At 41.7% G+C, this 56,599-nt stretch overlaps 2 long non-coding RNA genes and 1 pseudogene across 2 annotated transcripts; 1 reads left to right on the top strand and 2 right to left on the bottom strand.

Moving 5' to 3' along the window:
• Positions 1 to 6,509: 6,509 nt before the first annotated feature.
• LOC148000192 (uncharacterized) lies at positions 6,510 to 36,390 on the bottom strand. Its single transcript, XR_015641696.1, has 4 exons — positions 35,962 to 36,390; positions 16,970 to 17,135; positions 16,681 to 16,816; positions 6,510 to 8,433 (listed from the first exon to the last, which is right to left on the bottom strand). It is a non-coding gene; the product is annotated as an uncharacterized LOC148000192 (long non-coding RNA).
• Pgam1-ps5 (phosphoglycerate mutase 1, pseudogene 5) lies at positions 19,891 to 20,522 on the bottom strand (annotated as a pseudogene).
• On the top strand, positions 34,417 to 37,734 carry LOC148000191 (uncharacterized). Its single transcript, XR_015641697.1, has 3 exons — positions 34,417 to 34,545; positions 35,613 to 35,646; positions 36,011 to 37,734. It is a non-coding gene; the product is annotated as an uncharacterized LOC148000191 (long non-coding RNA).
• Positions 37,735 to 56,599: the final 18,865 nt, after the last annotated feature.

Raw genomic sequence — 56,599 nt, 5'->3', positions numbered from 1 at the left:
GCTGTTGCTGGAGGCACTCCCTGTGGCGCCAGTTATGGCGCTTGTTGCTTACCTCCAGTTAAAGGTCACGGCAGGACCGGGACGAATCTTAACGACTACCCTTACTCCAGCCAAGGGATTGGAACATCTGTGAGAGGAGACGAGACTCTCCGCAGAGGGCGAAGCTGATGTTAGCCTGACTGGTCTCACGAACACCCAAGTTCAAGGACCCATCGGAACCTAAAAATATACTTGGTGTTTATAGCTTCGAGTTTCCGCAACACTGAAATTCCCTTTTAAAAAGCCTTAAGCCAATCTGGAGAATAGGTCAAATATCAAGGAGGACTACTGAAAATCACAGGAACCTTAAACATCTTGTAGTAACGGAGGCTGCCCTCTATATTTTCACCTATAATAATATCTACACCTATGAGCTGTCAACTACATAATTCCTAAACGTTGCATCTCTTGCCTTAAGATTGCCCTTCAGTTAGAGGCTAGGCAACAGGGTAATTAGATTAAAATCTAAATGGCTTATTGGTCGTTAATACTGAAAAGAGGCTAAAAGTGCACAAAGTGGGTACATGTAATTACCCCCTTAACAAATTTATTATTTCAAGTCATCAGCTGGTTTGTAGTTCTTAGTAATCAGGTTGACCTCAAGCATCATTGTATCACAAACTAATGGAAGCTCAGACTTCGAAGTTTACAAAAGATAGTTGCTAGGAGATAAAGGAATATGTTTGAATAGCTACTTCTGACAATGACAGGCCTGAGTGGATCACCCAATGGGATCTTCTTCACACACCAAAGGAAAGATACTGGGAAACTAAATTTCAGAAGTATGTTGCCTAAAGCAGATTTCTTCCTGACACTATTGTTAACTCGCACTTCTGTAGCTTACTAAAGATTTCTTAGAGAGGGGCTTTTCAGAAAAATAAGATCAACCCACCCCATCATGCTGCTTTTTAAAGCCAGATGCAATGATATATGTCTATTCCCAATACAGTGGAGGCTGAAACAGGACAAGGATGACGGTGAGTTCTGGCCTATCTGAGCTCTACATAGTAACACCCTCCACCCCCATCCCACCTCACCAAGAAAAAAGATAGATAAACCTGGAAGAGAACAGAAGAGGCAAGATGATGTATGTATAATAGTTCCTCTACCACAAGCTACTACACTCGAGAATGTAATCTCTTCTTGCCCCTACAAAGAAAACTTGGTTCATAGTAAATGTATGGTACCTGGTCTAGGCTGCAAGTAGATAGCTTCAGAAAATATTTTAAGATTTTGCCACCCACATCTCAATAATTCTGTCTTTTTGAAATAGGTAAATGGAGTATTTTAAGTTCTCCAAAGGCACTTGTCCACTTGTTTGGAAATGCTTGTAATAGGATTCAATCTCCAAAGTAATGGAAATTATCTTTAAATTTGCTGTTTCTATAAGAATATCTGCTACCTGCATAGAAAGAGATTTATAAATTGCCACTTGGAACTTTTTTTTCTGTTTGCTGGTAGTGTGCTTTCCATGTAATTATGTGTGTCTTTATTGCCTGGTGGTTTTAAAAATATTTTTTCCTTATCTGACAGATCATTATCACACCACATAAGCTGTTCTTTATAGTTTGGGAGGAGAGGGGGAGGGGTCTCCATTGTTAGACAGCTTGCCTACTATGCAAAAGCCCTAGATTTGAGCACCGGCCACATAAAATACAACATGGTAATGGACACCTGCATGGTACATAGGTAGGAAACTACAACTTTAGTGTTGAAGATTATCCACAGTTAGTCTAGAAAGGCTGTTAAAATAGTCACCCCCTTCCAGTAAGGTATCTGATTTGCATAGTTTATCCAAACAAAATATTAAAACATTGCATAAGAAGGCAGCTTGACATTGGAGATAGAATTATGCAGTTAGAGCAGTTTTGTTTCAGAAGACCTGGGTTCAGACTCCAAGAACCCACATGTTAGCTCACAATCATTTATAGTTACAAGGAATCTAATGCTCTCTTCTGGCCTGAGGGCACACACATAAAAGATAAAAATACTTTTAAACATCAAATTTCAATTACATTAAAATGGCAGTAAAGAGGTTTGCAAGCCTAGTCCCTGTGCTTAGGAAATAAAGACAGGAGGATCAGAAGTTCAAGGTCAGCCCTGGCTACCTCGAAAATCAAAGGCCAGCCCAAGACACATGAGGCCTTGTCCTGCTGGGGAGAGCCTGGAGAGACGATGTTGCAGAATATAAAACAAATCTGTAAATGTTTTATAAGAGTTACTTTTTTTTTTTTGAGGCAGCGTCTATGTAGCTTTGACTGTCCTTGTAGACCAAGCTGTCCTCACAGACATCTACTTGCTTCTACTTCTCAAGTTCAAGGATAAAAGGTATATGCCCAGCAAAAAAGTTAAATAGATAAGTCATTATCCTCTTTTTCTTTTATCATCTAGTTATCTACTTAACATCCAAGCTGGCCTCAAACTTAAAATCTTCCTGATTTTGCCTTGTAAATTTACAGGCAAACACCAATTGGGTTTTTGTTTTTTGTTTTTAATTCTCTCAAATTTTGTTCCTAATATAACAAAAAAAAAATACCAGTAGGTAACATTTTTTAAAATGTTCTTTGAAATTTTAACCAATTTTAAAAGTATAAAGAACCTTGGGTCAAATGCTATATGAAATCACAGACGTAAAAATTTGATCATTGCCTTTAAGCTTGTAAATGGTGCACAGTGCACAAGTAGGCTACATACTCACTCCATGATCCTGTAAATAGGAATTTTTACAGTATTTTAAGTTCTCCAAAGGCACTTGCCCACTTGCTTAGAAATGCTCATAATAGGATTCAAGCTCCAAAGTAATGGAAATTATCTTTAAATTTGATGTTTCTATGAGAATATCTGCTACCTGCATAGAAAGAGATTTATAAATTGCCTCTTGGAACTGTATTTTTTTTTGCAGTTTGCTGTTAGTGTGCTTTTCATGTAATTATGTGTTTATATTGATTCTCCTTTAAAGAGACTGGTTAATTTATAGCTTTTCTTAGTCTTGCAAAAACTTTAAACTCTCATCCCTTCTTTTTCTCCATCACACACACACACACACACACACACACACACACACACACACACACAGAGAGAGAGAGAGAGAGAGAGAGAGAGAGAGAGAGAGAGAGAGATCAGCAAATTTCTATTTAAATTAAGCCCAGTGAACTTTTGAATAAACAAAGACCAACTGGTATTTACTGAACGTTTGCCACACACCACATTCTATGCTAAGTATGGTCTTGCTCAATACAGCAGCACCGCCAGGGGTAGTCCTGGTTTACAGTGTTTGTTCAAGTTAATAGAACACACTTTTAGTCATGAGTTTTCATTCCTGAATATAAATTATCATGTCACTCTTCATGTAAAAAATTACCAATGGTTTACAAGTAAGAGTGAGACATACAGAAACTGACCCAAAGTATACTTCTAGCAAGTATGATCTGTTGTTCTGTCAACATGGTTGTTTGAAGACCATGCTTAAAAGAATGCAAGCTGTTTTATACATTACTGCCTCTGAAGTTTATATTGAGCCCAATGGTAGTAATATATTCCAGAATTAAAATAAAAAAGTATAATGCTTCTAAAGCTTGAATGCTTCCTCCAAAACTCTGTGTACTAGAAACTCATTCCCAAATCCTATGTTAATGGTAACTGAAGGCAGGGACTTTGGAAAGTAATTAGAATTAAACAAGGTCACGAGAGCTGACTCCCATGATAAAACTGGTAGCTTTATTTAACTTTAGTTTTTAAATTTTTTCATTGCATTCTGGTTTGTGTGTGTGCACAGCTAAGTCTACATAGGTAGACCCTGTCTCAAAAGAAAGAGGAAAAGGAAGCAAGCACTAGCAAAAGCAACCTGCGCTAGAAGGGGCTTATAAAAACAGAAAACACAGGAACTACTTTTGAAAAGCTGAGCATTATGCACTAGTGGAATATCTCCTTATGCATACTTTTAAAAGAAAAGTAAAATCTACTAACATATATGTGGTATGTTTACCAACATGCCTGAGAATTTCCTTAAAATGTTCCTGTAACAATAGTTTCAAGAATTTCATGAACTCACACACGAGATGCACCTTTAATAAGGTGGACATGACACCTCTAATATCGCAATAATTAATTACAAAGGGGCAGCATCAACTGTTCTTTTAAAACATTTCTATAGACCACCTGACAAAGATCTAGAAGATTCTGGATTCATCTAATCCAATGACCTGTAGCTGGGTATAGTGGAAAACATCTCTCAGCATTCAGAAGGCTGAAGGAGAAGGATTGCGAATTCCAAAATGCGCTACACAGTGAAATTCTGTCATTTAAAAAAAAAAAAAGGAAAGAAAGTGGGGCAAGTGTGGAAGACGGGGACACATGGTCAGCCGCTAAGGCTACTTGACCCACTGCCATTAAGGAAAGAAAGTGGGGCAAGTGTGGAAGACGGGGACACATGGTCAGCCGCTAAGGCACTTGACCCACTGCCATTCTGTATAAATGTATGTTTTCAGTAGCGCAACAAAGCCTCGTGCTTCTCAGCACCTTCCACCTGAATCTGGTCTGCCAGGATCTCTGTGTAATGATAGTAAATGTGTATTGTGTGAAGTGTTGTCACAGCGGCTGCTAACACTGATGTAATGTTGATGACAGTGCACTTGTTCCATTGGTGAAGGGAAGCATAAGAGTGCATTGAGGGTAAGGCCTAGATGATCATTTCTCAGTGCAAATATGACGTAGTATTGCATTAGGTTAACTGATGTGGGAAGGCCCATCCTCCCTGCGTGGGACCACTCACTGGACTGGGATCCTGGTATATAGAAAGGATGTCAAGATGTTTATCACAGCAAGAAGAAAGGAAGCTGAGGTGCTGAGTTCGGTGGTCTGTACCTTCCCCCTCACCTGTACTTTGTAACACTCAAATCCCACTGTCATATGATTACAGAGGAAAGTATAGCCTAAGGATGCTTGAGTACCAAAAACACAAAAGGGCAAGGCAAAGACAAACCCAAAAAAGCATAAAACTCTTCATTTGTGTAAGCATCATTTTTTTCCCCTGATTTTGTTAAAGCCAAATGAAATTGCTAAATATTCTGTTGTGGTCCCTGATCCCCATCCTACTCCCAGAGTGGATATCATTAATTAATTATATGGCATTTAATTTATAATATAGTAATTATAGTTAAATATAAGCAATATTACTATATTCTATATTATGTATTATAGCATATTAATGATATAATAGTTCTCCAAGTTCATTTTAAATAGAGGCTCAGAATAATTCACATATCATGCTATAAACAGCTATTACCAATTCTTCAGAGATGATACCAACAGTAAAATTAGTTTTGTGCCTTTTCTAAAATGATTTTTGTAATTACTCTGGCAAATTTATTGGCTAGAAACAGAATGCATATTCTAGAAAAAATCTGTTTTGCAATTACACTGCACTATGTATCAATTATAGAGATAAATCCATACAATGAAATATGTCCCTTTTGAAACACTTTAGTGGAGTAAATACTTTCTTGATCTTTAATTTCATAAGAAGGAGCCCTATTAGGAAAGAAACTTTTAGGAATATTTGGGATTTCACCTACAGAAAATTTTAAATAACTATATCCATGAGTATATTTGAATAAAGAATCAATACAATAATCTACATATGTTTTATTAAAATTTCTCATAAGTATGGAAGATGGAGCACATGATAAGCTGCTAACATCATTAATATAAAATACTACTAATGGAAGTCACAGGAAATAATCTATATTGAATTTTTTAACTAGCAGTATGAATCTTGTTTTACTTACAAAACATTAAAATACAAAGAAATATTAGGATTGACATTTAAAAATGAATTCACTCTCATTTTGGTTAGTTAATTTTCAGGAAGGGTGTGAAGACAGTTCACTGGAAAAGACTTGCCTTTTTAATAAATAGTACTGGCACAACTAGACATCTACATGCAAGGGGGTAGAGTTTGATTCCCACCTTATACAAACTTTGAAAAACATGCCAGAGACTTAGATGTGAGAGCTGAAGACATACAGTCTGTGGAAGTAAACATGGGAATATTTGGTAACTTTGAGTTAAAATAGAACAAAGCTAAACTCCTCAGATAAGAAAAAGCATACATGGCAAAATAAATACAATGGATTTCAAAAAACTTAAAAAATATTACTTTGCTTGAAAGAACTCCATTAAGAAGTGAAAAGAGACTCAAGTGTTAGTATAAAAGACATTTAAAGAATGAATAGATATTTCTCCAGTGAAATACCAATGGCCAAAAAGTACATGGGAAGATTCTCATTATTAGCCATTAACAATGTTACTATTTCAAGTACTGTTGCCTACAGACAATAAACAAGTTCTGTGGTGGAGGTAGAGAAATTGGAATCTTTTTTTTTTTTTTTTTGGTGTTGCTAGGACGTACAATGGCAATTTTTTTTGTTTCCAGTGATTTTTATATTGCTTTAAGTATCAGAAAACAATATGGAAGGTTATTTATTTTTTCTTTTATTGGATATTTTTATTTACATTTTGAATGTTATTCCCTTTCACAATTTCCCAAACATAAACCTCCTATGCCATCTCCCTCCCTTTCTTCTATAAGAGTGCTCCCCTCCCCATCCACATCCCTTTCCCACACCACCTACATTCCCCTCCAATGGGGGTCCAACCTTAGCAGGACCAAGGCCTTCTCCTTCCATTGGAGCCCAATAGGGCCATCCTCTGCTACATATGCAGCTAGAGCCATGGGTCAGTCCATGTATAGAGTTTGGTTAGTGCTTTAGTCCCTGGAAGCTCTGGTTGGTTGGAAGTGTTGTTCCTATGGGGTTTCAAACTCATTCAGCTCTTTCAATCCTTTCTCTAGTTTCTCCAAGGGGGGTTCTGTTCTAAGTTCAATGGTTTGCTAGAAGAATTTGCCTCTGTATTTGACATGCTCTTGTTGTGTCTCTCAGGAGACATCTATACCAGGTTCCTGTCAGCATGCACTCCTTTTTTTTTTTTTTTTATTAACTTGAGTATTTCTTATATACATTTCGAGTGTTATTCCCTTTCCCGGTTTCCAGGCAAACATCCCCCTCCCCCCTCCCCTTCCTTATGGGTGTTCCCCTCCCAACCCTCCCCCCATTGCCTCCCTCCCCCCAACAGTCTAGTTCACTGGGGGTTCAGTCTTAGCAGGACCCAGGGCTTCCCCTTCCACTGGTGCTCTTACTAGGATATTAATTGCTATCTATGAGGTCAGAGTCCAGGGTCAGTCCATGTATAGTCTTTAGGTATTGGCTTAGTCCCTGGAAGCTCTGGTTGCTTGGCATTGTTGTACATATGGGGTCTCGAGTCCCTTCAAGCTCTTCCAGTTCTTTCTCTGATTCCTTCAACGGGGGTCCTATTCTCAGTTCAGTGGTTTGCTGCTGGCATTTGCCTCTGTATTTGCTGTATTCTGGCTGTGTCTCTCAGGAGCGATCTACATCCGGCTCCTGTCGGTCTGCACTTCTTTGCTTCATCCATCTTGTCCAATTGGGTGGCTGTATATGTATGGGCCACATGTGGGGCAGGCTCTGAATGGGTGTTCCTTCAGTCTCTGTTTTAATCTTTGCCTCTCTCTTCCCTGCCAAGGGTATTCTTGTTCCCCTTTTAAAGAAGGAGTGAAGCATTCACATTTTGATCATCCGTCTTGAGTTTCATTTGTTCTAGGCATCTAGGGTAATTCAAGCATTTGGGCTAATAGCCACTTATCAGTGAGTGCATACCATGTATGTCTTTCTGTGATTGGGTTAGCTCACTCAGGATGATATTTTCCACTTCCAACCATTTGCCTACGAATTTCATAAAGCCGTTGTTTTTGATAGCTGAGTAATATTCCATTGTGTAGATGTACCACATTTTCTGTATCCATTCCTCTGTTGAAGGGCATCTGGGTTCTTTCCAGCTTCTGGCTATTATAAATAAGGCTGCAATGAACATAGTGGAGCACGTGTCTTTTTTATATGTTGGGGCATCTTTTGGGTATATGCCCAAGAGAGGTATAGCTGGATCCTCAGGCAGTTCAATGTCCAATTTTCTGAGGATCCTCCAGACTGATTTCCAGAATGGTTGTACCAGTCTGCAATCCCACCAACAATGGAGGAGTGTTCCTCTTTCTCCACATCCTCGCCAGCATCTGCTGTCACCTGAGTTTTTGATTTTAGCCATTCTCACTGGTGTGAGGTGAAATCTCAGGGTTGTTTTGATTTGCATTTCCCTTATGACTAAAGATGTTGAACATTTCTTTAGGTGTTTCTCAGCCATTCGGCATTCCTCAGCTGTGAATTGTTTGTTTAGCTCTGAACCCCATTTTTTAATAGGGTTATTTGTCTCCCTGCGGTCTAACTTCTTGAGTTCTTTGTACGAAATTGGAATCTTTAATCATTGTTACTGGAAAGATAAAATGGTAGGACCACTTTGGAAAACAGTTCAGTAGTTTCTGAGAACACCAGCCCTTGAGTTACCATTTGTATCAGCAATTCCACTGCTAGGGCTACAAACCCACAGCACATATGTCCATAAATTGCTCACGCTAGTGCTTGGAGCAGCACTGTACAATTCAACACTATACAAACAGCAGAATCATATAATTAAGTGTAAATAAAAAGCTGAAACAGCCCAAATGTCCATCAGTTGATCAACAAATAATAGGTATGGCATATCCATAGAGTAGAACGTTCAGCAACAAAGAAACAAATATTTCTGTCACATGCAACATAGATGAGCCTCAAAAACACTATGCTGGGAGCGGGGGAGGTGCTATTAATCATCACCTGAAGTACAAAGTAACATATTAATCCTGTTTAACAGCCAAAAATCCTCAAAGAAATGGAGTTGCTGACTGCCACATAAGTAATGATGTGGCACTGAAATGTTTTGTTCTCTTATCCGTTCAATTTACTCTTTTACAGTTTTACACATGTATAAAGTGTATCTGAATCAAACCACTCTATTTCCCCTTCCATCCTCCCCATTCTCTCCCCAACAAAAGCCCCTCCCACCCTTGTCCTCTCTTTGTAAAATCAATTTCAATTAGTGCTGCCCAAACTTGCAAGGACATGGGATCATCCACTGGAGCGTGGAAACCTACCAAGACTCGAAAACCCTAATGAACATTCAATTGGAGTAGCTCCTCAGCTTGTGGGCAGGGAGGAGCCTTGGAATTTCCTCCCCTGTTCATACTGAAATGTTGACTAGCTTGATCATGTGTAAGTCTTGTACATGTAGCCATAGCTGCTTCCAGTTCATGAGTACAACCACCACGTCATGTCCAGAAGACAGCATTTCACAGTATTCCTCCCCTTCCTATAGTTCTTACTTCTTTCCCCCTCCCCCTTCCATGTTCCCTGAGCCTTAGATGGAGTGAGGGTGGAGATTTCATTTAGTGCTTCTTCTCAGCTTTATCCAGTTATGAGTCTGCTCATTAAGCGTTGATCATTGGTGAGAGCAGTACTAATCTGTGGCTATAAGCATATATGTTTAAATAATAGTTTGACAACATGGTCCTTTAGCAGAGCAACTGTATTAGGTTCAACCCTAGGCTCTATGAACTCCCTAGCTATGGTAATTTGGTTTTGTTTTGAACAGAGAGTGGTACAATAACTGGTATGAGTTTCCTCTTGGAGAAAACCTCGAATCCAATCAGAAAGAAGTTGGTTATTGTACTGGTTATTCTTAATTATCAAGGTGACACAGAGCCCTGGAGTTAATGGAAGCAGGAGTTGAGGAATTGCCATGGTAAAAAGTTGGCCTGTGATAGGGAGGGGTATTATCTTGATTAGTGACTAAGGCAGGAGGCAGCTTACTCTGTGTGGCACTATCCCAGGGTAGGTGGTCCTGGACTATAAAAGAAAGCTAGCTGGGACGAGAGAGATGGCTCAGTGGTTAAGAGCACTGACTTTCTTCTAAGGTCCTGAGTTCAGTTCCCAGCAGCCACATGGTGGCACACAACAATCCGTAATGGGATCCAATGCCCTCTTCTGGTGTGTCTGACAGCTACAGTATACTCATATAAATAAAATAAATAAATCTTAGAAAGAAAGAAAGAAAGAAAGAAAGAAAGAAGGAAAGAAAGAAAGAAAAGCTAAGTATGAGCCTTTAAGTAAACGAGGAAGCAGTGTCCTAACATGGTTTTTGCTTCAGATTCCTGTTTGAGTTCCCATCCCAACTTTCTTCAGTGATGGACTAAAACTTGAAAGCTGAAATAAACTCTTCCCCATGAATTGCTTTGGTCATGGTCACAACAACAGAAAGGAATCTTAAACAGTTACCCTTTTCTGAACACTCTTGCCATTCATATTGGTGTTCTGTAGAGGAACAAAACTTAAAGAATTAATTCTTCACTGGCATTATAGCCTTCGTCTTCAGGATTCTTCATCCAGTCTCACTGAACAACTATTGGATTCCTGGGCCTTCTCTTAGTAGACTGACATTGTTGGACTAGCTAAACCACACAGACTATAAGCCATTCTAATAAATCCCCTTTATATATACATTCTTTATATATCATATTTATCTTTATATATTGAGTATATTCCACATTCTCCTGGGAACACAGTGAACTCCATCAGAAGCCCAAAGTGGTCAATGGGAATTCTAACAAAACACCATTATCAAAAGCAACTTGGGGTTGAAAAGGTTTAATCTCGTATAACAGTTCATCAAAATCAATGGGGGCAAGAATTTAAGCAGGGCAGGAACCTAGAGGTAAGAGCTGATTAGGAGGTCACAGAGTGGGTGCTGCTTTCTGGCTTGCTCATCATGATTTGTTCAGCATGCTTTCTTATAGATCCCAGGACCACCAGTCCAGGAATGACCTCACTCACAATAAACTAGGCCCTCCCCCATTGACCACTGATTAAGAAAATGCTTTACACTATACATGGACTGACCCTGGAGTCTAACCTCATAGGTAGCAATGAATAGCCTGGTAAGATCACCAGTGAAAGGGGAAGCCCTTGGCCCTGCCAAGACTGAACCCCCAATGAACGTGATTGTTGGGGGGAGGGCGGTAATGGGGGGAGGATGGGGAGGGGAACACCCATAAAGAAGGGGAGGGGGAGGGGCTAGGGGGATGTTGGCCTGGAAACCCGGAAAGGGAACAACATTCGAAATCTAAATAAGAAATACTCAAGTTAATAAAAAAAAAAAAAAAAAGAAAGAAAGAAAGAAAAAAGAAAAAAAATGCTTTACAGGGGATCTTATGGAGACATTATCTCAACCAAGGTTCCCTCCTTTCAGACGACTCTAGTTTTTGTCAAGTTGACATAAAATTAGCCAGCACAACCACCATTCCCAGCCTCTTCAAACTTTCAACGACTAAATGCTGGGTAAGTGTACTATAACTTATACTGAGATTTTCATTTAATAATCCATGTCTTCTGGAAGAATCATTGTCCATCCATGCAAGACACCTCCATTAAAACTCCTTTTTAAGGATTACTTGTTAAAGTTTGCACTCAGTGGGTTGTTTTTTCATACAACCTTAGTTTTGCATCAGCTACTCCCAAACAATTTTCTTTCCTAGATTCTCCATCTTCATGCTTTTCTTAAGTTAGGGTTACTATTACTGTGATAAAACACCATGACCGAAGCATGTTGGGGAGGAAATGCACTTCCACATCATAGTTCATCACTGAAGGAAGGTCAAGAACTCAAAACAGGGCAGGAACCTGGAGGCAGAAGTTGATGCAGAGGCCATGGAGGGGCACTGCTTACTGGTTTGCTCTCATGGCCTACTTACTTCAGCCTGCCTTCCTGTAGAACCCCCAATCCAGGGTAGCCTGGGCCTCCCCACCATTTGCTCATTGAGAAAATGCCCTACAGTCCTATCTGCATACTGTATGGAAGCGTTTTTTTTAAATTGAGGATCCCTCCTTTCAGGTGACTTAAGCTTCTGTCAAATTAGCATAAGACTATCCAACACATTGCTCAAACCTTTAACCACCAGAATTTTCTCCATCCACATTAATATTAATGTGTTCTATCACTACTCAGGCCTCTTCTCCACCCCTGCTCTCCTATACCCATATAGGTTGTTTCTGGCTTCCTGACCTTCACAGACACTCCAAACTAAACATGCAAAACTAAAAGTTTGTAGCTAAGACTCACATATGAGAAAGAATGTGTGATATTTGCCTTTCCGGCCTGGATTATCTCGCTTAGTGTACTTTCTAGTTCCATCAATTCACCTGTAATTTTCATAATGTTATTTTTCTTTGCAGCACTAAAGAGATGTGGCATGTATTAAACAAGAAGGCAGGCAAGGAGAGTGGTGGGGAGTAGGGTAGGAATTGGAGGGAAGGGGATGAGGGGTAGATTTCATCCAAACACATTGTATGTTCGTGTTAATATTAAAATGTTTTTAAAATTCCACTGTGTGACACCCTGACTGAAATATTTGCATGAAGAAATCACATGGTGAATAAAAAAGTAATAATAAAAATAAAATGACTTAAAAAAAGAAGTAAAAAGCAACAAAAAAGAAATCAAACGGTTGGACCAGAAGCGGGAAGGTGAGCAAGGACCCAATCTTGCTTTTCTATGATAATCTTAGAAGTATTGCCTAGTGCTTCCGAGGAACCGCCTTAGCTGCTTCCAAAAGCAGTGTTCCTATTGATCTCCCTCTAGGCCTCGTGTTTTAAAAGTTCTACCTGCACTTGGCATTGTCACACTGGGAAGCACACTTTAACACACAATTCTTCAAAGGCAAGCCATATTCAAGCCATTGTTTACTATAAAACATTGTTCTTAAAAGGTATATAATATCTGTGTACGTACATATGTGTCTATATGTCTGTATATCGTATTTTGTTTATTAATTCATCACCTGATGGACACTAGGCTTGCCTCATTTCCTAGCTATTGTGAATAGAGCAGCAATGCAGATTGATGTGCACGTGTCTCTGTAGTAGGCTATGAAGCCATTTGGTTATATGCTCAGTAATGGAATAGCTGGCTTTCATCTTGGTTCTGAGGTTAGATTTTTCGAGTGACTTCCATGATGGTTTTCACAGTGACTGTTTCAGTTCACTCTCACACTAGAGTCCCTCTTTCCTCACATCCTTACCGACATTTGTTTTCATTTTCTTTTTCTGTTGATAACCAGTTTGTCTAGGCTGAAATAGAATTTCAAACTGGTTTTCATTTGCATTTCCCTGAATGTTGAACACTTCTAAAAATGCTTATTAGTCACTGTCATTCATCCTCTAAGAACTTCTGTTGAGTTCCCTAGCTTGGGGTTGGATTGGATTTTGTTTTGTTTTGTTTTTTGTTTGTTTGGTTGGTTTTTTTTGTGATATTAAGTTTCTTGAGTTCTTTGCAGATTCTAGATACTAACTCCTTGTCAGATGTATAACTACAAAAGATTTTTCTCCCATTCTGTAGGCTGTCTCTTTCTGCATCTGACAATTTCATAAGGTCCCCTTTATTGATTGTTGGCTTTATTTTCCTAGTGACTAGAAGTCTATTCCGAACGTCTTTACTTATAGCTGTATGTTTTTTAAGATTTATTTATTTTAATGTTATATGTGGAGGCGTTTTGCATGTAAGCCTGTGCACCACATCCATGCATTGGCTGCAGGAGCCAGCAGAGGGTGTCGCATGCTCTGCAGTTGGAGTAGCAGATAGTTGTTAGCTGCTGTGTGGGTGCTGGGAATCAAACTTGGGTCCTCTGGAAGGGCAGCCAGTGCTCTTAACCACTGCACCATCTCTCTAGCCTTTGTCCGTGTCTATATCTTAAAACATACTTCCTGCTTTTTCTGCTAATAGTTTATAATGGCGACCTCATATTCAGGTTCCTGGTCCTGGTTCCTGGTCCATTTGGAACTTAGTTTTGTGCAGGGCAAAAGATAAGGATCTAGTTTTCACTCTTCTGCACGCAGATACCCAGCTCTCATTGTACCTTTTGTTGAGACCATTGTCGTCTCTTCCGTCTGTGTATGGCATCTTTTCAAACATTATGTGGTGTAGTTGCGTGTTCTTTCTATCTGGATTCTCTGCTCTATTTAATTGACTTACATGTCTGTTTTGTGCTGATACCATGATGTTTTTATTACCACTGCTCTATCATATAATTTGAAAGCAACAGTGGTGCTGCCCCAGGCACTGTTCCTTTGACTTGGAATTGCCTTGGCTCTCCCAATAGCCAAGGTCTTTGGGATGCCATATGAATCCTAAGATTTTTTTCCATATTTCTGGTGAATAATTGAATTAGTATTTAGGTGGGATTGCATCATATATGTAAATAGCTTTCGATAAGATGGCCATTTTTACTCTTATTAATTCTGCCAATACAGGAGCATGGGACATCGTTTCATCTTCTAGTCTCTTCTTCAATTTCTACCTTCAGTTTTCATGATAGAGGTATTTCACATCCTTGGATTGGTTTATTCCAAGTTTGTTTGTTTTGTAGGGAGACTATCTCTCAGTATGCTGGTCATTGGTACATAGGGAGCCTACTGATTTCTGTATGTCTGTGTTGTGTCCTGCCACTTTGCTGAAAATGTCGATTGATTCTAAGAGTTTTCTGATAGACTCATTAGGGTCCCTTATGTATAGAATCATTTCATCTGCAGTTATAGATACGTCAACTTCTTTGTTTCCTACATGTATCCCTTTCATTTCTTGTTTCTTCTTGCTCTAGCTGAGAATTCCAGAACTACACTGAATAATAATAGTGGATGGCAGTTGTTCCTTGTTCCTGAAAATTGTTGGTATGTTTGGTGCTACTTTGTAGGTTCTGATATGCTTTTCTAGATTTGTTGAGATAAAAGCACCATTCTTTCTTTAACATGGCATAGGAGACATCTCCAGTAGTGGTCAGCAAAAAAAGCTACTAGTAGTTTTGATGTACAACTCTCATAAGTGAATTTAATCATTACTGAAAGTTTCTAAGTAGTACAACTGTTTGGATCTTGAGTTCAAGAATAATTTTTCTTAATTAAAAATAGAATTAATAAGCCCCATTGTCCCCGTGTCTTTGGTGTGGGTGAATCTAGGGCTGCAGATAAGGAAATGTACACAATGCTCTCTCAGTCTGGGGCAGAGTGGTATATTGCACTAGGAGTCCTGATTTGTACAAAGATGAATGCCAAGGTACATGGTTCTTTCCAATAGACTGGGAGACAGAAATAGTCTTGGATCCTGCAGAGAAACGTACATAAATTCTCAGGATTTAAGCAGGCAGTAAAGGAAAACTGAACTGTGGAATGTTTCTGAAACTGACTACAACTATGGAGAGCATAGCGGCCCCGGTAAGAAGGCTAAAGGTACCTTGTTCCAGAAGAGAACAGGGAGGACTTTGAACCCAGGTGAGCAGGTGGCCTTTCTGTATGTGTATGATATGTGTGCCCTGCCCTCAAAGGTAAGAGAGGGGTATTGGATTACCTAGAGCTAGAGTTACAGACTGTTTGAAGCTCTCTGAGATTGGTGCTAGGAACTAAACGTGTTCTCTAGAAGAGCAGTGTGGGTGCTTAAGACCGAACAATCTCCCTAGAGTCTTAACTTTTTATGTCTGGGTACTTATGTGGGAGCAAGGGAGGGGAATTACCAGGACACCTGAAAGGAAGTCATGGGCAGGGAAAAATTACTTTCAGCAAAAATGTATTCAATACCTGATCGTGGTAGCATACACTTTAATTCCAGTACTTGGGAGGCAGAGGCAGGTAGCTGTCTGAGTTCAAGACCAGTGTGCTCTGCAGAGTGAGATCTAGGACAACCAGAGCTACACAGAGAAACACTGTCTTAAAAAACAAACAAAAAAGTTATTCTATAGAAAAATCTTAGTTCTAGTATTTATGGTTTATTTAAAACCTAAAAGGTCATGATGAATTAGCAGAAACTAAACATTTATGAGAAATCTTAAATTCCTGATTACGTTGTGTTAACATTCCTGTTTAAATTTACTCTAAAGGTGGCTGGAGAGATGGCTCAGTGACTAAAAGCACTTGCTATTATTTCACAGGAGCTGGGCACCCTCTGGCATTCCACAACCATCTGTAATTAGAATTCCTGGGAATCTGATAACCCTTTTTGGCCTTTGTGGGCATCAGGCACACACATGGTACACACAATACATGTAAACAAAACAGACACACAGAGAAAGTTAAAATGAACTGGGGCTGGAGATGCAGTTCAGTGGTTAAGAGCTTGTACTGCTCTTGTATAGGACTTGGGTTCATTTTCCACCACCCATATCAGTCACCTCACAATTACCTGTAACTCCAGTTCTGGGGGATCTAATTCACTCTGCCTTCCTTGGGCACATGTGCAGAAGCTAAATTGGCTCCAGAGAGCCAAGACGCTAAAAGATTTTAGCAGAAACAGACTAGAAAAAAGGTTCTCAACCTTTCTAATGTTGTTGTTATCCTTTAAACAGTGTCTTGTGTTCAGGTAACCCCAACCATAAAATTATTTTATTGTTATGTCATAAATGTAATTTTGCTACTGTTATAATTGTAATGTAAATATCTGATATGCAGGATGTCTGATATGTGACCCTAAAAAGGATCACAGCCCACAAGCTCACAGGTTGGGAATCACTGACCTACACAGATGCCTTAGTTAGGGTTTTATTGCTATGAAGACCATGACCAAGGTAACTCTTATAAAGGACAACATTTAATTGTATTGGCTTACAGTTTCGGCGTTTCAGTCCATTATCATCATGGCAGGAGGCATGGCAGACTTGGTGCTGGAGGAGCCAAGAGTTCTACATCTTGATCTGCAGGCAGCCAGGAGGAGGCTCTCTTCCATACTGGGCAGAGCTTTAACACTAGAAGAGACGCAGAACCAGCCTACACAGTGACACTGTAACTTTAATTTTTTTCAAGTCCTAGTTTAATGATGGTTTTTTAAATGCTTTAACCTTCCTTGTAACCCAGCACCCACCAGGTAGTGGCCCAGAAAGGATACGATGGAAGTGAACCTGTTTAGAAATGTCCTTTGGAACACCTCTGTCTGTGTTGTCTGGAAATCAGCAGTTCAGGTCCCAGGTCAGCAGGCAGCAGCAGCTGGATCCACTCGCAAACCCCTCATGGATACACCAGGAGTCCAGTTCGGTAGAGTTGGGCTAGCAACAGCAGTGACATGACCTAGCAGAGACAGCCAGGCCTCAGCCTCTGCTCAAGTCAGCAGGAGGGACTGGCATGAACACCAGAAGTTGTCAGCTGTGCCTCTCTCAGAAAAGTGAAGATCAGCAAAGACCTGAGACCCACACGCATTATACAACTAGCTGTAGCAGCAGGCCAAGCTCTGTCCCCATCACTCTATAGAGTCCTATTTATACCCTCCAAACATCATATGTCCTTCATGGACCTTGCCTCAGCACAGCTCTTGCCTCAGCCTGGCTCTTGCCCCGGCTCATGCATCCAATCAGCCTGAGTCCTTGGAAGCAACAGCAAGCTGCGGCACACCACTAGAAGTGTTTTGGTGTGTTTCTCTCCAGGGCATCCAACAAATGTAGCTCAACTAAGCAAAGTAAGGAGGATCAATGTGGGTATTGTTAGCAGAGAATCCTTCATCATGTGTCCTTTCACAAGCTTGCTGTAGCAGAACATGTCTCCTGTGTCTGCTTCAGTTCCTTCATGAGTCTGCCTTAGACTTTCATACCTGTGTGCACTTTAACAAAACACTCCTTCATGTGTTTGCCCCAGCAAAACACCATCCAAACGACTCTCCAAAGAGCCCTTAAGTTTCCACTTCACCCACACTTCCTCCAACAAGGCCATACCTGTTTCAATAAGGACCACACCTCCTAACAGTACCACTTCTCACGGTCCATGAATATTCAGACTACCAGAAGAGACATAGCCACCTTTGCTACAGGACCCTGCTAATGTCTTTTGGAGACTGTTCCTCACTGACATTGAAGACAACTTTCCACAATGATCAAGGGGCTTTTGACTGCTGTAACACAGGCAGAGGAAGAGTCTTTATTTCTTTATTCTTTGAAAACTTCATATGCATATATAATGTATTTTAACTACCCATTTCTAGAGATGGGTTTAAGAAACTCCAGCCCCTTCTGAGGTCAAAGGGTTTATCTAATTTTGATATGATAAAATAGTGGCTTATTTTCTGTTGACTACACATCAGACTATATTACAACTGCAACAAGAAATCTCAGAAGGACATATGTGTGTGTATATATATACTTGTATATATAAACACATATATGTATACATATTCAGATATATATACAGATATATATACAGATATATGTATTATGTTATATTATATTATAAATATATTATATATTACATGTTACATATGTATTCAGAAGTAAGTGTAACATGTGAATTTAATTCAGAATTGGCCCCACCTTCAGCAGCTCTGGGGACAGAAAGGAAATATTTTTTAATTACCATGAGGTTATAGTCATCTTCGCCTGGAATGAGAATGACTACAGTCCCAATGACCCTGAGCACCCAAGCACAGGACAAGTTCTGGAGACAAAATGGACTCTGGGTACCCTCTGTGACTGTTTGAATAAAAAGGGCCCCCATAAGTTCATATGGAGTATCACGATTAGGAAGTGTGATATTGTTGGACTAGTTATGGCTTTATTGGAGGAAGTATGTTACTAGGGCAAGTTCTTTGAGGTCTCAGAAAGTCAAAGTTCTGTGCCAGGTTCAGTGGCTGACAGTCACCTGCTGCCTGTGGATCCAGATGTAGAACTCTCAGGTACCTGTCCAGCACCATGTTTCCCTGCATGCCACCATGTTTCCCACCATTTTGATAATGGACTGAACCCCTGAGATGGGTTCGAGAAACTCCAGCCCCTTCTGTAAGCCAGCCCGAATGAAATGTTTTCCTTTATAAAACTTGTTATGGTCATGATGTCTCTTCACAGCAATAAGACCCAAAATAAGACACCCACATTGATTATTTCTTGGCAGGGTTCCATCCTTGACTGCTCAGAAGTGAGGGTTTAGTTTCCTAGTGCTGACTAGGAAAAACTGCGAAGTATCATTTCTCCACTCCTGGGTAAGAGGACTTGAGCTAAGAAATTGCACCCCAGAGGTTGATTCTAGCTGGATTTTATAAAAGGGTTGGGTACAGGAGACAAAACTCTGGAGAGATGTAGAGGGTGTTTCTGATGCTCCGATCAGGGATGGATGCTGAAGGTCCTATTCTCCAGTGGTTCTTGATCGACCAATAAAGATACTAGTGGCTAATGGCTGGGTTGAAGAAGCAGAAATTCCAGGTTCCTGCAGGCTGTCTAGCAGATGTAACGGGAGGAAAGAGGATTTGCCATGCTTCATAGGGAAAGAAAGTCACCAGCCATGTGCGAATCTTGAGGGAAGTGGCCATTGGATGTTTCCATGATTGGGCCTGGGGTAGCAGGTGGAAGATTAGAAACACAGCTAAGCTGAGGGTAGATTTAAAGGTGTTGAGCTGGGAGTGAAAGGAAGGACATGCTAGCTGAGGAAGGCTTAGAAGAGCCCAACCACTGAGCTAAAAGCATATTAACAATAAGCTAGTGTGTGTGTGTGTGTGTGTGTGTGTGTGTGTGTGTGTGTGTGTGTGTGTGTGTGTGTGTTTCATCCAAGAATCTAGAGTGGCTCCTGGGCAGGTGCATGAGGGTGTCTAGCTGGGAACACGGACCTTAAAAATGGGTAGTAGAAACTATATGCCACAAGGAGAAAATGGTAACGGGATGCCCCTGTGAGCAGCTATTGCTTAAGTCACCACAAGTTCTGTCCATGTGACAGGTGCTAGGGAGAAGCACAGGAAGCATAACTAGGAAGAAAGAGCTGTTCCTTGAAGTAGAATCCTGCTTTGTTACTTTCATTTTATTTTTGGCTTTGCCTTGGATCATAGCATCCGTGGCTTTATGCAATATTTTTATTCCCAGGAGCTAATGGGCTTGATGGGCTTGAAATTCTTGTCCAGTCCATACACAGGAGTAACACCACTTGGCAGCTTTAGAGGGTCTTCATAGAGAAACTCTCTATATGTATGGTGATGACAAAGAAATTGTTGCCATGGGCCATAATCAGGGATCGTTTCTACTTCTTTGATCAATTTCTTCATTCCAGAAGGACCATGCTCTGGCGATAGTGTCCTCAATGCTTCCTCATGCTGTGAAAGGGATACTTGGGATTCATAGGAGGTGGGGGATATCACAAAAAACAAACAAACAAACAAACAAACAAACCAACCAGACCTTTACCTGTGCTTCTCCATGCTCAGAAGCAGTTTCTGCTTGGTCAAGTCCTGTCAGACCACCACAGCGCTGCTCATTGAGACACCAGGTCCTTGCCACTGGCAGTCACATCTGGTCAATGGCATCCAGCACTGCCTAGAAGGTCAGGATTGCTCTTCGTTGCACAGAGGTGAAACAGCAAATTGATAGCCAGCATCTTACAACACACGGTCAGGTCTTCATTGCTCCTATTGGCCCCTACTAAAGAAGCATTCCACAGCTTTCAGGCACCCTCGCCACACTGGGTAAGCAGCAGCTTGTAGGCAGCCATGGCTGTAACTGTGGTGGTCGAAGCTATTTGGAGCATCATGTTTTGAGAATCACTATGTGTTTCTTGTTTCATTGGGGGTTTGCTGTTTGCTGAGTAGTGTCTCATGATATAAATAAGCTGTGATTTGTTTATCCATTGACCCATGACTAGACAGTTGAGCTGTTTCCATGATAGTATCACAGAGTAGTTTCTACATTAAAAAAACCCACTAACAAACAAAACCCCAAACACTTATTTTTCTCAGATTCAACTCGTTCTCACTTCCAAATTCCAGTCAATTTCTGTTTTGTTTTGTTTTTTTAACTAAATAACAGAATATACCATGATTGTGATTAGACAGTACTCACTCTTTTCAAATGGTTCTTCTTCACTTAGCAATATGCATGTAAAGTTCATCCATGTGATTTTATAATGAATGTCTTTCCGTGTGTGTGTGTGCGTGCGTGCGTGCATGCGTGCATGTGTGTATTGGAGGAGTAATTGAGAATTTAACTCTGGGCCTCACACATGCTGGGCAAGGACTCTGCCACTGAGCTATATCCAACCCTTTTTATTTTCTCTTACTTTGAAACAGGGTATCTTTTTTATGATCTTCCTGACTTACCCTTTTCTGTAGCTGGGATCATGGGCCTCCGCTACAATGCCTTATGGGTTTCCTTTTTTGCCCCTGAGTAAGTTCCTTTTAGGAACAGGCCAGCTTGTTTATCTGTTTACTAGATAAAAGGCATCTTGTTTGCTTTCAGTTTGGGACAGTTCTGAATCATCGCTATAATTATTTGTGTGTGAGTTTCTGTGTGCACATAATTTTCAAATCAGATGCGTGCACAGGAGCACAATTGCTGCATCATGTAATGAAACGTACTGGGCTCTTCGGCAACTTAAAGGATTTATCCAAACTGCCTTCCAATAAACTGCACCATCATTTGCTCCAACCAGCGTGAGAGACTCCTGTCTGCATCGTCGGTAATGGTTTTAAATGTTAATAATTTGAGTCAATGTGGAGTAGTGTCTTACTATTTCCATTTAAGGTTCCCTCATGATAAATGTCCACAGCATCCTTTCATTAGCTTGTCACCTATGTATTCTCTTTGGTGTTTAAAAAATGTTTTCAGATCTTTGCTTCCATGCAGCTTTTAAACAGGTTGCCATTTTGAAAGCTGAATCCTTTTTTTCTCCCTTGTTTCTTTGCAGTGGGACACACACGTGTGGAGGTAGGTGGGCAGCTTTTGGGAGTTCGTTCTTTTCTTCTGCTGTGTGGGCTCCAGAGACTTAACTCAGCTCTCAGGCTTGGCAGTTAGCTCCAAGCTGGATCCTTTTGGCTTGGGTTCACATTGTGTCGCTCAGGCTAGTCTTGAACTTCTGGGTGTAAATGATGCAGTGTCTCAGCCATCAGCGTAGCCGAGACTACCGGCATGCACCACCATGCCAGACGGTATGCTTTCGTCATTGGGTTTTAAGGTTTTGTATATCTTGGATTTAAAATCTTTATCAGGTATGTGTTTTACAAATAGTTTTCCCAGTCTCATCTTTCAATGCCTTTTGTGAACAGAAGTTTTAAATTTTCACAAAGTGCAACAGTGCTTTTCTTTCATGGACCATGTTTTGATGTATTTAAAATCCATCGCCAGAGAGTTGGAGAAATGTCCCATCTGTTAAGAGCACGTTTCTTCCAGAGGACTGGGATTTGGTTCCTAGCACTCACATAGTGGCTTACAACCTAATAGTCTTCTCCACTGACAACATACGCCAATTCAAACAGAATTAAAAGAGAAAAAGGCAGGTCTATTTGGGAATGGCTCCTGAGTGAGTTCACCAACCTCAGGGGGTCCAGCAAGCTCAGGGGATGATACCACTGGGAGAAGTCACAGCATAGGCTACGGTGGGAACTGTTGGTGAAGGAAAATAACCTGTCTGCATACACTGGGCTTGTGCACACCAGGTATGGTCACATAAGGCAGGGATTTGGGTGACTGGTGGTTTCAGGGGAGGGAGTTGCAACAGTTGTCAAGAATGTGGAACTGAGTTTTTTTTTCTTTTTTTTCGGAGCTGGGGACTGAACCCAGGGCCTTGTGCTTCCTAGGCAAGCGCTCTATCACTGAGCTAAATCCCCAACCCAAAACTGAGTTTTTGACACCTTTTTTTCTTTCCTGAGCGAGTGGAGTTGGAGAGAGAGGAAGGAATGGAGTTTACAGGAGCATGTGGGGATTGGGGGTAGGAGGCAAGCTGGAGGCCCCAACCAAACACAACCATCTATAACTGCAATTTCAGGGGACCTAATGCCATCTTCTGGCCTCTGTAGGTAACACACACACACACACACACACACACACACACACACACACACACACACGGTACATACATGCAGGCAAAATTCATACAAATAAATAAACCTAGAAGAAAATTTTTAAAAATTAAAAAAGCCCTATCATTGAATTTATCGAGGACTCTCCTGTGTTCTCCCTGATAGTTTTTATAGCATTGAACTTCAGATGCAGGTGTAGACTACATCTTTAATGAATTTTTGAAAGCTGTATAAGAATGACTCATTTTGTTTTGTTTTGTTTTGTTTTGTTTTGTTTTGAGACAGGGTTTCTTTGTGTACCCTTGGCTGTCCTGAAACTCACTCTGTGGCCAGGCTGGCCTCAAGCTCATAAAGATGCACCTGCCTCTACCTCCAGAGCTCTGGGATTAAAGGTTAAGAGCCGCCACTGCTAGGCTAGTTTTAATATTTTATTTTCAACCCTTTGCTAGTATTTAGAAACACATTGATTTTTATTTTTATTAGGTTAGTTTTCTGACAATTTTATACATTACATATACTGCATTCTGGTTTATCTGTCCCTGTCTTTTCTTAGCTCTCTTCTACCCCTCTCTGTTCCTTCTTATCTATTCCTTCCCCAGTTTCATGGTGTTATTGTTGTGTCGAACTCATTTAGTTTAACCAGAGCTCTCCGGGTGACTAACCAGAGCCTGATGGGGCCATTAGTGCTACACAACTGAAGGTACTTGCCCTTTCCCAGAATTTATCTATAGGAAGCTCTTCATCAGTGAGAAGTAGGGCTCCCTGAGTCCATCTTCCATTCTCGCCTGGCTCCTAACGAGTCCTGTCTTGTGCAGATCCAGTGCAAACATCCAGAGTGTAGGGGACTTTGTAACTCTTCTCCCTCTATTCTGGCGATTACATTTTTTTCCACCATCTTTTCTACAGTGTTCCCTGAAACTTGAAGAGGATGCTATAAATGTTGGACACTCAACCTTCACTTAGCCTCAGTATTGTGAGCAGCCATGAGTCTCTGTATTTACCATTTGCTGCAAAAAGAGGTTTCTCTGAGAAGTGATGGGTATTGTGGTTTGAATGAAAATGTTCTGACCCCTACAGGCTCATGTATTTGAATACTTGGTCCCTAACTGATGGCAGGGGGAGGCTTAGGAGGTGTGGCCTTGCTGGAGGAAGTACACCACTGGGACAGGCTTTGAGAGACTACTTGTTTGCTCTTTCCGTTTTGTGCTTACAGAGAAGGATGTGAGGGCTCAGCCTCCTCCTGCTGCAGCTGCCATGCCTGTTGCTTGTCGCCAGCCTTCCCTACCATGAAAGACTCTTAACTTTCTGGAATGTAAAACCAAGCAATTTCTTCTCAAAGTTGCCTTGGATATGGTGTTCAAGTACAGCAAGAAAAAGGAAAAAAAAGCAACACTGTGGGTATAAACACAGATATTTAGAAAGTAGAATCATGTCTCCTGCCTTGGTGAAGTTTCCTACTATTGGCCTTTGAGTGAGTTTAAAGTACCAGCTATGGAATCTCATTCTCTGGTTGGCCTCAAATCCAGCCAGAGAGCAGTTGATTACCACTGTCACAAGCATGCAACTATTACCCAAGTTTGCACATCTTGCCCAGCAGGTTCTATGTTGGGTGCACAGCTGAGTAAGACCACGGCAAGGAAGAAACTTCTAGTACAACTCCAGCTTGATTCTCTAAATCTTGCAACCAAGATAAATGGGGTCTTTAGCAAGGTTTTATCATTTAGTTCTGGTCTGGTCCAGTCCTAGTCTGGTTTCTGATGCTGTGACAAACACAGACCAAAAACAACTTGAGGGAGAAAAATTGTTTTGTTTTTTGTTTTTGTTTTTGGGTTTTTTGTTTGTTTTATTTTTGTTTTTGTTTTGTTTTGTTTTGTTTGTGTGTGTGCATGTGTGTTTATATTACAGTCCATCATCAAGGGAACCAAGGCAGGAACTCAAGGCAAGACTCTAGAGGAAGAAACTGAAGTAGAGACCACAAAGGAACATCGCTCATGTTCACTGATGCCCTTGCCTCACTAAGCTAGCTTTTGCAGGCCCACCTGCTTAGGAATGGCGCCATCCACAGTAGGCTGGGTTCTTCAGCATCACTTAGTAATTAATAGAATGCCACAAAGACATGTTTGCAGGCCAATCTGATGGAGGAAATTTTCAATTGGGGTTTCCTCTTCCCTGAAGTTTGTGAGTTTGTGTCAAGTTGACAGCAAGCAAGAACAATGGCAAGAATTCTTGTTGTTATATGGTCCTTTAGGGCTCTGTGACTGGCAATTCATAAAGTTTCCCCACAGCTGGCACTATTTAATTAAAGCTGGCACTATAGATTAAAGGAGAAACTTTTTTCCATCCTTGCAGGTATTTCCTTTACAATGACTTTTTTATTTATACTTTGGTTATAAGACTGTAGGTTAATGGACTGCTTTTTTATTCCTCATTCATTTGGTCGAAGCTTTCTCCTACAGCCTCAGTTTCAAATTCCTTCTCCATTTAAACATTCATTCTTTTGGAGTGACTTTTTCTGCCTTTAAGTTACTTATACCCTACTATATACTTTTACCTCAAATGCTCTCAATAGCCTCTTTCTAGTTCTCAGGACAGTACAAGAACTCTAGGTTGAACATAGAATTCAAGACTTTGAAGCAAGGATCCATATGAGCAGAGTCTATGCTATTTGTTTTTCTATGCCTGAGTTACCTCACGTGGTATAATTTTACCTATTTTATGATGTCTAATCATAACATCACTTTTCTTTACAGCTGTCTTTTCTGCAGTGTATGATTTGGCATCTTTGTCAAATATCAGATGACTGTAATCATGTATACTCATGGTTTTGTCTTCTATTTTGTCCCATTGGTTTACATGCTTGTGGATGTGCTAGTACATTAATGTTTTTATTACTATGGCTCTGTAATATGTTTTGAAGTCTGGAATGATAATTGCTCTCTACAGGATTCTCTACAGGAAATTATAGTAAAAATATGTACCTCCGATATTTCTCAGTCCAACCAGGCACTGCAGGCCTGCAGGATTCTCTAGAAGCTACTGGTCTTCAGTCTTCACTGCAATCCTGAAGCGAAAGAATGCTTCAGCCACAGAATATATAAATTTGCCACTAAGTGACCACAAGTGGGCAAAAAAGCAGTTTCCTTCTTCTGTGTCTTTCTTATATGGGCTGCCACTACAAGGTGTAGCCCTTATTTGGGATGGGTCCTTCCTGCTTTGGTTACTGAGAGTTTTTGTAGTTCTATTTGAACTTTAGGAATATTGCAGGAGTTTAATTGAGATCACACTGAATCTATAAAGTTCTATACCAGTGCACCACAGCCAATAGTTCAGAAAAATTAGGGTGAGTTAAGAAACAAACACACACGAATTTTGATTAGAACCACTGAACTGAGTGGTGGTTTGAAAGAGAAATTTCCTTCACAGGTTCAGGCACTTGAACACTTGGCCTCCACTTGGTGCCATTTGGAGAGGTTACTGGGAGGTCTAGCCTAGCTGGAGGAAGTATATCACTGGGCCTGGGCTTCTCTCATTCAAAGTATCAGCACCTTCACCATGAGGGAGTCAAATGGGGTAATGCTCTTCAGCCATAGTTGCTTCTTCCTTGCCAGGACCAATCAAATGATGCTAATTAATAATAGCTCCCATCGAGGATCTGAATGGCGAGCCAATGTGATCACTCATACAAACACTCCAAGGACATGAATTATGACTTTTGGGGAAAAATAACTGTGATCTAGCAGCTTCCCGCTCCCACTGTTGTGCTTGCTGCTCCCTGCCATATTTCTACCATATCATGATGGACTCTTATCCCTCTGGAACCATAAGTCAAAACCGATTGGTCATCAGGAATTGATATGCTCACTGTACGTCAGCAGACACCTTCTTCCTTTCTAGCATTAACTTAAAATGGTTGTGCATTTGCCATGTGCCAGTGTCTTGGTTCCAGGCCTAGTGAATGCCATAAAGATTACAAGAAAAGTCTTCAGTAATAGCTAGGTGTGGTGCCTCATACATTTAGTTCTATCACTCAGGAGGCAAAGGGAGGTGGATTGCTGTGAGTTCGGGATCAGCTTGGTCTATCTATATAGTGAGTTCCCAGCCAGCCAGAACTACACATCATGTTCTAAGCTTGCTGGTTTCTGCTCTGTGCCTCTAAGAACTAACAGTCTTTTATTTATTTATTTTTTACTGTTTTTTTTAACTTTTTTTTACTGGATATTTTATTTATTTACATTTCAAATGTTATCCCCTTTGCAGTTACCCCTTTACCCCATCCTTCCTCACCCTACTTCTATGAGGGTGCTCTCCCATACACCCACTCCATGACCTGGAATTCCTCTACACTGGGGCATCAAGCCTTTCTAGGACCAAAGGCCTTTCCTCCCATTGGTGTCTGACAAGACCATCCTCTACTACAAATGCGGCTGGAGCCAGAGGACCCTCCATATGTATTCTTTGGTTGGTGGTTTAGTCCCTCGGAGCTCTGGGCGTTCTGGTTGACTGATATCGTTGTTCTTCCAGAGCCTGACAAATACAGAGGCAGATGCTCACAGCCAACCACTGGACTGAGTGTGGGGTCCCCAATATAGAAGTTAAAGAACTGAAGGAGCTGAAGGGATTTGCAACCCATAGGAAAAACAACAATGATACTCTTCTCTTAAGAGCTCTGCCTTCCTCCATTGCTTTGACTTTGCTCTCCTATCACCTTACTCAGAGTTTGAAACCCAGTCTTAGTTCTTTATTACTTTTATTTTTTACAGTCTAGTCATTAACCCCCTCCTGGTCTGCCCTCTGACTATTCCACATCCCATTCCTCCTCCCCCCTTACCCTCTATTCCCCCACCCCTCCCTCCACTTCCACCAGGCCTCCCCAACCCCTGGGGCCTCAGGTCTCTTGAGGGTTGTGCATCTTCTCTCACTGAGGCCAGATAGGCAGTCCTCTGCTGTACATGTGTTGGGATCCTCAGACCAGCTGGTGTATGCTACCTGGTTGGTGGCTCAGTGTCTGAGAGATCTCATGTGTCTGTGTGCGGATTATTGTCTTTCTTCAGGTGGGGGCTGGCACAGGATGGGGTAGGGCCCGTGATTGGGCAGTGAGAAAGTGGGGCAGGGATAGAGTTTTGGTAAGAAGAGAGAGAGGAGAAAGAGGAAAAGAACCAAGATGGAGGCAGAAAAGAATGACCCAGAGCCATGTGGCCTTAAATGGCCACAGGTAGTTATGAATATTTCTTAAGGGATGGATTTTTATAGGTCAATTTGTCTTCTGTAGGTGGGTGGTTTAATCTCATTAACAATTGGCTCTGAGTTTATTATGTGGACGTTTTGTGGAGTGTAAATTTTCTGAGATAAATTAGTAAGATAAATCTAATTGCTAAATTACAAACTTATTGAGTCCTGATTTTAACAGGTTGCTGGGAGTTGTGACTGTAACATTTAGGGGGCGGATGCTGGGAGTGTGAGCAGAGTTCTGAGGCACAGAACCAGAGCAGCGGCCACCAATGGGATCAGAGAATAGCCAGGGGTAGCATGGTGTGGTACCCTAGAACCAGCTACCGCAGAGATGAATATACCCTGCAAGTGCCGTATGGCTCAACAATGTCAGCTATCCAGGGTTTTTGTATATTTATAATATTTACCACAACATCTGGGTTAGTTGAGACTGCTGGTCTTCCTATGGGGTCGCCCTCCTCCTTAGCTTCTTCCACCTTTTCCCTAGTTCAACCACAGGGGTCCTCAGCTTCTGTCCATTGGTTGGGTGTAAGTATCAGCCTCTGTCTCAGTCAGCTGCTTGTTGGGCCTCTTGCATGCAGGTCAGCCATGCTAGGCTCCTGTCTATAAGCACACCATAGCATCAGTAATAGTGTCAGGTCTTGGAGCCTCCCCTTGAGATGGATCACAAGTTGGGCTGGTCACTGGACCGATTTTCCCTCAGTCTCTTCTCCATTTTTGTCCCTGCAGTTATTTTAAACAGGAACAATTCTGGGTTAGAGCTTTTTACTGTGGGATGGCAACTCCATCCCTCCACCTGAGGCCCCGTTTTTCTACTGGAACTCTACAAGCTCCCTCTCTTCACTGATGAACATTTCATCTAAAGTCCCTCCTTTTGAGTCCTGAGAGTCTCTCACCTCCCAGGTCCCTGGTACATTTTAGAGGATCCCCCACCTCTCATTCCCTGAGGCTGCACATTTCCATTCATTCTGCTGGCCCTTGGGGCTTCTCTCTTGTTTCCCCTCCCCAATACCTGATCATGTTCCCTTTTCTCCCTTCCTCTTCCCCTGTTTCTCCCTCCCTCTACTCTCCTGATTGCTTTCTTCTCCCAACTGAGACTGAAGCATCCTCACTTGGGCCTTTGGTGTGGGAGTTCTGTGGATTTTATCCTAGGTACTCTGTACTCTTTTGGCTATTATCCACTTATTAGTAAGTACATAAAACCCGGTCTTATTTTTTTAAAGTCTAAGCGTCTCTCTGTATTACTATAAAGTATATATTTTCAAAAGTTTAGTGCTCATTCTGACTACTGGGTTCTGAGGGTATAGGAGGCCTTTATTGAATGAGTCCATTCATGTGATTTTTGCTTCCATGGAACACACAATCTGAAGGAGTTTTGTATCCTTGGACTGTGTAGCTTCTGTTCCCACACATTGAGAGGCACTCTCAACTTGGGTTATTGGACTAGAGGTGCAGGTAGCTGGGCTCATTAGTTGTCAAGAGGACAGAACAGAGGGGCACCTTGACAAGTTAGATCAAGTGTGGATTTAGAAGGCAGCTTTTCTGCCCTAGTGGGAGGTAAACCTGCTCCCTGGAAAGCACTGGGAAGAATGGCTCTTAGGTTTTACATTCTGACGGATCACTGCAACTCAACAGAAATAAATTAATTCAACCCAAAATGTTTTCCATACCTCTAAAATGAACACACTGCCTTCAAAGCATGTGTTAACTTACAACAGTGAAGCAGCTTTAGGGTTACACGTCATTGGGCACATTTTATTATTCATAGTCCCAGCCATTTGTAACTTCCAACTTTTTCTAAATTCTTTTTCTCTTAAGCTTTCAGTCTTCTCATGAAATGCTAAGGGGAGGTGCAGAAGGTATAAGGGAGGTGACAGGCTCACCTGGTGAGCCTTGCCTTTTCTAACATTCATGTAAATACAGCCTCAAGAGTGATAGATGCTTTACTTGTCTCTATAAGGTTCTCCTGATAATTAAGACGGTGTGTACGGTCACTCACAGGTGGACTACAAGTTGGTATGATGACCCATTTGTATAGAAGAGGCAACTGAGGCTCGAGGCTTGAGACATGTAGGTGACCTCTCCAAAGTCATTCACAATATACCAGACTGAATTCATGCTCCAACTAGACTCACGTGTCACACACACACACACACACACACACACACACACACACACGCGCGCGCGCGCGCACCGACCTACCCCTCCCCTGAGCCTTGGTATTCTTACCCAGTGCAGAAATTTGGTTTCTTAATATCTCAGCTCACTGACTTCTGCAGTACAAGGGCCTGACTTCCTTGATGCCCATTGTAGTATTTGTAGTAGCCCCCACTCCCACTGTCCCCTTCTCTCCTGCTCTCTTTAAACCTTACTGTTAAATTTATTTTTCTTTAATACACTACTTTCACACTCATGTCACCTACTCTGGAGAAACGACCTCATGTCTATCTCTACCCCATTGGGGAACGAATGTCTGAGGCACGAGACAGTGTGCATCTGAAATACAGAAGTGTATCTTACACAGAGAGAACGTGTAGCCTTCAAACACGCTATCCCTAGTTGCTTTGCTCCTTTAGAAATCCTCCTGGGAATCAATTTGAGTGTGGAACAAGTCTGTCTTCTAGAAAGGTCTCCAAACTCCAACACAGAATAGGAAATTCTAAGAACAATGGAGGAAGAAAATGGACCTTAGACCCTAGCAGGGACTGGACTCTGCTCACCTCCTCTGTGAAGTTGGTCTCAAGTAAGTAATGTTTTGTTTCCCTCAGAGGTCCCTCCTTTTCTGTTTCACACGGGACTCTCTCTCACCTCTGGAGGAAGCATTTTCCCCTTTGATTTTCCCTTTCTCCCTTTCTCCCTTTCTCATATTCCTGAAGAAGGGAAGAAAAGAAAGAGTGTGGGCAGTAGCAGTCTCTCAGGCCCCCACTGTCAGAACAGTTTCTTCTCCTAAGGAGGACCTTCGAAGGAGATGCCTCATGTCCTTAGTCAGAGGGTGGGAGGGTTGGGGTGGGTTCCTTCCCCCAGAGCAGGGTCAAGAAAAGTAGACCAGAAGTAGAGGGGTCTTGGTAGGTAAGGTCATCAATACTGAGTAGCAGCTCCTTCATGATCAGTGTGGTGGTTTGTATATATTTGGGCCAAGGAGTGGCACTATTAGGAAGTGTGGAGTGGATGTTGGAGTAGGTGTGTCACTGTGGGTGTGAGCTTTAATATCCTAGTTCAACCTGCCTGGAAGTGAGTTTTCCACTACTAGTCATCAGGTTAAGATGTAGAATTCTCAGCTGTCTCCATCATGCCTGCTCCCACTTTGATGATGATGGTCTGAACCTCTGAACCTGTAAGCCAGCCCAACTAAATGTTGTCTTTTATAGGACTTGCCTTGGTCATGGTACCCGTTCATGGCAGGAAAACCCTAATTAAGATAATCACTCACTCTTGGCTGCCCTAGATCCTATGTAATTCAACAGCTGTGGGATCTGTTTTAACTCAAATGAACTGAAGTTTAATATAATTAAAAATCATTTTATCGGTCTCATTAAACACATTTCAAGTAAATACTAAGCGCATCTGCCTAGGAACAGAGCAGATGTGAAGCCTGTCCATCACTACAAAAAGTTTTTCTTCCTTTTCTCCCTCTTCTTGCCTTTTTCTTCCCCCCTCTCCTCCTCCTCTCCTTTTCTCCTTCCTTCTCTCTACCCCCACACGGTTTTATTTTCTGGCACAGAGTGTCACTATAGAACTGGTCCTTAAGTTTGAAATCCTTCTGCCTTGGACTCCCAAATACTAGGGTCACAAGCGTGGGTCCCCTGCCTAGGATATTGCAAAAGGTTTTGGATAGTGCTGCTTTTAATCTCATCATAACCAATGCGTTCTATTGTAAGTATTATCATTCTCTGGTGGATACCCTGGTACCTTCTAACTTTCTCTCACATAACTACTATCATGTAGCCATTTCCTGCAAATGGAAATCTCTCTCCTGGAAGGAAGAAAGACACTTAAGGTCAGGAAGCTTATGAGGCCCAGTAATCTCATCTATATGGTGCTCACAAAGGTAAAAGGATCATGAGGTCCCTTCCTGAGGTAATATATGTGGTTACTATTTCTAGAGGAGATGAGTCTGGTGTAGCTAATTGCAAGTCATGCAGGGAGCTCCATGGCTACCTCATTTGTGAGTCATCATCTAAGGTGGGGTAGGATTTTCAGCTGCTTTTGTGTCACTCCTGCTCCTGTAAGTTAGCCCTGGTCTGTGTTCCCATAAATAACCCCAATAAACTCATTGGTCTGCTACACTTAGACCTAGGTTGAATCCTTTCTTTTGTGCATCTTTGATGCTCTTTCTGGTATGAATAGATATTTGTACTTCCCTGGGAAAAATGCTATAGACAAATGCACAGGAACTAAGCTAACTGAAGAGAAGCCATTGTACGGCCTCTGCAAGGAGGGGTAAGAAACACAGGGGAGGCTGATGAGTCTGAAGGTGCAGTCCTTACTGCAGCAATCTCCATAGGACGACCATGCTCTGTGTAGTCCAGGATGCTCCCTTGCTACAGATGATAAGTAATGCCGCTAGGCTGATCCGTCTGAGACTGGCACACCATTAAAGGGAAGTGTCATTGTGGCCACCATTCTCTATGTAGTATAAGGTGGCACACCTCTTTGATAAATAAAGCGTGTCTCATGAGTTTTCAGACACATCAAAGGTTGACTCAAAAGTATGTTACAATCCCCAAAAGACCCAAGTATGGACTGACCTTTGGCTATGGTGGCAGTTTCATGACCTTTGAGGAGGGAAGGACTTGTCATTCAATGTCAGTCATCTGTCCAGAGAGAGCTTACCCAGAGGAGGAAGGAATTATGATGACAAGGACGTGCTGCCTTGGGCATTAGACCTCAACTGGGCAAGAAAAGACAAAGGAAGATGAGATAGATGTGAAAGCACAAATTAGATCTGTGCTAATTTGCTCTTATTGGGTTCCAAGATCCTTAGAAGCCATAGGAAGAATCAGACATTGAGGACAGAGCGAGTGAGGTAGGAGTGAAGGAAGATGCCACTCTGGTCTGACCTTTAAATTCTTAAGCCTTCTTAAGCTGAGGACCGAACCCAGCGCCTTGTGCTTGCTAGACAAGAGCTCTACCACTGAGCTAAAACCCCAACCCCCTGACCCTCAATTCAAATGAAAGGAAGCATCCATAAGTCAGCTTTCACAAGAGCATCTTAATAATGGTCTAGTACAAGAAGCTATGATGAACAGGAGCTACTTTTCATATAAACTTCTTGCATTAAAAAAAGACTTTTTAATAAGTAGCTCTTATAGCCCAGCTTTTGAGGGCACAAGGAATGGGAGTGAGTGGAATTGATGTGACTCCCCTGGAAGCTGAGGGCCCTGTAGACAAAAGCTGTCAAGGAAAATAAAGGAAACAGGTCTCCGATGAACTGGCTCATACAGGCCACATGGTGATCCACTGGGTATTCTCATGAATATCAGAGATTAGCAGGAAATAGGGGATGCACGTGCCTAACTGGGATATGACATATTAAAGGAAGCATTCTTTGCTAAAAGAATCATCATTTTAGCAAAGTCATGTTCTTTGATGCTCAGTTCACTGGGTCTGGTAGTATCGTGCAGGAGAGTGAACTGAGATCTCAGAGACCTCAGGACTGGTATGAGACTTTAGTGGTTTTGCTGAGCTACATCTTGGTTTGTGATTTTTATGAAGTAGAAAGGCTCTAGGCGATTATGAAAATTGGGTTTGCAAAGCCCTAAAGCAGACAAAAGTGTCTCTCCAGATTACTCAAAAGCAAATATAGTAGATTTTTGTTAGGCCTTAGCTCCCAGTAGAAAAAACTTATCAAAAGGTAAATGTGCTAGTAAGTCTCTGGGTTGCTTTAAAATATAAATAGCAATCCATCAAAGGGGTGAAGGTGTCAGTGCTGGTTAAAATGTCAAGGCTTGTCCTAGAGAAAGATAATTAACCTCCCAAGTATGCTGTTATAAATCTCTTCCCTGATAGGGTGGAGACTATTCAGCAAGCAGGGTTCGTTTAGCAGTCAGGTGTACCTAATGAAGAGGTACTGTGTTAGTCAGAGCCTATAGGACCAGTGAACCAGCCTGAGCGGCAGGTTATGTAAGCAGGAGTGGAGCTCAGCCCCCTTTTGCCTCCAGCCAGGTCTAGAAGATCAGGCCAGTCCTACAAAGCCTGTGAGGGGTAGATGTTAGGATAAGGCAATGAAAGGTACTTTGGGAGATTGGGGCCAAGGCTGGGTCTCAAACTCACAGATATTGGCCTGCTTTTGCCTCCCCAGTGCTGGAACTAAGAGCATACAGCACCATGCCCAAGTAAACTGTTTATTTAACACATAACACTGCAAACAAAGAGTCTGATTGCAACCACTGAACTGGCAGCTAAGGTTTAGGAGACTTGGGAAGCATTTTGCAGAGAGAAAATGAGGAAGTTCACTCTTGTGCACCCAGGATACTGCTGAGACCTACAAAGGTAGAGTGCTGTTGATGGGGGGGGGGGTGTTCATGGCAGAAGGAAAACAGACGCTGGGTCTAGGCGTGTATTATGATACACTTCCTAGCACACCCAAAGACGGGATTGCATCCTCAAACCAAAGCAGAAAACCATGCAGACTGGCTTCAGCCTTTGGAATCCACATGGGAACTGCAATGAATCAAGTTTGTGATGTCTACAGCTTGATTTGCTGGGTTTCTCCAAAACACATGACCCTTGTTTCTACTTTTAAAAATTGTTATTCAGCATGTTAAAGCCTGAAAATAAGGAGTACCGTCGTGAGTACCACCAAGGTCAATGCAAGGGCTCTCTGGCCAATGTGCGAAGTGTGTGTTACCTACCGGGGCCACTTCCTGGCACAAAAAGCAGGACCTGGCACCACCCTCAAACAAGTCACTGGCACAAGCTTTGGTGGAGGTAGAAGTCTCAAAGGACACAGTCTGTGCACCCGGGGAGGAAGTCATTTACTTAGACTATCTTCCAGGAAAAGATGGGGAAAGGGAACTTGGGGACTGCAGGCACCAGCTCTTTAGACACCAAGTACATTGCTATTTTTAACTCACAGTTTACTGGTTCTTCCTCTTTAATTCTGCTTTGCTTACACGTTGCTGATAAGTAGCCTCATAACATCTACTTTGGGGATCCCAAGATTATGTGAAAATTGATAGTCTCAAAGCAGGGTTACGTAGGATTCAAACAGCAAAACGTGGATTGTTTAGAGGGAGAAATGGAAACCAGAATGGTCATGCCTACAATGAGTCACCAGAGGGCGCCATAACTCCGTCTCCAAAAGTTTTCCACCGCAAATCCCCTTGGACTTCAATTAAACAGAAGATATCCTACAGTGACAGGTTCCACCCCAATAATCCTAAAGGTGTAAGAAAGTAGGCAACCAGACCCTGAAAACCTGCTGGGGCATGAGTTTCAGTAATGTCATCATGATATAAAAATTGACATGGTTCTAAGGAATCTGAATATAGCCTAGTTTGGTTTTATTAAAGATTAACTTTTTTTTTTTTTTTTTTTTTTGGTTCTTTTTTTCGGAGCTGGGGACCGAACCCAGGGCCTTGCGCTTCCTAGGTAAGCACTCTACCACTGAGCTAAATCCCCAGCCCCAAGATTAACTTTTTTTAATGTGCATGTGTATGTGCATGTGCATGTGCATGTGCATGTGCATGTGCATGTGTATGTGAGCCTGCTTAGTTTCTGGGCACTGTAGGATTCCACGGAGGCTGAAAAAGGGCCTGGGATAGTTTGGGATTACAGTCACAGACAGTGCGAGGCCTTTTGTAGGTGCTTGGAACTGAACACTGTCCTCTGCAAGAATAGAAAGCAGCCACGCTACTGAGCCGTCTCTCCAGTCCCGTTTGAGCCACCTCTCCAGTCCCCTCTTACCTTTTGACCTTGCATTTTCTGTTTTTCCTTTTCCTTCCTGGGCAAACAGGGAATTCCGAAGAGCAGAGATCGCCAGGTTGACCTGACACACTCTCTCCTCTCCCTGCTGTGGTTACTCAGGGCACGGAAGTGAGGAGCTGGTCTCCTACGAAGACACTCCTGACCTCGAACATGGACTGTCTAGGAGAGCCTGCTTCCCTGCGTTCACTGCACACAAGCAACACTGCTGAGAGCCACGACAGAGACCTTTTGGGCCAAACTGAAATTGTGCTCCAAGCCACGAAGAGACAACAGTATCACTCAATGCGAAGGTGCTCTTGGTCCAAGTTGTTGACGAAGTGGAGTCTAAATAAGGGTGTGAAATAATCTGAGATCTACGAAGCCATGTTTAAAATCCAAACCAGCCAGTCTGCGGCAGAGGGCGGGAGTGGACCATACTCTTCAGCCAATTTCAGAGCAGTGCTGCCACCCCGTGGACAACTAGAAAATTAAACTTAAGCTTCTCCAAATGTTTTTGGTTTTGTTTTTTTAAATAAAAGCAGAAATGACACTTGCTATATTTCTATCATAAGATTTTTCCTGACGCGTTGTTGGCACTGCCATAGAATACAGAGGGTCCAAAATGAAGAGACATGAAGACCAGCTATTGAGAAATGTGCAGCACGCCTTCTAGGCTTTAAAAATGCGAAAGATCTGTAGATCCAGAATAGTTTCCAATATGCACTCACTACAGTAAATGAGCCACGAGTCATATTCAGAATTAAAGGAATAGCAAATGTTTGCTGAGTGCTCACTGTTTGTTTGTTTGTTTGTTTGTTTTTCTTCTTTTCAGAGCTGGGGACCGAACCCAGGGCCTTGCGCTTGCTAGGCAAGCGCTCTACCACTGAGCCAAATCCCCAACCCCCTCACTGTTTGTTAAATCTGTATTTTATGTGCGTAATTTTATGGACAGGGTTCATCTATGCTTTTATATCTGAATTTACTGAATCCTTACTACCGTTCCCTCAAGCTGTTGCTACTTTTAATCTTCATTTTCTATGTAAAGCTCTGAGGCACTGTTGAAGGTCAGTCATACAGCAAACACGGTAAACTGGAAGTCAACCTGTGAAATCTGGGCTGAAACCTGTGCTCCTGACTATGAGACTACTTTATTCTTAAAAGTGGCCTGAAGCAGTCACTGTCGTCGTAGTCGTCGTCGTCGTCGTCACTTGAAAGCAGGCCTACCCAGGATGAATCACTGTCGTCGTCATTGTCATCGTTGTCACTTGAAAGCAGGCCCACCCAGGATGAAACAGAAGCTCAGCATGGAAATCATCGTGAATCCAGGTGTTGTTGCCAAGGGAAGAAGCTCGGCAACTATGGAGACAAACTACACGCCTGCCATCTTTTGGAGTACTGAAATAAACGAACTCCAGTAGATACTGTTATAGGGATTGAGGCTGCTTCAGTTGTTGATGAGATTGCCCGGGAGTTAAGAGTATACGATGAAACATACTTAGGTAATTCAAACCCTTAAAAATCAGCTGCCTCTCCCAAACTCTAAACTGTCAGGGATCCTTTGTTCCTGTGCTTTGAACTGTGATAAAAGACCCTCCTTTGGGAAAAGTCCAGGGCAGAGGACCTGGGTGCTTCTGAAGAGGTAACTTTCAGGGGCAGCCATGCATCTCTTTCCTCCAAAATGAAGCAAAAAGTAAATGAGAAAGAGGAAATTCCTTGCAGGACATTTACTCCCTTTTCTCTTCAGCATTAAAAAACATATATTTCTCTCTGTGTATATGTGTGTATGTGTGTTTCTGTTTTTGTGTAGGCCACATGAGTGCAGTTCTCAAGGAGGTCAAAGAGCTCTTTGAGTCTCCTGAAACTGGACTTTCTGGCAGGAAGTTGTGAACCACAGAAACTGAACTTAGGTTCTCTGGCAGAGCCCCAAGTGCTTCTCTGACTTCCTCTCTTCCATTTTTAGACAGTCTGAAGTAAAAATCCTAGCCACAAATTGGACCTCATCTTCCTAGGTATGTGGTTTAGGGTTGTAGCATTTTAGTGAAGTTGAAACTTGTCACAGAATCCATTTCCCTGAATAATCCCAGGCTGGTATGCACTGCCAGGGGCTAGCACATAGGATGTGGAAGGTAGACAAGAAACCGTCAGTATCATGCTCCACAGACACACAGGCATGTATCATGCTCCATAGACACACAGGCATGTATCATGCTCCACAGACACACAGGCATGTGTAGCTCATGCCCTAGGATACTGATCTGTTGGCTCCCCTTTTGTGGACAGCCTCTAGACTCCGAGCTCCTCCAGTCCTGCTGAAGCTGTTCCCAGCTTCTCTGAATCCTGCCCAGTAGTGTGTTAATATCAAATGGGACGCATAGGAAACCATTGGCTTGGACTGAGCTACTGTGGGATGCCTAATGAATTGAACTCAAACAGACTTATTCATACCAAAGTTTCATATCACCAGGTCAAATGATGGTGTGAGGGAGGGGTAAATAAACCAACTTTCTGAACTGGTCAGTTTGGGCATAAGACCAAAGTCTTCTCTGACTTTGGAAATTGCTACTACTGTTGGTGCCCTCCAGAACAAGATGACAAGGCTCCATTGCTGAAGCCGTTATATGCTTCAAGCTGGCACTAATCTAGAAGTTTCTTCCTGGCTATCTGGCTGTCATAGTGCTAGAAGGTGCTATACAGTGCTGAGTAAGAATTGTCACAGTGTGATTATGACATGGACCCACAGTGTAATACTGGCCAGACAGGCAGGAGACTCTCCTAGCACACTAATATTGGGAGACGGTTTTGTGCTCTGTGTGTGTTCAGATGTTGGCTTCTGTGCCCAGAGATCTGGTTGCAGTTTAGATTCTGCCATTGCCATGATAATTGGAGTAGCTCCTGTCTCAATGTTGTACAGAGATATTTTTCCAGCACCTCTGATTTCCTAACAAACTGCTGACCAGCCAATAGTTGGGCAGGAGAGGAGCATAAGGCAGGACCTCCAATCTCAGTCAGGGAGAGAGAGAAAGAGAGAGAGAGAGAGAGAGAGAGAGAGAGAGAGAGAGAATCAAAAGGATTTGATAAGAAAGTTTGCCAAGGGCGCAGCCATGAGGACACACAGAGCTGAAGAGCCAGGGTAGGACTCAGATGACAAGTAATGGGGGCAAGTGGCTGGGAAGCAGTCCAATCCAGCATGGTCAGGTTAGAGTAGAGTCCAAGACAGCATGGTCAGGTTAGAGTAGAGTCCAATCCAGCATGGTCAGGTTAGAGTAGAGTCCAAGACAGCATGGTCAGGTTAGAGTAGAGTTCAAGACAGCATGGTCAGGTTAGAGTAGAGTCCAAGACAGCATGGTCAGGTTAGAGTAGAGTCCAAGACAGCATGGTCAGGTTAGAGTAGATGAACCCTGCCCTGTTTTGTGTATTGAGCTTGTTAATAAGATCACTGTGTTATTTCTTGGGAACAAGGTGGGTGTAGAAAACCCCCCAGAATTTCTTTGATACGATAGTGCTAGATATGCCCATGTCTCTTCCCCCTAAATCCTTCACCCAGAAGGCCACTCTGCAGACATAAGATCCTAGGTCTAGACACCTGTGGACTGTCTAATCAACTCTGAGGACTGTTAAGTATTCACCCATGCATCCCCTCCCGATGGAAGTTTTAATCCTTACTCATATACTCATGGAGACAGAGAGAAGACTGCATTGAAGAGCAGCCAATGGACAGGCTGAGAAGATCTGGATATTAGACCAGAGAGAGGGGGGAAAGCTAGAAGCTAGTGTCTTAGTAGAATAAACCACAGAAGTTTGGGCTAAGAGATTTCAGAGGAAGAGAAGTCAACCATGATAGAGCAAGTCTTGCTCTTGGTGTTCTCTTTGTGGCAGACAGGCTCAGACAAACACCATGAGTCACTAAGGGAAGATGGGTATCTGGAGGACGGTGAGAATCTGAGGACACACAAATGACAGTTTCCAAACTGGGGAAAGAATGTTGCCTTAGTTAGGGTTTCTATTGCTTGAAAAGACACCATGACCATGGCAACTCTTAAGGAAAACAACATTTAATTGGGGCTGACTTACAGTTCAGAGGTTTAGTCCATTATTTTTTTTTCATCTTTATTAACTTCGGTGTTTCTTATTTACATTTTGATTGTTATTCCCTTTCCTGGTTTCCAGGCCAACATCCCCCTAGACCCTCCCCCTCCCCTTCTCGATGGGTGTTCCCCTCCCAATCCTCCCCCCCATTACCACCCTCGCCCCAACAATCATGTTCACTGGGGGTTCAGTCTTGGCAGGACAAAGGGCTTCCCCCTCCACTGGTGCTCTTACTAGACTATTCATTGCTACCTATAAGGTTGGAGAGCAGGGTCTGTCCATGTATAGTCTTTAGGTAGTGGCTTAGTCCCTGGAAGATATGGTTGGTTGGCATTGTTGTTCATATGGGGTCTCGAGCCCCTTCAAGCTCTTTCAGTCCTTTCTAAGATTCCTTCAACGGGGGTCCCATTCTAAGTTCAGTGGTTTAATGATGGTATTCGCCTATGTATTTGCTGTATTCTGGCTGTGTCTCTCAGGAGAGATCTACATCCAGTTCCTGTCGGCCTGCACTTCTTTGCTTCATCCATCTTGTCTAATTGGGTGGCTGTATATGTATGGGCCACATGTGGGGTAGGCTCCGAATGGGTGTTCCTTCTGCCTCTGTTCTAAACTTTGCCTCCCTATCTCCTCCCAAGGGTATTCTTGTTCCCCTTTTAAAGAAGGAGTGAAGCATTCTCACTTTGGTTATCCTTCTTGAGTTTCATGTGTTCTGTGCATCTAGGGTAATTTGAGCATTTGGGCTAATATCCACTTATCAATGAGTGCATACCATGTGTGTTTTTCTGTGATTGGGTTACCTCACCCAGGATGATATTTACAAGTTCCATCCATTTGCCTATGAATTTCATGAAGTCATTGTTTTTGATAATTGTTTAAGTAGTATTCCATGTGTAGATGTACCACATTTTCTGTATCCATTCCTCTGTTGAAGGGCATCTGGGTTCTTTCCAGCTTCTGGCTATTATGAATAAGGGTGCTATGTGTGTCTTTGTTGTATGTTGGGGCATCTTTTGGGTACATGCCCAAGAGAGGTATAGCTGGGTCTTCAGTTAGTTCAAAGTCCAATTTTCTGAGGAACGTACAGGCTGATTTCCAGAATGGTTGTACCAGCCTGCAATCCCACCAACAATGGAGGAGTGTTCCTCTTTCTCCACATCCTCGCCAACCTCTGCTGTCACCTGAGTTTTTATCTTAGCCATTTCTGACTGGTGTGAGGTGGAATCTCAGGGTTGTTTTGATTTGCATTTCCCTGATGACTAAGGATGTTGAACATTTCTTTAGGTGCTTTTTGGCCATTTGATAATCCTCAGCTGTGAATTCTTTGTTTTGCTCTGAACCCCATTTTTAATAGGGTTATTTGTCTCCCTGCAGTCTCACTTCTTGAGTTCTTTGTATATTTTGGATATAAGCCTTCTATCAGTTGTAGGATTGGTAAAGATCTTTTCCCAATCTGTTAGTTGTTGTTTTGTCCTAATGACAGTGTCTTTTGCCTTACAGAAGAAGCTTTGCAGTTTTATGAGATCCCATTTGTCGATTCTTGATCTTAGAGCATAAGCCATTGGTGTTCTGTTCAGGAAATTTTCTCCAGTGCCCATGTGTTCCAGATTCTTCCCCACTTTTTCTTCTATTAGTTTGAGTGTATCTGGTTTGATGTGGAGGTCCTTGATCCACTTGGACTTAAGCTTTGTACAGGGTGATAAGCATGGATCGACCTGCATTCTTCTACATGCTGACCTCCAGTTGAAGCAGCACCATTGCTGAAAATGCTATCTTTTTTTCCATTGGATGGTTTTGGCTCCTTTGTCAAAAATCAAGTAGCCATAGGTGTGTGGGTTCATTTCTGGGTCTTCAATTCTATTCCATTGGTCTATCTGTCTGTCTCTGTACCAATACCATGCAGTTTTTATCACTATTGTTCTGTAATACTGCTTGACTTCAGGAATAGTGATTCCCCCAGAAGTCCTTTTATTGTGGAGGATAGTTTTAGCTGTCCTGGGTTTTTTTTTATTCCAGATGAATTTGCAAATTGTTCTAACTCTTTGAAGAATTGGATTGGTATTTTGATGAGGATTGCATTGAATCTATAGATCGCTTTTGGTAAAATGGCCATTTTTACTATATTAATCCTGCCAATCCATGAGCATGAGAGATCTTTCCATCTTCTGAGATCTTCAATTTCTTTCTTCAGAGGCTTGAAGTTCTTATCATACGTATCTTTCAGTTACTTGGTTAAAGTCACACCGAGGTATTTTATATTATTTGGGACTATTATGAATGGTGTCATTCCCCTAATTTCTTTCTTTTTTTTTTTTTTTTGGTTCTTTTTTTCGGAGCTGGGGACCGAACCCAGGGCCTTGCGCTTCCTAGACAAGCGCTCTACCACTGAGTTAAATCCCCAACCCCTCCCTAATTTCTTTCTCGGCTTGTTTCTCTTTTGTGTAGAGGAAGGCTACTGATTTATTTGAGTTAATTTTATACCCAGGCACTTTGCTGAAGGTGTTTATCAGCTTTAGTAGTTCTCTGGTGGAACTTTTGGAATCACTTAAGTATACAATCATATCGTCTGCAATTAGTGATATTTTGACTTCTTCTTTTGCAATCTGTATCCTTTTGGTCTCCTTTTGTTTTCTGATTGCTCTAGCTAGAACTCCAAGAACTATATTGAATAAGTAGGGAGAGAGTGGGCAGCCTTGTCTAGTCCCTGATTTTACTGGGATTGCTTCAAGTTTCTCTCCATTTAGTTTAATGTTAGCAACTGGTTTGCTGTATATGGCTTCTACTATGTTTAGGTATGGGCCTTGAATTCCTATTCTTTCCAGGACTTTTATCATGAAGGGGTGTTGAATTTTGTCAAATGCTTTCTCAGCATCTAATGAAATGATCATGTGGTCTTTATCTTTCAGTTTGTTTATATAGTGGATTACGTTGATGGTTTTCCATATATTAAACCATGCATGTCTGGAATGAAGCTTACTTGATCATGATGGATGATTGTTTTGATGTCCTCTTGAATTCGGTTTGCAAGAATTTTATTGAGTATTTTTGCATCAATATTCATAAAGGAAATTGGTCTGAAGTTCTCTTTCTTTGTTGGGTCTTTGTGTGGTTTAGGTATAAGAGTAATTGTGACTTCATAGAAGGAATTCAGTAGCGCTCCATCTGTTTCAATGTCATGGAATAGTTTGGATAATATTGGTATGAGGTCTTATATGAAGGTCTGATAGAATTCTGCACTGAACCCGTCTGGACCTGGGCTCTTTTTGGTTGGGAGATCTTTATTGACTGGTTCTATTTCGTTAGAAGTTATGGGGTTGTTTAAATGGTTTATCTGTTTCTCATTTAACTTTGGTACCTGGTATCTGTCTAGGAAATTGTCCATTTCCTGCAGATTTTCAAGTTTTCTTGAATATAGACTTTTGTAGTAGAATCTGATGATTTTTTGAATTTCCTCTCATTCTGTAGTTATGTCTCCCTTTTCATTTCTGATTTTGTTAATTTGAACACACTCTCTGTGTCCTCTCATTAGTCTGGCTAAGGCTTTATCTATCTTGTTGATTTTCTCAAAGAGCCAGTTTTTGGTTCTGTTGATTCTTTGTATACTTCTTTTTGTTTCTACTTGGTTGATTTCAGCTCTGAGTTTGATTATTTTCTGCCTTCTTCTCCTCCTGGGTGTATTTGCTTCTTTTTGTTCTAGAGCTTTTAGGTGTGCTCTCAAGCTGGTGACATATGCTCTTTCTTGTTTCTTTCTGCAGGCACTCAGAACTATGAGTTTTCCTCTTAACACAGCTTTCATGGTGTCCCATAAGTTTGGGTTTGTTGTACCTTCATTTTCATTAAATTCTAAGAAGTGTTTAATTTCTTTCTTTATTTCTTCCTTGACCAGGTTCTCATTGAGTAGAACATTGTTCAATTTCCATGTATATGTGGGCATTTTTCCCTTATTGTTGTTGAAGACCACCTTTAGCCCATGGTGGTCTGATAGGACACATGGGATTATTTCTATCTTTCTGTATCTATTGAGGCCTATTTTATGACCAATTATATGGGCAATTTTGGAGAAAGTACCATGAGGTGTTGAGAAGAAGGTGTATCCTTTTTTATTTTAGGATAGAATGTTCTATAAATATCTGTTAAGTCCATTTGGTTCATGACTTCTCTTAGTCTATCTATGTCTCTATTTAATTTCTGTTTCCATGATCTGTCCATTGATGAGAGTGGAGTGTTGAAATCTCCTACTATTATTGTGTGAGGTGCAATGTGTGTTTTGAGCTTTAGTAAGGTTTCTTTTACATATGTAGATGCCCTTGTATTTGGAGCATAGATATTTATGGTTGAGAGTTCATCTTAGTGGATTTTTCCTTTATGAATATGAAGTGTCTTTCCTTATCTTTTTCGATGACTCTTGGTTGAAACTCGATTTTATTCGATATTAGAATGGCTATTCCAGCTTGCTTCTTCCGACCATTTGCTTGGAAAGTTGTTTTCCAGCCTTTTATTCTGAGGTAGTCTTTGTCTCTGAGGTGTGTTTCCTGTAGGCAGCAGAATGCAGGGTCTTCATTGTGTATCCAGCTTGTTAATCTGTTTCTTTTTATTGGGGAGTTGAGTCCATTGATGTTGAGAGATATTAAGGAATAGTGATTGTTGCTTCCTGTTATATTCGTATTTGGATGTGAGATTATATTTATGTGCTTTTCTTCTCTTTGTTTTGTTGCCAAGACGATTAGTTTCTTGCTTTTTCTAGGGTGTAGCTTGCCTCCTTATGTTGGGCTTTACCATTTATTATCCTTTGTAGGGCTGGATTTGTAGAAAGATGTTGTGTAAATTTGGTTTTGTCATGGAGTATCTTGGTTTCTCCATCTATGTTAATTGAGAGTTTTGCTGGATACAGTAACCTGAGCTGGCATTTGTGTTCTCTTAGGTTCTGTATGACATCTGTCCAGTATCTTCTGGCTTTCATAGTCTCTGGTGAGAAGTCTGGTGTTATTCTGATAGGTATGCCTTTATATGTTACTACTTTTAATATTCTTTCTTTGCTTTGTGCATTTGGTGTTTTGACTATTATGTGACAGGAAGAGTTTCTTTTCTGGTCCAATCTATTTGGAGTTCTATAGGCTTCTTATATGTTTATGGGAATTTCTCTCTTTAGGTTAGGGAAGTTTTCTTCTATGATTTTGTTGAAGATATTTACTGGTCCTTTGAGCTGGGAGTCTTCACTCTCTTCTATACCTATTATCCTTAGGTCTGATCTTCTCATTGAGTCCTGGATTTCCTGTATGTTTTGGACCAGTAGCTTTTTCCGTTTTACATTATTTTTGACAGTTGTGTTGATGATTTATATGGAATCTTCTGCTCCTGAGATTCTCTCTTCTATCTCTTGTATTCTGTTGGTGATGCTTGTATCTATGGCTCCTTGCCTCTTCCTTTTTTTTTTTTTTTCTATATCCAGGGTTGTCTCCCTTTGTGCTTTCTTTATTGCTTCTATTTCCATTTTTAATTCCTTCACCTGTTTCTTTGTGTTTTCCTGGAATTCTTTCAGGGATTTTTGTGATTCCTCTCTGTAGGCTTCTGCTTGTTTATCTGTGTTTTCCTGCATTTCTCTAAAGGAGTTCTTTATGTCTTTCTTGAAGTCCTCCATCGTCATGATCAAATGTGATTTAAAATCAAGATCTTGCTTTTTTGGTGTGTTTGGATAATCCGTGTTTGCTTTGGTGGGAGAATTGGGATCCAATGATGTCATGTAGTCTTGGTTTCTGTTGCTTGGGTTCCTGTCCTTGCCTCTCACCATCAGGTTGTCTCTGGTGTTACCTTGTTCTTCTATTTCTGACAGTGGCTAGATCGTCCTATAGGACTGTGTGTCAGGAGTGCTGTAGACCTGTTTTCCTGTTTTCTTTCAGCCAGTTATGGGAACAGAGTGTTCTGCTTTCAGGCATGTAGTCTTTCCTGTCTACTGGTCTTCAGCTGTTCCTGTGGGTGTGTGTCCTGAGTCTATCAAAGCAGGTTGCTTGGAGCAGAAAAGTAAGCCTTACCTGTTGCCCCGCCACTAAAGTTGCTCCTGGGGAGCTGCTTTTGAGCTCCCCTGAGGGCAGTAACCAGGAGGGCCTATGCTGCCTTTTTCTGCCCCCCCCACCCCCATGCACTAGGGTCCCAGATGATGTTAGGTGTTTTCCTCTGGAGTCAGAAATGTGGGCAGAGTGTAGTCTCTTCTGGCTTCCCAGACATGTCTGCCCCTCTGAAGGTTTAGCTCTCCCTCCCATGGGATTTGGGTGCAGGGAGCTGTTGACTGGGTCCCTTCAGCTCCGGGTGGTATCTGGACCGCAGGGGACCTGCCGCTTGCATGCCCCTATCTCCGGGTTCCCACAGGCCCTATCAGTTTGGTCCATTATTATCATGGTATGAAGCTTGATGGCCTGCAGTCAGATATGGTGCTGGAGAAGGAGTTGAGATTCCTACATCTGAATTGGAGAAAAGAGTGAGACACTGAGGCTGGTTTGAGTATCTGAGACCTCAAAGCCCACCCTCAGTGACAACAAGGCCATAACTCCTAATAGTGACTCTCCCTATGGGCCAATGGGAGCCATTTTCATTCAAACCATCACAGATGTCCAGAAAAGCCAGCGTAATGTGAGGTCAGCTTCCAACTCCACCACTCACCAGCTGGGGACTTTGCAAAGTTGTTTAACCTCTCTGCTCCCATAGGTAAATGTAGCTAATAATATTCCCAACCTCATAGGTAGCTGAGATGTCTACATGAGCTAATGTTTGTAAAGCATCTATAAGAATTCCTGTATGCACTACATTTTTTTGTTTATTCATTTACAGAGGACTCATGACCACCCACACCTCAGAAGGCACCACTCTCCTCTCCCCACTGTTATTCTAGGAGTTATCTGGCACACACTTTCCTCTCCTATGCTGCCCTTTCTCGCATTTCTGTACCCTTACCACACATATGGAAAGCAGTTACTAGCATCAAGGCCTCTACCAAGATGACTCAGCGGGTAAAAGTGCTTGCTTCCCATGCCTGATGGCTTGAATTCATCCGTAAACCTATGGTGGAAGGAGAGAGCCAACTCCAAGAAGTTGTCCTCTGACCTCCACACATGCACCGTGGCATTGGTGCATTAACCTCCCCCATTCTATCCCTCCCACCACCAAAATGCTACTAATAAATAAAATTGTAAAAATCAACCAGTCAAGCATCAAATTCAAGGTACAAGTGAGCTTGTGGAGTCTGAGTGGCCATGATGAGATCACTGACTTTTTTGATTACTTTTCTCAGTGATATGACACAATGCTTTTCAACCCTCTCATGGGTAAGCTTCTGTCTTCTGTGGGCATTTTTATGCCATGGGATAAGCACTAGTAATGTCTGTTAGAAACAGTTTCCCATTTAGCTCTTCCCAGTCTTTAGGTTTTTTAATGTGTTTAGTCTTAGGTTACTTTGCTGTTCTCTTCCCCATCTCTGGCAGTTAGCGTAGCTAGTCATCTGCAGTCAAGGCACCCTGGAGGATACTTTGAGACAAACATGCTTGGAGCTGAAAGGGAAAGCAACCCACTTCTACAGCCAGCATCTCAGTGAACTCAAACCGGCTATGGCAACTCACCAATACAATCTGTACCACAACCCCATTAGTTTTGCTTCCTGGCTGCCACGAAGGTAACAACTTTGCTTTAATTCACATTTTCCACAGAGACATGCTGTCTCCTTGTGCTTAGGCTAGAAACTACAGAACCAAGTAGTCATGAACAGAAATGTGTGAAACCACAAGCCCCAAATAAATCTTACCCATACATGGTCCTCGTGGCTATTTTGGCAGAGCAGTGAGAAACTAGCACATGCTCTCTGTTTAGTCAGGTTCCGTCTTGTAAGGGGAGGATGCACAGAGTCGGTGTAGAACACACCCAGACATCCAGTTTCAGCACCAAGTAGATGGATTACCACAGAGGGGCAGACAGGAGTGGGGGTGCCTCGGTATCCAGCAAAGGCAGACAACAAGCAGCAGGTGGTGCTAGTTTGTTCATTTGTTTGTTTTTCAGGAGAAGAAGGTTTTAAGGAGAAAACTTTTAAGGATTTTAAGAGAAGTCTGTGCTAGGGTGAGTTCATAAATCCTTATTAGACAGGTTAGCTAGTGTGGCTAAATAATGAATTCTGATTGCTGGACCTTAGCGTTTAGTCTCAGGAATGAGTTGGTGGCCAAATAGGGGGATAGACCTGGGGGTGTGTGGCCTTAGGAATGTATTATAACTGTTTAGCAAGGGACAAAACAGGAGAAAGGTCAAAATCGTTGGGTACAATATTTACTATGCTTGGGCCTGCTATAGAACTGGCCTGCTCCTCATTTTTGATTTGCCTACTCTCACTCTTGCTTTCTCTTCAACTGTGCCTGAAGGAGAAAGACTTGATAAAGTGTCTCCATGTTGAAAAACTTTGTCATCAAGTCCTAAAGGTTTTCTTAAAAAAATTTAAAACATATACTGTTTTGTAAAAATCTAATGTTTCCAGTTGTTATTGGGTTTTTTACAACTTAGTCTAGAACATGCACAAGACCTTCACAAGTTCAAGTCAGAAAGAATCCCATTACTCAGAGGGAAAGTGGACACTGCATCCCACCCCGAACCAGAAACTGTTTGCAATTGCTACAAGCTGGGTGTAGTACTTTGAGTAGGTATGGTGTCCATAGATTCATGTGTTTGAATGCTTGGCCCATAGAGAGTGGCACTATGAGGAGGTGTGGTCTTGTTGGAGTGGGTGTGCTGTTGCTGGAGGAAGTGTGTCATTGTTTTGGGGGGGGGTGCTTTGTCATCTTATATGCTCAAACTAGGCCTAGTATCAGACTCCTGCTGCCTGTGGAGCAGGATGTAAAACTCTCAGCTCTTTCTCTCCATTACAATGATGCATTAAGCCTCTGAAACTGTAAGCCAGCCCCAGTTAAATGTTTCCCTTTATAAGAGTTGCCATGGCATGGTGTCTGAAGGGACTCGGGCCAGCTAGAGAGAGAGAGAGAGAGAGAGAGAGAGAGAGAGAGAGAGAGAGAGAGAGAGTATTGGGGGTTGGCGGGGATGTGTGGAACAGAGGGAAAGCTTGGTTCTGGCAGGCCTTACCCTTCTCTCTTATTTCTGTGACTTGTTAACAACCACTCTAGATTACATTCCTAAAGCTAGCTCTCAAGGTCTATTCCCTTATTTAGCCACTTCTACCTCCTAAGGCTGACTTCCAAGGACTAGCTAGTAAAGTACTGAAGTCCAGCAATCAAAAGGCCCCTTAGGGCATGGGGGATGGGGGATTGTGGGAGGGACTGATGGGGAGAAGGGCAATGAGAGGGATGTAAAATGAATAAGTAAAAAATAATTTTTTTAAAGTACACAAATGCAACACCACCACCCCTCACCTAATTAACATGCCCAAGACTAATTTTAAAACTAACCCAAGGTTTTCCCTTTTACCCTTATAAACTACCTCTTCCCTATGGGCCTTGTCTGTCTCCTCTATATCCTGAGGCAGTCCATTGTCCTACTCCAGGACAAATAGCCCTGCCCCCTCTCCTTTGTTCCCTTCCCCCTTTCTATCTCCTGTCTTTGTCCCCTATTCCCCACTGTTTGTCTCTCTGGGGCAAATAAATCTCCTTTGTGCTGAGAACTTGGTCTTGGGGTTCTAAGCCAATATCAATCCTTACACTACTCAATCCAGTACCCACAGTACAAGATGCATTACTGCATTTTTTCATTAATTGTTCTAGCACCATGTGTTTTCTTACAGATTCTTGAGAGGTACAGAGCCAAAAGGAAATCTATTCATAAACACACTAACAGATAAAAATCATAAAATGACTTACTTGATTCTAGAGAAAGTTGACAAGTTCCAAAACCACAGTCAATGATATGGAAATTCAGAAGATCCGGTGATTTCCTTCTGAATTTGAGTTGAAGCCTGTTCAAAGATAATCTCTACAGAGGCTTTTGTTCTGTTGATGTCTTTAATGAATTGAAGAGGGTAATTTGCTTTACTACTGACTCAAATGTTTAGCATATTAAAAAAACACACATCTGCACACATATATATTTAGTCAAATATTTATCTGGGTACCACATGACCCATTCAAGTTGACATGAAAAATTAACCGTTACATTAAGGTAATAGTTTCCTTTCTAAAAATAAATGCCTGGCATGTGAGAAAGAGGTTGTAGTGCTTTGAGGATGGCACCTATGGATAGGCATATATTTGATGTGGTGGTTGTAACTTTTTTTTTAAGTGTTTATTTTCTGTATGTGAGTACACTGTAGCTGTCTTCAGACACACCAGAAGAGGTGTGTCCCATTACACATGGTTGTGAGTTACCATGTGGTTGCTAGGAATTGAACTCAGGACCTCTGGAAGAGCAGTTCAGTGCTCTTAACCGCTGAGCCATCTCTTCAGTCCACATTTGAAAGCTTTGTCCCTAGTTGGTGGAATAGTTTAGGGAAGGATTGGAAGGTGTGGCCCCAATAAACTCTTCTATAAGTTGCCTTGGTTATGGTGTTTCTTCACAGCAATAAAAAGTAACTAAGACAGCACATTAGATAAATGAATTTAAAAAAGTGATAAAGTTTTATTCAACCAAAAATAATGAATTCTAACATTTGTAGGAAAATGAGTAGAATCAAAAACAATCATATTAAAGAAAATAAGGCTGATAAAGAAAAATATCACTATCTTGGATATGTGAAGTAAAGATTTAGGAAGGAAATATATATATATATACATATGAATGAGTATGTGTTATGTGTATATGTATAGAATGGAAATGTATTATATGTGTGTATATGTATGTATGAATATAGAAGGAGGACTATTTGTGGAGGAAGGAGGCCAGAGTATAAGAGTGAATAAGAGACACCCGCGGATCCCAGCCCGCAGCAGCTCTCTGCTCCCAGACCCGGTGAGAGAGAGACCCATCCGCCTGGTCAGGTGGGCACTCCTGAGGCTGCAGAGCGGAAGAGACCACCAACACTGCTCACCCCTGCCCACATCCCTGGCCCAAGAGGAATCTGTATAAGGCCTCTGGGCTCCCGTGGGGGAGGGCCCAGGAGCGGCAGGACCCCTGCACCTGAGACACCGCCGGTACCTGAAAGAAACAGACCGGATAAACAGTTCTCTGCACCCAAATCCCGTGGGAGAGAGAGCTAAACCTTCAGAGAGGCAGACAAGCCTGGGAAACCAGAAGAGACTGCTCCCTGCACACACGTCTCGGACGCCAGAGGAAAAAGCCAAAGACCATCTGGAACCCTGGTGCACTGAAGCTCCCGGAAGGGGCGGCACAGGTCTTCCTGGTTGCTGCCGCTGCAGAGAGCCCCTGGGCAGCACCCCACGAGCGAACTTGAGCCTCGGGACCACAGGTAAGACCAAATTTTCTGCTGCAAGAAAGCTGCCTGGTGAACTCAAGACACAGGCCCACAGGAACAGCTGAAGACCTGTAGAGAGGAAAAACTACACGCCCAAAAGCAGAACACTCTATCCCCATAACTGACTGAAAGAGAGGAAAACAGGTCTACAGCACTCCTGACACACAGGCTTATAGGACAGTCTAGCCACTGTCAGAAATAGCAGAACAAAGTAACACTAGAGATAATCTGATGGCAAGAGGCAAGCGCAGGAACCCAAGCAACAGAAACCAAGACTGCATGCCATCATCGGAGCCCAATTCTCCCACCAAAACAAACATGGAATATCCAAACACACCAGAAAAGCAAGATCTAGTTTCAAAATCATATTTGATCATGATGCTGGAGGACTTCAAGAAAGACATGAACACACTTAGGGAAACACAGGAAAACATTAATAAACAAGTAGAAGCCTACAGAGAGGAATCGCAAAAATCCCTGAAAGAATTCCAGGAAAACACAATCAAACAGTTGAAGGAATTAAAAATGGAAATAGAAGCAATCAAGAAAGAACACATGGAAACAACCCTGGATATAGAAAACCAAAAGAAGAGACAAGGAGCTGTAGATACAAGCTTCACCAACAGAATACAAGAGATGGAAGAGAGAATCTCAGGAGCAGAAGATTCCATAGAAATCATTGACTCAACTGTCAAAGATAATGTAAAGCGGAAAAAGCTACTGGTCCAAAACATACAGGAAATCCAGGACGCAATGAGAAGATCAAACCTAAGGATAATAGGTATAGAAGAGAGTGAAGACTCCCAGCTCAAAGGACCAGTAAATATCTTCAACAAAATCATAGAAGAAAACTTCCCTAACCTAAAAAAAGAGATACGCATAGACATACAAGAAGCCTACAGAACTCCAAATAGATTGGACCAGAAAAGAAACACCTCCCGTCACATAATTGTCAAAACACCAAACGCACAAAATAAAGAAAGAATATTAAAAGCAGTAAGGGAAAAAGGTCAAGTAACATATAAAGGGAGACCTATCAGAATCACACCAGACTTCTCGCCAGAAACTATGAAGGCCAGAAGATCCTGGACTGATGTCATACAGACCCTAAGAGAACACAAATGCCAGCCCAGGTTACTGTATCCAGCAAAACTCTCAATTAACATTGATGGAGAAACCAAGATATTCCATGACAAAACCAAATTTACACAATATCTTTCTACAAATCCAGCACTACAAAGGATAATAAATGGTAAAGCCCAACATAAGGAGGCAAGCTATACCCTAGAAGAAGCAAGAAACTAATCGTCTTGGCAACAAAACAAAGAGAATGAAAGCACACAAACATAACCTCACATCCAAATATGAATATAAAGGGAAACAATAATCACTATTCCTTAATATCTCTCAATATCAATGGCCTCAACTCCCCAATAAAAAGACATAGATTAACAAACTGGATACGCAACGAGGACCCTGCATTCTGCTGCCTACAGGAAACACACCTCAGAGACAAAGACAGACACTACCTCAGAGTGAAAGGCTGGAAAACAACTTTCCAAGCAAATGGTCAGAAGAAGCAAGCTGGAGTAGCCATTCTAATATCAAATAAAATCAATTTCCAACTAAAAGTCATCAAAAAAGATAAGGAAGGACACTTCATATTCATCAAAGGAAAAATCCACCAAGATGAACTCTCAATCCTAAATATCTATGCCCCAAATACAAGGGCACCTACATACGTAAAAGAAACCTTACTAAAGCTCAAAACACACATTGCACCTCACACAATAATAGTGGGAGATTTCAACACCCCACTCTCATCAATGGACAGATCATGGAAACAGAAATTAAACAGTGATGTCGACAGACTAAGAGAAGTCATGAGCCAAATGGACTTAACGGATATTTATAGAACATTCTATCCTAAAGCAAAAGGATATACCTTCTTCTCAGCTCCTCATGGTACTTTGTCCAAAATTGACCATATAATTGGTCAAAAAACGGGCCTCAACAAGTACAGAAAGATAGAAATAATCCCATGCGTGCTATCGGACCACCACGGCCTAAAACTGGTCTTCAATAACAATAAGGGAAGAATGCCCACATATACGTGGAAATTGAACAATGCTCTACTCAATGATAACCTGGTCAAGGAAGAAATAAAGAAAGAAATTAAAAACTTTTTAGAATTTAATGAAAATGAAGATACAACATACTCAAACTTATGGGACACAATGAAAGCTGTGCTAAGAGGAAAACTCATAGCGCTGAGTGCCTGCAGAAAGAAACAGGAAAGAGCATATGTCAGCAGCTTGACAGCACACCTAAAAGCTCTAGAACAAAAAGAAGCAAATACACCCAGGAGGAGTAGAAGGCAGGAAATAATCAAACTCAGAGCTGAAATCAACCAAGTAGAAACAAAAAGGACCATAGAAAGAATCAACAGAACCAAAAGTTGGTTCTTTGAGAAAATCAACAAGATAGATAAACCCTTAGCCAGACTAACGAGAGGACACAGAGAGTGTGTCCAAATTAACAAAATCAGAAATGAAAAGGGAGACATAACTACAGATTCGGAAGAAATTCAAAAAATCATCAGATCTTACTATAAAAACCTATATTCAACAAAATTTGAAAATCTTCAGGAAATGGACAATTTCCTAGACAGATACCAGGTATCGAAGTTAAATCAGGAACAGATAAACCAGTTAAACAACCCCATAACTCCTAAGGAAATAGAAGCAGTCATTAAAGGTCTCCCAACCAAAAAGAGCCCAGGTCCAGACGGGTTTAGTGCAGAATTCTATCAAACCTTCATAGAAGACCTCATACCAATATTATCCAAACTATTCCACAAAATTGAAACAGATGGAGCCCTACCGAATTCCTTCTACGAAGCCACAATTACTCTTATACCTAAACCACACAAAGACACAACAAAGAAAGAGAACTTCAGACCAATTTCCCTTATGAATATCGACGCAAAAATACTCAATAAAATTCTGGCAAACCGAATTCAAGAGCACATCAAAACAATCATCCACCATGATCAAGTAGGCTTCATCCCAGGCATGCAGGGATGGTTTAATATACGGAAAACCATCAACGTGATCCATTATATAAACAAACTGAAAGAACAGAACCACATGATCATTTCATTAGATGCTGAGAAAGCATTTGACAAAATTCAACACCCCTTCATGATAAAAGTCCTGGAAAGAATTGGAATTCAAGGCCCATACCTAAACATAGTAAAAGCCATATACAGCAAACCAGTTGCTAACATTAAACTAAATGGAGAGAAACTTGAAGCAATCCCACTAAAATCAGGGACTAGACAAGGCTGCCCACTCTCTCCCTACTTATTCAATATAGTTCTTGAAGTTCTAGCCAGAGCAATCAGACAACAAAAGGAGATCAAAGGGATACAGATCGGAAAAGAAGAGGTCAAAATATCACTATTTGCAGATGACATGATAGTATATTTAAGTGATCCCAAAAGTTCCACCAGAGAACTACTAAAGCTGATAAACAACTTCAGCAAAGTGGCTGGGTATAAAATTAACTCAAATAAATCAGTTTCCTTCCTCTATACAAAAGAGAAACAAGCCGAGAAAGAAATTAGGGAAACGACACCCTTCATAATAGACCCAAATAATATAAAGTACCTCGGTGTGACTTTAACCAAGCAAGTAAAAGATCTGTACAATAAGAACTTCAAGACACTGAGGAAAGAAATTGAAGAAGACCTCAGAAGATGGAAAGATCTCCCATGCTCATGGATTGGCAGGATTAATATAGTAAAAATGGCCATTTTACCAAAAGCAATCTACAGATTCAATGCAATCCCCATCAAAATACCAATCCAATTCTTCAAAGAGTTAGACAAAACAATTTGCAAATTCATCTGGAATAACAAAAAACCCAGGATAGCTAAAGCTATCCTCAACAATAAAAGGACTTCAGGGGGAATCACTATCCCTGAACTCAAGCAGTATTACAGAGCAATAGTGATAAAAACTGCATGGTATTGGTACAGAGACAGACAGATAGACCAATGGAATAGAATTGAAGACCCAGAAATGAACCCACTCACCTATGGTCACTTGATTTTTGACAAAGGAGCCAAAACCATCAAATGGAAAAAAGATAGCATTTTCAGCAAATGGTGCTGGTTCAACTGGAGGTAAACATGTAGAAGAATGCAGATCGATCCATGCTTATCACCCTGTACAAAGCTTAAGTCCAAGTGGATCAAGGACCTCCACATCAAACCAGACACACTCAAACTAATAGAAGAAAAACTAGGGAAGCATCTGGAACACATGGGCACTGGAAAAAATTTCCTGAACAAAACACCAATGGCTTATGCTCTAAGATCAAGAATCGACAAATGGGATCTCATAAAACTGCAAAGCTTCCGTAAGGCAAAGGACACTGTGGTTAGGACAAAACGGCAACCAACAGATTGGGAAAAGATCTTTACCAATCCTACAACAGATAGAGGCCTTATATCCAAAATATACAAAGAACTCAAGAAGTTAGACCGCAGGGAAACAAATAACCCTATTAAAAAATGGGGTTCAGAGCTAAACAAAGAATTCACAGCTGAGGAATGCCGAATGGCTGAGAAACACCTAAAGAAATGTTCAACATCTTTAGTCATAAGGGAAATGCAAATCAAAACAACCCTGAGATTTCACCTCACACCAGTGAGAATGGCTAAGATCAAAAACTCAGGTGACAGCAGATGCTGGCGAGGATGTGGAGAAAGAGGAACACTCCTCCATTGTTGGTGGGATTGCAGACTGGTAAAACCATTCTGGAAATCAGTCTGGAGGTTCCTCAGAAAATTGGACATTGAACTGCCTGAGGATCCAGCTATACCTCTCTTGGGCATATACCCAAAAGATGCCTCAACATATAAAAGAGACACGTGCTCCACTATGTTCATCGCAGCCTTATTTATAATAGCCAGAAACTGGAAAGAACCCAGATGCCCTTCAACAGAGGAATGGATACAGAAAATGTGGTACATCTACACAATGGAATATTACTCAGCTATCAAAAACAACGAGTTTATGAAATTCGTAGGCAAATGGTTGGAACTGGAAAATATCATCCTGAGTGAGCTAACCCAATCACAGAAAGACATACATGGTATGCACT

The sequence above is a fragment of the Rattus norvegicus genome, chromosome 17 (assembly GCF_021556685.1).
Source record: "Rattus norvegicus strain SHRSP/BbbUtx chromosome 17, alternate assembly SHRSP_T2T, whole genome shotgun sequence".
NCBI lineage: Eukaryota > Metazoa > Chordata > Mammalia > Rodentia > Muridae > Rattus > Rattus norvegicus.
The sequence above is the reverse complement of the archived record's forward strand: the minus strand, read 5'-3'. Positions and strand labels throughout refer to the sequence as shown.